Source organism: Dreissena polymorpha, chromosome 3 (genome assembly GCF_020536995.1).
Source record: "Dreissena polymorpha isolate Duluth1 chromosome 3, UMN_Dpol_1.0, whole genome shotgun sequence".
Classification (NCBI taxonomy): Eukaryota; Metazoa; Mollusca; class Bivalvia; order Myida; family Dreissenidae; genus Dreissena; species Dreissena polymorpha.
This window is the reverse complement of record NC_068357.1, coordinates 31761877-31828700: the sequence shown is the minus strand read 5'-3', so window position 1 is coordinate 31828700 and position 66824 is coordinate 31761877. Positions and strand designations below refer to the sequence as shown.

General features: G+C 34.2%; 1 protein-coding gene and 1 long non-coding RNA gene across 4 annotated transcripts; both read left to right on the top strand.

Moving 5' to 3' along the window:
• The first annotated feature begins 18419 nt into the window (after window positions 1–18419).
• Window positions 18420–24255, top strand: LOC127873547 (uncharacterized). The gene is made up of 2 exons (XM_052417427.1): window positions 18420–19660; window positions 22395–24255. The coding sequence occupies exons 1-2, from the start codon at window positions 19286–19288 to the stop codon at window positions 22476–22478; spliced, it is 459 nt and encodes a 152-aa protein (XP_052273387.1). The 5' UTR covers window positions 18420–19285; the 3' UTR covers window positions 22479–24255.
• A 1272-nt stretch (window positions 24256–25527) lies between these two features.
• Window positions 25528–59902, top strand: LOC127873548 (uncharacterized). Of its 3 annotated transcripts, none has more exons than XR_008046232.1 (7): window positions 25528–26061; window positions 50058–50138; window positions 50367–50420; window positions 50603–50765; window positions 50890–51050; window positions 53143–55354; window positions 55886–59902. It is a non-coding gene; the product is annotated as an uncharacterized LOC127873548 (long non-coding RNA). The 3 variants fall into 3 exon arrangements; XR_008046234.1 differs by lacking the exon at window positions 25528–26061 and adding an exon at window positions 33147–33194; XR_008046233.1 differs by lacking the exon at window positions 25528–26061 and adding an exon at window positions 40307–40402.
• The last annotated feature ends 6922 nt before the right edge of the window (window positions 59903–66824 follow it).

The window sequence follows — 66824 nt, the reverse complement described above, 5'->3', positions numbered from 1 at the left end:
AGAAATTCAGCAGACGACATTTTAGCAGATGACAAATTTCCCAGCATGCAAAGGGTTAATTGTAAACTGAGGGTGAGTGTAGAGTACTTGTGTATTACATATGTTACATTATGATATTGATTGTGTTCCCTTGTTTACAGTAATGCAGTACTTTATGACATGTATGATGACTTACCTCTTATAAATATAGAAATTACATGTACGTAGGGAGCTTTTGTGATAGCTTTTTGCCTGGCATTATCGTGTGTCATTGTTGATTGCCCAAACTTCATGAAATATGTTCAGAACATTAAATTTTGTCCCAATTATATCTAGGCTGATTTTGAAACTGGGAAACGTGGGGTCAAAAACTAGGTCACAAATTTAACTTGAAGCTTGTGAACAGTTAAGAAGTCACTTTTTTGCCCTATTGTCTTGAAACATACTAAAACATTTTCCCAATTATATAAGGGCCAGGTTCGAAAATGGTTCTGGGCCTTTTAAAAGCATGGCTGCCATTGAGGGCTGGGCAGTTTTACTAACATGACTGTAGTAAAACCTTGTGAACTCTCTAGATGTCACAGTTAGCACCCAATCCTCAACAAAACATGCTCAAAACATTTGTTCCGATGATGCCATGGCTTAGATTGAAATTGGAATGGTTCGGGTCAAAATAAAGGAAACTGGAACAAATAAAAGACAAAGCTTTTGAAAACTGTGTAGGTTAAATTAAATGCCAAATCTACATGAAACTTAGTCAGAGTATTTGTCCCAATAATATCTTGATGCAGTTTGAAACAGGGTCATGTTGGGTCAAATTCTAGGTCACTAGGTCAAATTAATGTAAAAGCTTGCAAACACCTTGGAGGCCACATTTAATGCCTATTCTTCATGAAACTTGGTGGAGATGTTTGTCTCATTGATATCACCATAGAATTTTAAACTCAGCGTCACTATTTCAAAATAAAGAGCTCTCTACAAGCCACATTTATTGCCCAATATTTTTTTGCTTTGATCAGAACATTTTCCATAATGGTATCTTAATTTGGTTTTAAACGGGGTCACCAATTAGGTAAACAAAGTGGGTCAAATTGGAGAAAAAGCTTGTGAACACTCTAGAGGCAACATATTTCCCAATCTTAATGAATCTTTATCAGAACATTTTACCTAGTGAAATCTTTTTAAGTTCAAAATTGAGTCAAGTGGTATCAAAAAATAGGTCATTGGGTCACATTAACTGAAAAGCTGGCAACCACATTTCGTTCCCAATTACCATAGAACTTGCTCAGAATATTTGTTAGAATTATATCTAGGTTGTGTTCTACAACTCAGGTTTTACCTGACAATGGTCTTTAAACCATATTTTTTCTATCTAGAAAAAAAATCAAAACTGGATTATCAGCTGTTTGGAAGACATTTAAACTAAACTGTAAAAGTATCACTAGAATTGCTCTGATAAGTCACAATTTCAATCAATGAAGGCATGGTTCTTGTGTTATAATTATACATTATGTATTTATTGTCCTGTACAATGTAAAACATCAACAAACTACATCCCATAGCAATTATCGCTGCAGGTGTTTGCATAAAAAATGTGAACGTCAACGTCAAATGTGGCCTAGATTTCATTATAAAAGTATGATTTAATTGCAGAAGGATTATTTGTTGTGTGCACCTGGTGTGGAGTCTTTTCAAGCTGGCGTTGGTCTTAAGCAGAACTAAAAGCACTAAAACCTGGTTAACTGACATATAAAATGATATCATTTAATTGTAATTTTTTGTTCTGTTGTGACATAATGGTGTCATTTTTCATATTTTTTTGCATACATTTTTAAATATTATATAAAGACAGTAATAAATATTCCATTATGCATGTAACCATGGTTATAAAATTAGGTAAGTAATGAAATACATAAAAGCATTCAGAATTTAAGGATTGTATTAGCTCAATGTTATACCAGACACTAATATGAGTATCACTTTTTATCCTTTATATGCATATTAAATCCCCAAATGATCATATTTCAAAAATATGTGCATTCTTATAATTGCAATAACTGCATGACAAGTAAGGCCAAAGAAAGTTATTTATTTCAAGCAAAATTTGTAAAAAAAAGAAGCGTTAGTAGGTCTTCTTTTTATGATTCCCAATTTCATACAAATATGCAAAAACATACAGAAATCTTCAATATCTTTCAACAGTATTTCTTTAGTTCATTTTTGTGAATTTAAATTCAAATGAAGATAATTTGATTGTAAAATTAGTAGTAGCTTAAGTGAATTAGCAAAATTGGTTGAAAAATCAACCATGAATAGTAAGTACATGTAAATGTAAAGGGCTGGTGCCGAAAATTTGGGTTGGTGGAGACTAACCGCCTTTTTTAGGCCTATTCTCCCATCATACAACTTTAAAAGGTGCAATTTATGTTTAATATGGAAAAAGTTTATAGTATGACCATGATTAAAAACAAGCAGTTATTATATTATTGCTGACATGGTTTGATAAAAATTACGGCATTCAGATATTTTCGTGTATTATCAAGAAATATGGTCAACTGTCATGCTTTATCTTCAGGACCTCTTTCACTGATAAAAAAATGACAATCATTTGCTAATAATCTATTGAACTGTGGGCAAAGAGGCCTGGTTATAGCAAATGGAAGCATGCGGTGAGTGTAAAAATAAACCAAATTTCATATTTCTGTTTAGAACTCTCTGCTTTTTCCGCAATAAAGTGCCAGAGCTAACAGATTATCACAGTTCATGATGATGTGGTGAACAGTTGCATGAGTCAGATTTTTGCCTTGATAATTTTAAAGAGATGTAAATAAGCAGAAGTTTATCAAGATTTTTGACAAGATACATCAGGCTCTGTTATTGGCGACATGAATATTTTCCTTCTGATTTCTGGGGGAGATCTCTGCCAAGATTTGGGACTATTTTTGAAGCAAAGGCTGCATTTTCTGCATAGTTAAGAAGAGATATGCCATTTATCTGCAGCAGGCAGTTATGGCAGTTAGGTTTGTTGCCATTCTTTGATTGTTTGACCTAACTCTCTGGATCACATCTGCCATTGGCACAGTGGAGGCAGAGTGCTTGAACTTGTGTTGTTTGAATTGCAGCTAATAAATCTTTGCAAAGGAGGAAACTACAAATTTGTTGTTGTGTTATGACATGCTTAAATTTAGTAATAGATTGTTGTCTTTGTGTTTAATTGTTTTTTTGGTTATCCTGAATACATTGTATTTTGTCATTTAGTACCAACATTCTGATATGAACTTTTTACATATAGGGAACCTATATATAGTTATTATGCACCCAGTAGGGTGGCATATAGCAAACGCACTTTCTGTCCGGCATTCTGTTTTCCAGCAGCCAATTGTATAAATCTGGATAACTCTTATCCAGCGAATAAATTTTGGTTATCTTGATAAATTGAACATAACCAAAAGTTATCCGCTGGATAATTATAAGTTATCAAGATTTATACAATTGGCTGCAGAGGTTTTTTATGCAACACTTTAAGATATTGAACTGTTTTTTGGTATGGGAGTTCACCTTCATTACCTACCAATGAAGTGACAAATCCATTCTGATCCATTGATTGTTGATAAAGATACGGGCCTTTTATTGATCTAAGGGAAGTAATAAGCTTTAAAGGGAGATAATTTTTACAATCATTTGGCAGGAAAAGGTCATTTTGACAAGGGAAGTAATATTTTTTTAAGGGATATAATCAGTTGCTAGTTTTTAGTTTTTAGGCAAAGCTTTCAGATATTTAGGTGATTTTTGGTGTTTGAGGATACCAACATGACTTAAAGATGAAGTGTGAGTTGTGGGCCTTGTTTTCTTCAAAATAGCTGCCCTGGGACTTCAAAGCGCAATGGGGTATTTTGTTTCACAAACACAGCTCTTGTTTAGTTATATGTTTTGAATTCACTTTTATAGTTGAACTTATTTCTTTGAATTTTGATTGCACGATGTGTTACTGCAAATAAGCATTGTCACAAATATGGAGCAATCGACTTATCCTGGATGGTTTAGTGAGAAAACCCCAAGTATCCCTCTGTTCAAAAATACTTGCCAATTCTTACCAAACAATTTCAAATAAAATAAGTTAAAATGGCATGAGAATTTAGAGTGATTATAAATGATTGAGCTTTTTCCATAAGCTGTTTTATTTCAGGATGTGACAAGGGAATATAATCATTGTCAACTATTGTGACTGTAAGTACTGACATTTGCATTGTTTAGCTGTGTTATATCAATCCTCTATGAATTGGAAAGGTTCAATTATGGCACTTTTTTTATAAAAGGAAACAGATAGCTCTGTCCTTGAAAAAACACAATTATTGAACAAACCTTGCTTTTTACCCATCTAAATTTTGAAGCAAGCTATGCCCTTGTCAAGTAAACATTTACTGGAGTTTTCAGTGTCTGGATAGTGTCTGGCACAGAACATTTTGAAGATTTCTGGAAGAATCTGTATGTGTTATCATGAGACAATCAGAAATTTAATCTGATAAAAGATGATAAATGTGAGATGTTCAAACTGAGTTGAGGAAACAGTTTGTTCTTTGACTGGTTATCATGCTCTGTCTGAAGAAAGAGAAGTACATTTCACTGCATTAGGTTATTAGGTTGGTCCATGGTAAGTCCATATGTAGACCTTCAAGTTTCATTACATATCTAGAGAAGCTTGACCTTAATCTTGGAAGTGATTTTGATAAGGAACGGGAGCGGCCTATCAACATCTGGATTTGGGTCTGTAGGGTCACCATCGCTGTGTTACTCAAAATTGAAGGAAAGTTTCACCTTAATAGCTTAACCCATTTATGCCTAGCGTCTTGAAAAAAGGCCTTGGCAAACAGCGTAGACATCATGCGGCGTCTCATCAGGGTCTGCGCTGTTCGCTTAAAGGAATTTCTGTAAGAAATATTCTAAATATAGAAATAAATATACTAGACATCCCTAATTTTGGAAATACATTAATCCAATTTAGAAGGATGGGAGAGTCCACTAGGCATAAATGGGTTAATCTTGGAAGTGATTTTGATACTTACCAGGAACAACATCTGGATTTGGGTCTGTAGGGTCACCATTGCTGTGTTACTAAAAATTGAATGAAAGTTTCACCATAATAGCTTAAGTTGGGACAGCTCTTGTTTGTTCCAGAATCCTAAACTTTTGTGACGAGTTTTTCCAAAAGGGCCTGTCTGTGCCCAATACACAGCCTTGGAGAGAAAAAAGCCTATTTAAAAATGTTAACCCTTTGCATGCTGGGAAATTTGTTGTCTGCTAAAATGTCGTCTGCTGAATTTCTAAAATTAGCATTTTCTTTGATTTTTTTTTCAAATAATACTATCAGAATAGCAAACAGTTTGGATCCTGATGAGACGCAACATTCTGGGACGTCTCATCTGGATCCAAACTGTTTGCAAAGGCCTTCAAAATTCTGTTCCAGCACTGGAAGAGTTTATGCAGTACATGAAAATCTCACATGATCCTTGTGCACAGCATACCTTATTTATATTTAATAAACCACACAAATGTGTACATTTTTTGCCTTAAATAGTTATGAAAAATTGATGCAAATATCTAGCTACTTTTATAGCATTTTGCAAAATTAAAAACCAGATTATCATGCGATTTAATTGACTTATGTATATTATATAAAGTGTTCAGATTTGAAGATTGACGCCAAGAGTTTCACTTCCTTGTATGCATAACGTGCATACTTTATGTAAATTGTCACACATCATGTCAACATAACCTTGTAAAAACATCTTGTAGGTTTAATGCTTTTAAAGTTTAATCATCAATCAACACTGCCCCTTTTTGCCTTTAGAAGTTAAGGTGTATTGAATATTTTGACTACCTATGCAATACAATTTGTTGCGTAATGTTTTTTTATTTACATGTTTTGTTGACAGATAAATCAGAATTTAAACATGCCATTGAATCTGATGTGGATTTATGATTTTTTTCCAGAAGTTATATAAATTTGTGGTTGATGCAAAAATATACTATAAATCAGTGCATTTGAACCAAGTCCTCAATCATGAACTTTTGTGGTTATGCTTGTCCATCATTATTGTAAACAAGAGATATCTTTTAAAAAGATATATGGTGTTGATTGTGGACAGTGTTTAGGAACGATCAAAAGTTATATCTATGAGATCAAATAGGGAATACCTAAATCACCTGACCTCATTTTGACCATGAACTTGACCTAATTATTAGCGCGGCTGTTTTTGGAGAAAACCCAAGGTATTTTCATAGCCAGCTCGTCGTGTCGTCCGCCGTCCGTGTCGTGCTAAAACTTTAACATTTTGTCAAGGTTTTGAACATTGAATATAAAATCAAAGTGCTTCCACCTACAACTTTGAAATTTCATATGTAGCTGCACCTTGATGAGTTCTACACGCCTCACCCATATTTGGGTCACTAGATCAAAGGTCAAGGTCACTGTGACCTCTAAAAAAAAGTAAAAAAAAATAATTCTGACAAGCTTTCATTTATTAAAAAATGCACCCGCAGCCGAGCGTTGGCACCCGTTATGCGGTGCTCTTGTTTTATTTAGACTTTTTCAGCCGGTACATTTTTAGCTCGGCTGTTTTCGGAGAAAACCCGAGCTATTGTCATAGCCAGCTCGTCGTCCGCCGTCTGCCGTCTGTCGTCCGCCATCCGCCGTAGGCGTCGTGCTAAAACCTTAACGTTGGCACCCGTTATGCGGTGCTCTTGTTTTATTTAGACTTTTTAAGCAGTTACATTTTTAGCTCGGCTGTTTTCGGAGAAAACCCGAGCTATTGTCGTAGCCAGCTCGTCGTCCGCCGTCTGTCGTCCGCCGTAGGCGTCGTGCTAAAACCTTAACATTGGCCATAACTTTTTAAATATTGAAGATAGCAACTTGATATTTGGCATACATGTGTATCTCATGGAGCTGCACATTCTGAGTGGTAAAATTTCAAGGTGAACATCATCCTTCAAGGTCTAGGGTCGAAAAAACAAAGTCAAGGGAAGTAATAAGCTTTAAATGCCCACCAAAATATTTATATTGCTTTGCACATGTCGGTCTGTCGGTCGGTCTGTCGGTCCGTCCACCAGGTGGTTTCCGGATGATAACTCAAGAACGCTTGGGCATAGGATCATGAAACTTTATAGGTACATTGATCATGACTCGCGGATGACCCCTATTGATTTTGAGGTCACTAGGTCAAATGTCAAGGTTAGGTGACCCAAAATAGCAAAATGGTTTCCGGATGATAACTCAAGAACGCTTAGGCCTAGGATCATGAAACTTGATAGGTAGATTGATCATGACTCGCAGATGACCCCTATTGATTTTCAGGTCACTAGGTCAAAGGTCAAGGTCACAGTGACCCGAAATAGTAAAATGGTTTCCGGATGATAACTCAAGAAGGGTTAGGCCTAGGATCATGAAACTTGATAGGTAGATTGATCATGACTCGCAGATGACCCCTATTGATTTTCAGGTCAAAGGTCAAGGTCACAGTGACCCAAAATAGTAAAATGGTTTCCGGATGATAACTCAAGAACGCTTATGCCTAGGATCATGAAACTTCGTAGGTAGATTGATAATGGCTAGCAGATGACCCCTATTGATATTCAGGTCACTAGGTCAAAGGTCAAGGTCACGGTGACCCGAAATAGTAAAATGGTTTCCGGATGATAACTCAAGATTGCTTATGCCTAGGATCATGAAACTTCATAGGTACATTGATCATGACTCGCAGATGACCCCTATTGATTTTAGGTCACTATATCAAAGGTCAAGGTCACGGTGACCTGAAATATTTAAATGGTTTCCGGATGATAACTCAAGAACGCTAATGGCTACGATCATAAAACTTCATGGGTACATTGATCATGACTCGCCCTATTGATTTTGAGGTCACTAGGTCAAAGGTCAAGGTCATGGTGACCCGAAATAGTAAAATGGTTTCCGGATGATAACTCAAGAACGCTCATGCCTAGGATCATGAAACTTCATAGGTACATTGATCATGACTCGCATATGACCCCTATCGATTTTGAGGTCACTAGGTCAAAGGTCAAGTTCACGTTGACTCGAAATTGTGAAATGGTTTCCGGATGATAACTGAAGAACGCTTATTCCTAGGATCATGAAACTTGATAGGTAGATTGATCATGACTCGCAGATGACTCCTATTGATTTTCAGGTCACTAGGTCAAAGGTCAAGGTCACGGTGACCTGAAATAGTAAAATGGTTTCCGGATGATAACTCAAGAACGCTTATGGCTAGGATCATGAAACTTCATAGGTACATTGATCATGACTGGCATATGAGCCCTATTGATTTTCAGTTCACTAGGTCAAAGGTCAAGGTCACAGTGACAAAAAACATATTCACACAATGGCTGTCACTACAACGGAGAGCCCATATGGGGGGCATGCATGTTTTACAAACAGCCCTTGTTTATATTTTCTGCTAAAAGAAAGTCTCTTTAGTAAAAATCTAGTTTGGGTGGGATTTGTTGTCCCTGATTAGCCTGTGTGGACTGCACAGGCTAATCTGGGATGACACTTTATGCACATGCATTAAACCCCTTTATCACAGGGCACGGCTAATTTATTTTCTGTGTTAGTTTATTCCACTTAGAATTTCATACTTATTTAAAATGACAGTGCGTGCATTTTATACATATTAGTTCCTATTTTGTAGCATATTTTCCGTCAAAATGTTCTTTGTGCTCTTTGTTAATGAGGCATATTTTATCATTAGACTGTTTCTTTGTGTACATATTTTCAATGCAAAATTGTTATATTGAACAATTAAGTGCTTCGTTATGTTCTAAAAAAAAACTGCTGACTATGACGAATAAAATCATGGCTTTACTTGGTCTGTATGTAGTTTATTACATTGGTGAGTATTTTTTGTTACTTTAGAATTTTATTTTCAGCACTGCATTTTGTAAAGAACTTTGGTTGTGTTTTTTTTCATAGAAAATGTAGACTTGCTGGACAAATGGGATTTCTCTATCTCATCTCGTGTCAAAATTTTTTTTTTACAATTATTATTTTGTTATGTTCATTTATATGTATTTGTTAAAGCAATATTGTCCATGTTATAACTATATATACAACCAAGTTAATGTAGAGTAACCTTAAGAGTAAAATTTGATTTAGTCCTGATGTGTCGAAATTACCCTCCAAGTGCCCAAACTTAATGAAAAACACCGTTTTGCCTTATTGATATTTGCTAACGAACGTTATTATCGTTGCCGGCATAACCTAAACCTTCAACCGATTTAACTAAATGCGGCGGAGTATAATTTCGACAGTAAGCGGATAATTGCGACAGTTAGCGGCTAATTTCGACACTTGTCTTTGTATTAATTTTCAACAACTGTTTTAATCAGTTATTTACATTGTATCTCTCAATTTATAAAATTTCACAATCTCTTTAATGTCTAGTGTAAATTAGGTTGCGGTGGTTTAGTGGATGCGGTGTCCGCCTAGCAATCAGGAGAGAGTGTCTCAATAAGTCGTAGGCTTTCCATGCAATGGAGCTTAAATCAATAGGATTATACTAAACTAGTGTTAATTGCAAATCAGAGATTCATAAATTTATTGCATTTAGAGTTCGTATTGTGCTCCCACTCGCCGCGATGTTCATTTCACTGTTAGCTTACAGGAAAATGAACCCCGCGATGGGTGTTTAGATCAAATGTCGCGAGGGCCGTTTGCCATAGACGAACACCGCGTATCACCGCAGACCCATAATATTTACCGCGGTGTTCATCGTGTTCCCTGAAAATAAAAATAATTTGTATACGCTTAAATATTTATCGATTATTTAATTTCAACATATTTATCAATTGGTACCTTAACAAGACAGCATCTTAAAATGAACATCTAGTGCGTACACTGTAGTCATTAAAATAGATTAGTTTCTGTTCAACAAGTTTTAAAGGGGCCTTTTCACGTTTTGGTAAATTGACAAAATAAAAAAAAATGTTTCAGATTCGAAACAATTGGTTGTAGTTGATATTTGTGAGGAAACAGTTTTACTGAACATTTACCTTTTCTACAATATCCATTATATGCATCGTTTGACGATTTAAAAACCTGAAAATTATAATGCGTTGCAACGCGAAAAGATTGAATAATTGAGTTATGTTGTTGTCGTTAAATTTTGTGATACAAGGAGGATTGCTTATATGAAGTATAAAATACATCATTCATTATATGAGCACGGATAGCCGAGTGGTCTTAGCGATAGACTTTTACTTTATGGGTCCAGGGGTAAATGGTTCGAGCCCAGTTGAGTGTTAAATTGTCTCTTTCTTTAATTGTATTCTGTTTTTTTACTAGAGTTTTTTAGATCTTATGTTTACATTTATCAATATAAAGCATTTAATGACAAATTTCAATAAATGCGAAAATCTGTGAAAAGGCCCTTTAAAGAATAAATTGTCATATATTTGCAATTTATTTTAGATTCGACATTTTCTAACCCATTAGAGGTCGTAATAGTGGTTTATGAATACGTTTATTTCATAACAAAAGAGCTTACTTTGTATAACATTTCAAACCTGTGTTTGATCACTACTTCCTGGTGAAAGTCAAGATCGTTATGTCTTTAAAGTAAGATTTTAGGTTGCAACTGCTTAATGCTTAGTCATACAACAAATGTAGAAAGTCATGAATACCTTTGTCTAAATGATAGCTGGATTTATATTAACGAACAGATACGTGCAAGTATTACTTCAATTCTTATGGTATCATGTAAGTATATATTTTGAATACCATAGCTTATTATATTAGAATGGTTATATCAGTTATTTTTTATTCATAATATTTTTAGCTCATCTATTTTTTGAAAAAAAATTTGAGCTATTGTCATCACCTTGGCGTCGGCGTCGGCGTTGGCGTTGGCGTCGGCGTCCGGTTAAGTTTTGCGTTTAGGTCCACTTTTCTCAGAAAGTATCAATGCTATTGCATTCAAACTTGGTACACTTACTTACTATCATGAGGGGACTGGGCAGGCAAAGTTAGATAACTCTGGCGTGCATTTTGACAGAATTATGTGCCCTTTTTATACTTAAAAAATTGAAAATTTTGGTTAAGTTTTGCGTTTAGTTCCACTTTTCTCAGTAAGTATCAATGCTATTGCATTCAAACTTGGTACACTTACTTACTATCATGAGGGGACTGGGCAGGCAAAGTTAGATAACTCTGGCATGCATTTTGACAGAATTATGTGCCCTTTTTATACTTAGAAAATTGACAATTTTGGTTAAGTTTTGTGTTTAGGTCCATTTTATTCCTTAAGCATCAAAGCTATTGCTTTCATACTTGCAACACTTACTAACTATCATAAGGGGACTGTGCAGGCAAAGTAATGTAACTCTGACTGGCATTTTGACAGAATTATGTGCCCTTTTTATACTTAGAAAATTGAAAATTTGATTAAGTTTTGTGTTTAGGTCCACTTTATTCCTACAGTATCAAAGCTATTGCTTTCATACTTGCAAGATTTATGAACTATCATAAGGGGACGGTGCAGGCAAAGTTATGTAGCTCTGACTGGCATTTGGACGGAATTATGGGCCCTTTATACTTAGAAAATTGAAAATTTGGTTGAGATTTATGTTTTGGTCCACTTTACCCCTAAAGTATCATAGATATTGCTTTCATACTTGGAACACTCACAAACTATCATAAGGGTACAGTAAAAGGACATAACTCTGGTTGTCATTGTTACGGAATTATGGCCCTTTTTTGACTTAGTAACTTTTAATATATGGTTAAATTTTGTGTTTCGATCCACTCGAAGTATCAAGGCTATTGCTTTCAAACTTCAAATACTTACATGCTATCATGAGGTTACTGTACCTGGCAACTTGAATTTTACTTTGACCTTTGAATGACCTTGACTCTCAAGGTCAAATTATTAAATTTTGCTAAAATTGCCATAACTTCTTTATTTATGATTAGATTTGATTGATACTTTGATGAAACTACTCTTACCTGACATACCACAATAGACTTCACCCAAACCATCCCCCGTGCCCTCCCCCCCCTCCCCCCCCCCCCTAATTTTTTTTTTTTTTTTTTTAAGATCATCTCACAAATGACCACCACACCCTCACACTATACCCCCACCCCACCCCCCCCACCCCCCCCCCCTAATTTTTTTTTTTGAATTTTTTTTTTTTTTTTTTTTTTTTTTTAAGATGATCTCACAAATTATCACCACACCATCACACTATACCCCCCCCCCCCATTTTTTTTTTAAACGGTTATGTTTGAAATACCGTCCAACCATCGCACCCAAACCCCCCCCCCCCCGATTTTTTTTTTTTTTTTCGCTTTTTTGGAAGATAATGTAATAAATGTCCACAACCCCACACTATACACCCCTCTTCACTCCACTCCTCCCTCCTTTGTGATTGAAAATGAGAGTCCCTTCACCTTTAAAAAGAAAATAGATGAGCGGTCTGCATCCGCAAGGCGGCGCTCTTGTTAGTTAATTTATTTCACAGGTGCGTCTGGTTAACGATGTTTGAAAGCAAGGTAGTTTGGTCGTTAATTAGCACGATACGAATTATGAGCATTCATTTAACATGTGAATATCCATTAAAACATAAATATGTGTACCGTTTTATTTTATTAAGGGTATACATGGGTGTGTTGTTAATAAACGCATTATAGACGAGTAAAGGTTCATCAACTTATGACAAAACAAACCCCTTTTATTTTAATTATGTTTCCTAAAGCTTGATACTTTCATTCATGTTTATAAGGATATATATTCTACATGGTTATTTTTGCTTCTAATCGTTCAGGTTTTTGAATACTCAGAATTATTATTCCATTTTATTTGTGTAACAGCTTTCCCTCTATACAATTGCAATCGTACCATTTTGAACGCCATATGAATTTTCAACTGTGGCTGTGAAAAACATGTTACCTTTGATAAGATACATACAAATGCGAGAGTTTCTTGCTACTTCTTTAAGAAATGAGAATACCTTTTTAGATCAATTTAATAAGTAACTTAAATAAAATAGGTTATTCCTTTAACGGATAGTACAGGTGTGAATTTATATGTTATATTAATGCATTTTATACGTGTTATGTATGTTTTAAGTTTTGTGCTTAACATTTAATATTTCGTAACATGCATTCAAGACATATTTAAAACGACTTATGAACATGCCATGAAAGATATTAAGAAAATGAGAGGCATAGTATTTAACTAGATTGATTATATTGATAGATTGATTGAATGATTAATAGATTATAGATTGATAATAACTGATTCGCATTTAGTTAGATCTTAATGTAAATAGTGTAAAAGAACAAACCTAAAGTTTAATCCAAAAACCTATATAGACATGTACAAGGTATACCCTGAGTATTTTAAGATGAACAACATTTAAGACGGTCCGAAAACAATGCCCTAACTTAATACGCACTTTCCTATTATACTGTTATTTCTCCGAAAGAGCAAGACAATATTCCTTCAAGGTATTTATTTAAGAGAGTAATAAAAAACCGGATAAATCGATACAAAACAGACATGTACAATTTAGAATGATTCTTCTCGATTATTACTTGATTAATCATGCTTTCAAATCAACAATATGACCAAATTAGAAATAACTTTTTATTCAAGACATGTCATGCAAAAGAGTTTGTCATATGAACGATTGAATATTTTATGATCAACTTGACAATGGTTTTATTCGTTATGCATAAGCTCTAAATGGGAAGTTTTAAATATCATCTTTTCTAGCGCATTCATGTACATACTTTACAATCTGCGAAAATGACAAAACTGTGTTAGTTTGTAGCTTAATTAGCCAAATATGGGTTGAGCGTGTTTATAATTACCACTTCCTAGTTGAGATTAAGTCCATTAGTTTATAAAATAACTCTCAATGAGCGGATTTACAGAAGAGAACAGATCAGATTTCACATTTGTGTAACAAATATTTAAGGGTCTTTTCCACGTTTTGGTAAATTGACAAAAAAAAAAAATGTTTTAGATTCGCAAATTTTCTTTGCACTTATGATATTTGTAAGGAAACAGTATTGCTGAACATTTACCATGCTTTAAATTATCAATTATATGCAGCTTTTGACGATTTAAAAACCTGAAAATTATAAAGCGTTGAAACGCGAAACGATTGAATAATTTGGGAAGTTCTGTTGTTGTCGTGATATTTTGTGATACTAGGAGGATTGCTTTTATGAAGGTTAAAATACATCACTTAATGTATGCGCACGAATAGCCGAGTGGTTTAAGCGATAGATTTATACTCCTGGGGTCAGTGGTTCGAGCCCAGGTGGGGTTACTTTTTTCTTTTTTGATTTGTTTTTTACTGGAGCTTTTTAGATGCAATGTTAACAGTTATCAAGATAAAGCATTTAATGACAAACTTCAGTACATGCCAAAATCTGTGAAAAGGCCCCTTTAACTCAAGTTGCAAAAAAGCAGATTATTTTATCATCACCACAAGGTCCTTTATAAAAGGCAAGTGATGAATTTTCATGCAATTTAAACCGGCAAGGATCAAATAAATAATAAATATTCATGTACATATTAATGTACACTTCTAAAAATAAATATGTGGAAAACACGTGAGCACATTCTTTACAAAACATCCGAACATGTGGTAAGCAACCAATGGCAGGTATTGCACTTCATAACGCTCATGTCGGGATTGTTTATCATATGTTGTACTCAAATGCATATTCGTTGCTTATAACAAATGTAGTTCACTTGCAATTTGATTCATGATTGAGGCAACTATTTTCCTCTTTTAATTGATGTTTTAATAACTGCGAGAAAATAAAAAGGAACATTCAATGTTAACTACTGGAACGCCAGGGCACATGGGTGACTTGACTGGCAACATGTAATGCATGAACATTTTAGTCTTGTTCTGGGACAACTGGGCTTAATGCATGTGCGTAAAGTGTCATCCCAGATTAGCCAGTGCAGTCTGCAGAGGCTAAGCAGGGACGACACTTTCCGCCATAACTTGATTTTCTGTAAGGACGGACTTCCTTGAAACTAAAAATACAATAAAAGCGGAAAGTGTTGTCCCTGATTAGCCTGTGCGGACTGAACCGGCTAATCTGGGACGACACTTTACGCACATGCATTTAGCCCAGTTTTCTCAGAACACGACTCATTTGTATCATATTATTAATATGCTTTGTACAAAAGCATCTGCATTTTAACATTTATTTAATGATATTGAAATAGCTTAGCCTTACTGTTAACCGATTTTTGCGCGCTACACAACGCGTAAGAGCCAACTGACTTAAAATATCCATGTTTTAACTTCGGCAGTAATTGTTGCATACTAACAACTTTAAAACATATCCCATAATCGTTGAAATAAATGTTTGAAAATTATGTATGAAGGACACAAAACTGTGCAGTCTTCTATTTGTGCGTCGCGTTTTGCCATTCGTGTTATCATTGTGTGTATTTATAGGAATATTTTATGGAAATCGTTTCAGATGGGCATTTGTTTTGATTTGTTGTTAATTCTTGGGTTATTGTGGGGTTCGGTAGCATTGTGTTCTTAACAAAACAAATTATCCATGTTTATGTTTTAGAAGGGTCGAAGTATTTTCAATAGACCAAGTTATAAATCAATGTTCCTTTCGACCATAGATTAGTCCATGCTATTTGGAGGTAACCAGTGTAACTCAACCCATATTTTTTCGACAGCTTACAAGGCAACCACTATTATTTGTTCGTAGAGGAACGAGCTATCCAAATACTTACTAGTCTGGAAAACACTTTTTCTAACAGCTAAACGTGTAGGAAAGTTATAAAATAATAAATTTAATTCTTTATAACCTGAATCAAACATGAGTATAATTAACCACCTCAGTCCGTCAATGCTTAAGGCAGAGGTGTAGAAGGCAGTGCGTAGTCTTAAGGCTGGAAAATCTCCGGGTTTGGGCAACGCCTCATCTGAGCTGATAAAGCACGGAGGAGCGGCAACAACTGCAGCAATGACGACACTATACCAAACGATCTGGGAGGAGAACAAGTGGCCAAAAGGAATGGACCCAGTCACTGGTCATCATCCTATCGAAAAATGTCTACCTCAAGTTGTGCGATATAAACGACGACATCAGCTTCATCAGTCACCCCAGCAAAGTCATGCTACAAATCATGCTCAATCGATTGAAAAGTAAGGTTGAGGACCTGTTGGCCGAACAGGCTTGATTCAAAGCTGGGCGAAACACAGTGGAGCAGATCTTAAACTGCAGAGTCATCATTTAGAAACACCCACAAAACCAACGTGAATTCTTCCTCAACTTCATTGACTTAAGCTTTCGATCGCGTGTGGCATGCTAGCCTACGGTATGTTATGTGAGGATTCAACATCGATGATGGACAAGTGCAGGTCAACAAAAACTAAACGGACACGTCAGAAGCGGAGTGCTTTTCAATGAACATCCTCCTTTCCTGAGACTCTCCATGACACCACATCTATATCTCCATCGGTCGAAGACCCATCGCCAAATTGAGTTTCGCTGATGACATTGACCTAACGGATGGCACCAGTATTGCACTTCGAGAACTCACCAACACACTCTATGCAAGAGCAGGAGCAGGAGCAAACGGGATGGAGGAGAAGTCAAAGATCACAGTGAGCAACACGAATAACAGCAATTTAGACATCACCATGAACGGCGAAAATAATCGAATATTCGTTATTCCTTTATCGGATAAATTTGGAATATTGATGAATTAACCATTTGAACAGTCAGTATACACTCGCTCTCTTATTCCCATCGAAGTTTCAAATTATTCATGACAAATACACAATCCGAAATACGTTTTGGATACATTAGATTTTTTTTAAAAAATAGTTGCTTTTACTTTAAAAACATTTACCACGCTTGAATCGTTGTCCCTTAAATTATTATTAGAGTTTCGCTTCAACGTGTGTGTTTTATTTCAGATATTATGGCACACGAGATAAATCATATATTGCGTAATAAATTGTATGAAAATAAATGTATGGAATGCTAGTTGTATGGAATGATAGTTTTGCAATAAATTTGAATGAAGGAAATAAAATATGTAATATAACGATAAAGCACGACAGAGCTTGGTCAGACGTCTATAATCGGCCCTTGCCACATATTGGCCTTCGAACGGCAGGCAGCGGGTCGTTTATAGTCGTTTAATCAAGCTCTGCTGTTTGTTCTTTTCTTATTACCGACTGTTAAAAATAGCCTTCAATTTTATCACAATAATGCATTGAAGGAAATACTACAATTATTTTTTTTTCTAAATCACCGGTTTATGTCTAAAAAAACGGGATTTACACTGCATTAAAAGCATACACCTATTTTTAAATATTTGGCCAGTCACATTTCGAAGTATTTGCAGTTAGGAATGAATTATTGGATTTCGCCAACGTCGCATAACCCATAAACATGATCATTGATGATCTGATCAAGGTTTAGATTGGTTGGTAAAAATGCAACAATAATTCAACGTTGATGATTTTACATAGAAAAAGTCAATATACTGTACATGCTAGACCCTGGATGAAAACGCAAGTTTGCGAACAATGAAGAATTTGAAAGACAGTTATTTATATTTGAAAAGTATGCACACAAATGACGTTACCGAAAATGACGTAACTTTAATTCATGCCGGATAACGAATGCATTCAAAGAAAAAAAAACGGCAAAAAAGGTAAAACATCGGCACAATTGTAACGTGATATGTACGTCATGGGGGATATTTATTTCATAATAATTAACCAAATTCACCATCTTATCTAAAACAATTCTGCTTAAACTTTGAACGCACAGAGCTCACAACAGTCTGCTTCAACTTCAAGCGTACGATCCGCGACATTCATTTTTTACGTTGATAATTACTTAGTTTTTGTTAAAGACGGATAGAGAATTCGATATTGTGCCAGATACAAACCAGTTATGAGCAAACCTTTGTTGTACGTCCATATCAGACAAATATCGACATACTTTGGATACTATTTATAGTAAGGTACGTTATCAATATAATCTACGTTCTGTAGTTTAAATGAAGACGCGTACAGACGAACTAATAACCCGGTTGGTAGTCACATCACGCTTCAAATGAGCTTTTATGTAGAAATGTATAGGAAAGGTTAATCACAGATTTGGGTGTTAAGTGATCTAACGCAATCAGGAAGAGTCGCACATTTGTCTCATTATTATGATTGCCATTGATGGTTTGAATATTTTAGAAGAAATTTTTAAAATAAATTTAACTGCTTTCTTCTGTGCTATTATGATCTTTCAGTTTTTACATATTACTATGGTGCTCGACGAATGTTTATTGATTATTTGGTTGAGTAATGTCTGAATATACACATGAATATGAATTTGGTTGAGAATAATATGGTCTATTACTAAATAATAGACCTGTTTATTGTTGGGCCACTGCTGGGCTGGTTTTTCAGTTTTCTTATTGTTGGTGTTTTTTAACCGAAGTAGCTAATTTTACAGATTTAAAATTTCTTTCTCATTGTTATCTACACAAACAAAAGGTTGTAAATTTTCTCCTTTAATTATTTCTAATCTATTCTAGTAAAAGTTTATTAAATATGTAAAATAAAGTTAGAAGCCGGTAGTTAAAAGGTGTTTCTTAGCAATTCTTGTGATATTTATGATGGATGCTGAGTTTACGGGCTGTAGTTTACGGATTTCTGTACAGTGGTGGGGAAAAAGTGGATCGGTCACATGGCGTCTGATCTAAGCAATTGTAGTAAGAGCAAAATCAATTTCAAGCTTTATGAGAAAACGTAGTTGATATGCATTCGTGTATTCAGTGAAATAACCATGTTATACTTATTTTCTGAAAATAGGCTAATATCTCACTGGCAGTAAGAGGGTAAATTTCAATCGAAATAAAGGAATTCCCGTGGCGTGTTAAACAAACATATTACTTTTGGTCAGCACAAAAATGTCAAAATATATTTAGCGTTATTATTCAATTTCTGGAGAGTGGGTTGCTTCAGATTCAATTAGGGCGGGCACTATGTTCAGGTTTATCATAAACACTTTAAATGAATGTTGGTTTTTATGTAGCAATAGTAAAAGGAACTTAATTGTGGCAATGCGGCAATAGTCGGTACTTACTGCAGTTAAGAGGTGGTCTTATGGCGCATTTATTTATAATTACCAAGACAGTTTGTTGAGTCACGTTTTAGTTCATATGCAATAAATCTCTAAAAGGTTTGTTAATTATTATAGTGGGTTAGCTATAAGCCAAATATGGCTTTTTTCGGTATTTACTTATTATCTTTATTGTTTATTTTATTGCACACATGGAAACGCGAAACCGGAAAAGGCGCCGTCCGTCGGTCAAACTACACCAGCATTCCAGCCAAAACCTACCTGGCACCAGCCAACAACCCCGTCAGCTGCCTTCCACCCAAATGCCCGATCAGCTGCCTCCCAACCAACAGCCTGTCCAGCTGCCTCCCAACCAACAGCCTGTCCAGCTGCCTCTCACCCCCAGCCATCGACTCGGCCAATGGTCTTCAAACCAACAGTCCGGCCATCAACCCGACCAGCTGCCTCTCAGTCAACAACTGGGCGACCAGATGCAGCCTGCAGCAAGCCAGCCAGATCCGGCTGTTCAATCGGGTAATGGTTTTAGTGAGGATATTTTTTTACCATGCATGATTCCTAGTTTTCAGTCTGTTTTAGGTGATCATGTTCCTCAGTCAATTAAAGACAAAATAATATCAGGCCAATATGTAGATCTTGCATGTTTGTTGGAGGCCCCGGTAGTTCCTGAAGATTTAGGAAAACATTTGGTTTTGAATAATTCGGGTAAATTAGTGGTAAAGCCCAACATGAAACAAAGCATTGTTGATATAGCTAAATGGACTGACGCATTCCTCATTTTCTCAAGCATTTATTTAAGTGCTCATCCGGTTAAAATGCAAGATCTCTTAAAGTATATGCACACTATAAGGCTGGGGGCAGCAAGACACACTGAGGGTTGGAGATCTTATGATCAACAGTTTAGGTTGAGAATGGGTAATAACCCAGCGAATTCGTGGGCAATGATTGATATGGAGCTTTGGCTGTTGTGTATGGGGCCTCCAAGGCAGCCAGTTCATGATACAGGGAATTTTGTAAGAAAATGTTATGATTTCAATTATACCAGATGCTTACGGTCAGTTTGCAATTACAAACATGCTTGTATGATTTGTGGTTCCGACCATCCTTCCAGGGTATGTCATCTCAAGCCTCGCAACACCAGTTCCTTGGGAGGAGGGTCTGTCAGGGGGGCTGTCACCCAGACCTCGTACAGGCCTAGAGCTTACACGTTCCGACCTAGAGGCCCAATTCAGGGGCTCCGGGGCCCGTTTAGCAGATACTAATACCTCAGTTTGGTCTCTTGGCAAGTCGCCAATCAATGTTGTTACGATTTCTAAATATCTTCAGTTATATCCAAATAAAGAAGTAGCTTCTGTGCTCAGTAATGGCTTTAAGCAAGGTTTTAAGCTGGGTTATAAGGGTTCACATCTCGGTTCTTCAGCGAATAATTTGGTTTCAACAAAAGTGCATTTTTCAGAAGTCCAAAAGAAACTTGACAAAGAGATTTCCTTAGGTAGAATTTCAGGTCCTTTCAAAGTCCCACCAATTTCCAATTTAAAAGTAAGTCCATTAGGCATTTTAGAGAAGCCAGACGGGGGTTGGCGGTTAATTACACACCTGTCGTATCCCAATGGGTCAAGTGTCAATGATGGTTTTAGTGTGGAAGACATTTCTGTTAAATATACATCATTTGACAAAGTGGCTGACATGTTATTTAGTTTAGGTACGTCAGCAATGATGGCAAAAAGAGATATTAAATCGGCTTTTCGTTTAATGCCTATTTACCCAGGGGACTTTCACTTGATGGGGCTTCAGTTCAACAACCAGTATTATGTTGACAAATGCTTACCAATGGGTTTATCTATTGCTCCGGCTTTATTCGAATCATTCTCCACTTTTATACATTGGCTAGTAAGTTTCAAAACTGGGATTCAAACTTTAGATCATTATTTGGACGACTTTATTTTTGGAAGTGCAGCTGGGTCAAATAATTGTAACATGCTAGTTTCTACTTTCGAGGAAGTATGCACCGAAATGGGAGTCCCAGTTGCGGTGGAAAAGTCGCTCGGCCCAACAACAGTACTGACATTTTTAGGCCTGGAATTAGATACTGTGCAAATGACTGTTAGAGTACCTGCTAAAAAAGTGGAAGAACTTTTGAAGCTTTTGCAAAATTGTCTAGTAAAAAAGAGACTTACGTTAAAAGAATTGCAGTCTTTGACTGGGAAGTTGAGTTTTTGTAGTCAAGCAGTAAGAGCAAGTAGGGCATTCTTGCGCCGATTTTATGATGCTATGTGTGGCTTAAAAAAGTCCTATTATAAGATAAGAGTTAATGGTGAAATGAGAGAAGACATCCTGATGTGGATTCAATTTATTGAAGATTTTAATGGCGTTGTACATATTCCAAATAAAGTATGGTTGGATAACTCTGTCATTCATCTTTACACTGATAGTGCAGGCGGTGCTACTCTTGGCTGTGGTTGTTATTTTGGAGGTAATTGGGCCTATTGCCCATGGCCTGTTCAATGGCAAGGCCAACCTATTTTATCAGATATAACATTTTTAGAGATGGTCCCTGTTTTGTTGGCAATATGGCTCTGGGGGGTCTTTTTGAGGGACAGGAAGATTAAGTTTCATATTGATAATTTAGGTTTGGTAGAAGTGATAAACAAACAGTCTTCCAAGTCGAAACGTTTGATGTTTCTGGTTAGAACATTTGTGTTGTTAGTTATGAAATACTCGGTGGTGTTTAAAGCAGTACATATTTCATCAAAGTCCAATTACATTGCTGATGCAATTTCTCGTAAACAGTTTCACAGGTTACAACAGTTAGCACCAGAGGCACAAGCGAGTCCAGAATCCGTCCCGCCGGAGTTTTTACTGATGATCTGCAACAAGAGGCTAATAGATTGCTAGACAATTCCCTTGCTGCTAATACAAAAAAGGCATACATCGTTGGGTTAGAGAGATTCTCTGAGTTTAAAAGGCAATACGGCTTGTCAGATGCCTGGCCGCCTACAGTTGAACAGGTGGTTCGATTTGTAGCATGGCTATCCCTACAGAAACTATCCCACAAAACAGCAAAATCATACTTAAGCTCTATAGCTTTTCATTGCAAGCTGCTTGATGTTGTTGACCCTACCAAAAAGTTCATTGTTTCAAAAATGGTTGAAGGAATGCAAAAAGATAAGAAAACACACGATAATAGGCTTCCAATTACCCTCTCGTTACTGCAAGGGATAGTAAGCAAACTTAATATTGTGTGTTCCAGTGTCTACGAAGCAAAACTGTTCACTGCAGCTTTTATGCTAGCGTTTTTCGGTTTTCTGAGAGTTGGCGAAATAGCTGTTCCTAAAAAAGGTGATAGTATTTTACAGGCAGCGGTGTTGGCAATAGAAGATTTACAATTTGATCACAATGGGGTAATCATTTCAATCCGGCATTCAAAAACTGATCAGTTGGGCAAAGGGGTAGCGCTCAAAATTACTAGGTCAAACAGTGAATTTTGCCCAGTTGTGTGTCTTAACCAGTATCTTCATGTTCGTCCTCAAGGGCCTGGTCCCTTGTTTTTGCACTTTAACAAACAACCAATTACTCGTTACCAATTTTCTGCTATTCTTAAGAAAACGGTTTCTCTTTTGGGTCTAAATTATGGGTCTTACAAATCCCACTCCTTCAGAATTGGAGCAGCAACTGCAGCTTCCCAACTAGGCTATTCAGTGGAGATCATTAAACAGGCAGGCAGATGGGCTTCCAATGCCTACCAAACATATGTTCGTCCTGTTCCTGTTGTCATGCCCAGCCTAATAAATAACCCCCATTAAAAAGGTATGGTTCATATAGTTAGATTCACGTGACTAACAAAAACCAAGTTGTATTAAGGAAAACCATCTGGATACTGGGTTCATCAATAATCAAGCAAGCCTTCATAGCAGCAAGATTACGACCTGAAGGGGCCAACCTCTGCCTTGAACCCAACATCATCTGGTGGCAAGGGTACAGTGGGTTAACACTTGCAGAATCAAAGAAAAAATTTCTTTCGCTTGCCAATGTGGGTAATTCTCCAGACTATATTGTGTTACATTTAGGTGGTAATGATCTTGGTCGTCGGTCACTGGTGGACCTTCGAAAATTGATTGTCGAGCTATTCAGGACTATACTGTCTATATTTCCAAGTGTTAAGATTGTATGGTCTGCAGTGCTTCCAAGGTCAAATTGGAGATATTCTGATAATAAAGTTGCTATGGAAAGCAAGAAAGCGCCTTAATAGTCATGGTTCATCTAGGGCTTTGGCATGTGGAGGGCATTACTTGGCCAACTCTGACTTTGGAAAATTTGAGGAACATTTGTTTGAGAAGGACGGAGTCCACTTGTCAACTCTGGGTACAGATATTTTTCTTTCTAATATGTCTGCAGGGCTTGAAAAACTTATAAAGCATAATACACCAATCCATTACTGAAGTTCTAGATGCACAAATTTGGGGGTTCTTACAATTTTAAATCCCACACATTATGTATGTTGGTGTTGCTATTGAGTCCAAAAATAGATATTTGCAGTTAGTTTGTATGCATATTTTTCTTACTCATATGTATGAAAAAAGAAAAAAGAAAGTTTTTTGCTGCTAATTTTTATGCAATTTTTTGCTGCTAGTTTTTATGCATTTTTTTTCTGCTGGGTTTTATGCATTTTTGCTGCTAGTTTTTATTCATATCTTTGCCTTGTGTTTACAGTTTACTGCTTCCGACTCCAAGCATGCGTCCATCCGCCCTGCAGCCAAAGTTCTTTGGCAGTGGCCACCCGTCATCTCTGGCCCAGCTGGTTTCGAGGTTGGGGCATTTGGGCCGCTGGGTCAGCGTTGTTGGGTGGCCATATGGCAATCAGTGCCGGATGGACGCTTTTTACCTGGCACATTTTTTGGGGAAAATATATATGATTTTGTTGGGAGTGCTGATGGCCGTCACCCGGAGTCAGCACTCATATACAATTTATTTGTGCAGTTAGTTATTTGCAGTTAGTTTGGGCTTGCCATGTTCGCAGGTGGCCCTTGCTGCTTGGAGTCGAGACATTATATGCCAGAACCATTTTTTATGTTTTTATGTTATAAGGTCCTTTAATAAAAAGTAAAAATTTAGTTGAGTTTATATTTACTGTGTGAAAAGGGTTATTCATCGGAGTTTTCATATAGGCTTGCCCATGTAATGCTAGGTGGCAGTTTGGGTTTAGTTCTTGGCCTCTACAATAATATGGTCTATTACTAAATAATAGACCTGTTTATTGTTGGGCCACTGCTGGGCTGGTTTTTCAGTTTTCTTATTGTTGGTGTTTTTTAACCGAAGTAGCTAATTTTACAGATTTAAAATTTCTTTCTCATTGTTATCTACACAAACAAAAGGTTGTAAATTTTCTCCCCTCCCACCCAACCCATGTAGTTTGTTTTTACACAGTGTTGTTCTGTCACACTTTACTGCGTCCGTTATATATTTAAAAATTTGGTCAGGCTTAGGGTAAATATAGATTTATTTTAAGTGATCTAACGCAATCAGGAAGAGTCGCACATTTGTCTCATTATTATGATTGCCATTGATGGTTTGAATATTTTAGAAGAAATTTTTAAAATAAATTTAACTGCTTTCTTCTGTGCTATTATGATCTTTCAGTTTTTACATATTACTATGGTGCTCGACGAATGTTTATTGATTATTTGGTTGAGTAATGTCTGAATATACACATGAATATGAATTTGGTTGAGAATAATTAAATAAAACAACAAGACTTCAACACTATGCTTATCTCCAAACCGAATACTATAGTATTACGAGTGTCTTTTGTAGTTTGAATATATTATTTTTTAGATTAATTATTAAATGCAATTGAACTACTATTTTCTTGGTAAGTATTCGCTTAAATATTGATCGTTTATTTAATTCAGCATATGTATCAATTGGTACCGTAACAAGACAACATCTTTAAATGAACATCTAGTGCGTACACTGTAGTCATTAATATAGACTCTTTACGGTTTAACAAGTTTTAAGAATAAATTTCCATATTAATTTGCCAGTTTAGATTCGACATTTTCTTAACCCATTAGAAGTCGAAATAGTGGTTTATGAATAAGTTTATTTCGTAACAAAAGAGTTTACTTTATATAACATTTCAAAAACGGATATACCATTTCAAATCGGTTTGTGATCACTACTTCCTAGTGTAAGTCAAGTTCGTTAGGTCTTTAAAGTCAGTTTTTAGGTTGCAGCTGTAAGCTTAATGCTAGGCATACAATAAATTTAAACAGCCATGAATACTCTACGTCTAAATGATAGCTGGATTTAAATTAACGAACAGATACGTGCTAGTTATACTTCAATTGTTCTGGTATATTGTAAGTACATATTTTGATTATCATAGCTTTTAGTATTAAAATGGTTAAATCGGTTATTATTTATGCAAACTATTTTAAGTTATTTTATTTCACAAATTTATCTGGTTAACGATTTTTGAAAGCTAGGTAAACGTATAATTGAGGGTTTGAGCTTCAGCCAGTTATGACAAAACAAACATTAATTAAACATACACGTATTTTAACAACAAAAGAATCCGTTCATTTGAAATAGTTTTACCCAAACCTTGAAACTTTCATGTATGTTTATAGGGATATTAATCTACATGGTTAATTTGCTTCTAAGCGTTCAGAGGTTTTATACTAAGAATTATTATGCAGCTGAGATTTGAGTTGTGAAGTAGCTCTTTCTACCAAATTGCAATCGGATCGTTTTAAACGCTTGATGGATTTGTATGCGCAGCTGTGAACGATCATCTTACTTGTGATAGTATAAATAGCAATGCGAATTCGCGTTTTTATTCAATTTTACAAGGAAGTTCTTCCATTACACTTTAAGAAATGGTTGTATCTTTTTGGATAAAATAAACAAGTTACTAGGTAAGATTTTAAACATGTTATTATTTTACAATTAAAAAAAAGTATAAGTATGGCTGTTTATGTCATATTTATGCATTGTAAACGTTCAAAGTATGTTTTCAGTTTTGTACTTAAAATCTAATATTTTTCATTTTAGACTTTGGGTTATTGCAAGATATGTTTTAATCGAGCAAAACAACATTTTCACGAGCCGCTATTTAACTTGTATTAGTAATTTTGTATATAATTTATATTAAAAAAAATGGTAATAAACAATACGTTGGACAAACTAATCAGAATGTTTCCCGCAGAATGAATAGCCATATATTTGATATCAGAAATTGTTCAATAAATCCTATTTCACATGTTGCGACACATTTTGGATCTACTGACAATTATTGCACTTTATCAGATTGCTCCTTTGTACCTATTGATGTTGTTCAAAACAATCTAGGCCGTTTATGTAAAGAAACATATTGGATACACAAATTAAAAACTATGATTCCTAACGGTCTAAATAATAAACTGCTGTACGACATATAGAACATAAACATAATTTACATATACATTTGATGTTTGTCTATTACTATTTTTTGTATAAATTATATTATTAGTAATAGACTGTTGTATCAGCAATGATCCATCTTTGTATTATGTATTATGTAATATTATGTACTATATATTTTTCCGCCAAACGACGTTACGTTATTGTATGACGTTGACGTCACTTCCTTTGTATTTGTTTATATTAATGTACTACTGATGAAGGCTACGGCCGAAACATGTTTAGTACCAGAAACATTTAAATAAACAGTGACGTGTTTGTACGATTTATTTTATTTTATTTTTTTCATTTTGTATATACAAATTCGTTATTTAAAATTCGAGCACACGTCGAAATAAAATAAAAGCGCTGAAGGCACTGATGTTGTTGCATAATCATATACGCAACTCATTTTGTCAAAACTAAGTTATAGCTTTTTAATCGCAAGTTTGAAATGAACAAAAGCCATTCAAATTTATATAGAGTGTGTCTTAACGCACCGGTCGAGATATGTGAAGACTGCTTATCATTCTATTTGTGTTATAAAGATAACTTAGACAACATAACAACAGCATGTCCCTTCTGTTACTTTCTGAAAACATAGAAAGTATGATAAACATTTTAAAATCAGAACCAAATACAAAAGAAAATGTGCAATCACCATCATATTAAATTAATACTGTTGGAATGTCTAATACATATCGCACTTAGAATATAAGTTCAGATGGGAAATTCCCTGTACAAAATATTAACTCTGATATTGAGACAATATACACACCATATACAAATTCACAATATAAAATAAGATAATTGATGAAAAACATAAACAAATATGCGAGCAATACTTTTTGCTTACGTATTAGGTAGTCATAAAGACAGCCCTGTTGATCCGTACTTTGTTGTCGATGCATTACTTGTGACCCTAACATTTCACACGGTGTCAACCAGTTTCTGACATGAACATCGGTATAGAACACTCATGCGCTTTTTCGGCGTAGCTGTTTTACCCAGCTTGACCTTAACATAACCCCAGCAGACACGAATGAATACTTTCGAATATCTTATAGGCTGATTCGATTAAAATCCTCTGAATCTTGGCTGCATCAATGTGTATGTGCACAGTGTAAAGGATGAAGCACTGTTTAGTGTAAGGAATTCCGGACTACTCTCTGCATGTTCACAACACAAATTGTGGCATAGTTTCTATAAATCGTAAAAAAATCTATCTCGCATAATTTCATGGTCTGTACTCGGTTACTAAATTGTCAGGGGAAGACATAATTGACTATCGATAAACGAATTTTGATATCCAGATGAGAAACCATGTACTACAGAAATGGTTAAGTGGCACGATAAGAGGAAAATCTCTTAATTATCTTACCACAAATGTTTGCCGTACGCGGTGTTCATGTCTGGAAATCGTTCATGAACGCCCGGATACGGTACCCTTATTTGCCAGTTTGCTTTATTTGCTATTTTGAATTCAAGTTTGTATCGAAAAGCATTGTGCCTAAATAAGCCATTTACAATTCACAGTGAGATTTTTAAAGCCCCGGGTCATGCCAAAATGGGCCGTATGCCATATGCGCCAACCATATCTATAGTCCACCCAGCGTGCACATCTCTCAGTCAGGTCAGGAGATACATTATGAGACCATTCCACCTTGATTTATTTTATAGCGGACAGAAAAGCCTCTCGCCAGACTGCGCAAATGCAGTGGTTGGGGTTGAACTACGCTGGGCAAAACACCATAAGACCCATTTTCGCATGACGCGGCTGTAAAAGTGTGATTTAAATGTGTAGAAAGAAAACTGCGTTTTAATGAAACATTAACATGTAATATATTTCGATGGTGAAGAAATAAAGTCATATTAAGCCATGTAAGGACACATATGATGTGAACTGCCGTAGTATATTTTTTATCTACTTACACTAATGTGTGGTTTGATTGTAATAACACACATTTCATGCGATGAATATGCGACTTATATATGAACAAATAAACGCAATGATAACACTTTTGTTTTCAATTTTATTATTTAGAAACGTAAATTTCAAACTGTATTGCCAAGTCAGCATTTACGCCGAATATCTTTTTAAATTATATTTATTGTTATATTTAGTTGTTTTTATATTCGGTTTTAGCGATTATACAGCATTTCTTTCGTTGTTTATGGTATACCTATAGTTATTGCTGTGCGCATGTTCAACGTTTTATAAATTGTGAACTATGAATATAAACAAACTTAACTATATATTGCGCTTTTACCACCCGTGCAATTGAGAATACAGGAGAGATTGCCGCTACCTGTCGAGAACAAAAGAACGTTTCCCAGACAGATCAAATTTAATCCCGCTGTACTAGCAAGCACTATCAACGAGGTTACGCAATAGACGTGTGATAGTGTTTTGGACTCTCGAAATCCAATTATTCTTGCTGATCAACAGTAGTTTTATTTTCCCGTATCTATTAATAGCCTCAGCATGGGTTAAGCATGACAGACTGTTGTTTTTTGAAAAAATTAGATATCACATGTCTTTGTTTTTTGGACAAGCTTATATAATCTAGTGCTCGCTCAAATTGTTGAACGCATATACATTTCACAAACTTTAGATATGCTAACACCATTTTAAAATAATTTAATATCCCTTTAAAATAATATGTTCATAGCCGGCTGCAATTTAGTTTATGTGCTATAAGAAGCAGTAATGTAAAGGACCCCTTTGGAAATAAGTCGCAAGACTTTCAAGGGCTTTCCTGGCAGTACATGTCCTTATATCAGACTAAAATAAACTAAAAGTTATCAGTCTAATGTAAATGTACCTTAAATTTATACCTCAGTCAATTTAATATGTGATATTTTTGTGCTCAATTTATGTGTTTGTTATAAGCTGAATTGTTTTAAGCTTCTGTGTGAAAATTGTAAATTTTATTAAGGTTTTAAATGTATCTCACATTTTTACCTCATAAAGTAAATTTTATCTGTGATATTGTTGTGCTCAATATATGTGTTTGTTCTAAGCTAAGTTGTTTTAAGCTTCTGTGAAATTGTAACCTATGTATCTATCTATCTATCTATCTATCTATCTATCTATCTATCTATCTATCTATCTGTCTGTCTGTCTGTCTGTCTGTCTGTCTGTCTGTCTGTCTGTCTGTCTGTCTGTCTGTCTGTCTGTCTGTCTGTCTGTCTGTCTGTCTGTCTGTCTGTCTGTCTGTCTGTCTGTCTGTCTGTCTGTCTGTCTGTCTGTCTGTCTGTCTGTCTGTCTGTCTGTCTGTCTGTCTGTCTGTCCTGTCTGTCCGTCCGTCCGTCCGTCCGTCCGTCCGTCCGTCCGTCCGTCCGTCCGTCCGTCCGTCCGTCCGTCCGTCCGTCCGTCCGTCCGTCCGTCCGTCCGTCCGTCCGTCCGTCCGTCCGTCCGTCCGTCTGTCTGTCTGTCTGCCTGCCTGCCTGCCTGCCTGCCTGCCTGCCTGCCTGCCTGCCTGCCTGCCTGCCTGTCTGTCTGTCTGTCTGTCTGTCTGTCTGTCTATCTATATATCTATCTATTTCGGATTTTGAATGACCTGTGCTGCGCAAAAATACCACGTGATCAAGACACAGTAAATAGTGGACTATTTTAAAAATTCATAAAAATTCTCTTCCGCGACACGTATAATTCTAAAATTGTGTTTAAAGATTATTTTTGTATACGCTCCGTTAAAAAATATTCGATTTAATACAATATTCTCATTATGTGTCTATTTGATAATGAATATAGTTGTAGAACTGAAATCTCTGGCATAAATTAAACAACTCACTCTCGACGCGTATGCGACAGTTTTCAGGTATATCGTTCTTAACAAAACTGGCTTGAAAAACGTGGAATTAACCTTAGTTGTTTGCAAGCAAACAGTTAAAAAATCCTTTACGCGTACGATTAGTGTGCTTGGTGTTCATATATGCTTAAATATGTAATACTCAAAATAACTGTTTTATAACTTAATCATGACAGAACATTAAACAAAATTTAAGTGTTTGGATTTCAGAACTTCACGGACCTTCTACTATTTAAACATAACTGGACCTTAATATTGTGCTTATAGATAACATGAGGTACACATTCTAGATTGCGTCATTGCATGTAAAAAAATGCAAGCTCCAAAAAGCAATATTTAAAAAATAACACATGTTTGTTATAAATAATGTTTGAGTTTATACATGCATATTATTTAGTTCAAAATAGAACAAAATTGCAATTAATGTGATTAAGACTTTAACCTCAATGGTACTTCAGTAACTTAAAACATGTAATTTACGTAGTTTTGTCTGGATCAAAATGAGCGTTTGTCTTCTACAGACTAAATGGTAAAGGTCGACAACTCAAATCCATACTTACAAATTAACAGTAGGAACACAAAGCAAATAGTATTAAATTAAAAATCAGATAATGGAAGTCATGCGTAATAGTGTGTCCAATTAACGACAGTTTACTTCATATTCAAATTGACATTCGGTTTTATTCTTTACGTATTAAATACTAAGTGGAAAGTTTAAATGTAATATCCGCTAGTGTACGTCATTTCACTCCTTGGTGACTATGAATAAAGTTAAAATATATACTGCGTAGCTTTATTTGCCAAATCTGGTAAAAAAGTGTTGATCACTACTTCCTAGTTGTGGTCAAGGTCGTTAGCTTAGACATAAAGGCATACATTCGCTTTTGTGAGCAACAGTCTTAATTTACTGAATAGCTGTTTGCATAGGCATTCTCACATTTCACCGTTCAACAATTTAAATTGCTTATACCTGCATGATAAATATTAATTATGTGCGCACATGGGCAGATCCCTCTATCCCCTGTAGTACCTTAGGAAAGGCAGACATATACCCTCCGGGAAATGTAGTGCCACTCGCCAATTTGACGACTCATAAATTTACTAACGTTCCACGGTTATCAATGAAGGCACCGTTCATGGAATTTAAGATTTGAATAGTTTTCAAACAGGATACTTAAATTCCAATTAAACAATGTACATATAGAAGGGAACACAACAACATTAAGTCAGTGAACACTACTAAACAAATGTTTGTGTGTGCTTGTATTAGTTTAAATTAGTTTCAGTAATTTAAACAATGTGACTTTGATGGTTTATAGATACACATAACACGTGTAGCCTAAAACATCAGTCTTGATGTTCGCATTGAAAGACGATTAAAAGATTATTTTAAACATTGAAAATATGTTTAATTTATTATTAAACTTATTGTAGTAATTTATTCTATTTACGTTTAAGACCTATATTTGTATTTCACGTATTTGACTGTACGATTTTTAAACGTCACACATAATAACATACATTTATTATGTGGTACGTGATTAAGGTTTCATTATTAAATAATTAGATAAGTATAAAAAGTATAAAATATCTGTACCCTAATGTATATATTCTTATTTAATTAAATACACTTATTAATAACTGATAGTTTCACCGGGATAATGTTTGAAGAGAGTATTTATTGTTTATTCACTATTGTCAATTCATGTTGAAAGCAAATTTTATCAAATACATCGCACGATGGGATCTGATAATTATCAAACATTTAGTAAGATTAAGAAAGTCGATGTCTTAACGACAAATCAATAATTGAGCAGCACACTTGAAGAGTCACATTATATTAATTTCGTTCGATCCTCTGATTGGTAAAAGGGAACTTTTTACGTTATTGTTAATTGACACAATTGAAAACAGTTTCAGATTTGCAATGTTCTTTGTAGTTATGATATTTGCAAGAAAATATTAATACTGAAAATTAATCATTGTTTTAAAAGCCAATATATGCATCTTTTGAAGATGTAAAATACCTGGACAATATTAAGCGTTACAAACGCGAAACGATTGAATCTCTTGGAGAGTTTTATCGTAATATTTTTTGCCATGAAGAGGATTTCGTACGTATGGTATAAAGTTAGCCTCATATATATATATATATATATATATATATATATATATATATATATATATATATATATATATATATATATATATATATATATATATATATATATATATATATATATACAAGCACGGAAGGCCGAGTGGTTTCAGCGTTAATCTTACTCCAATGGTCAGTGGTGTTAGCCCGGTTGTGAATTAATTTATTTTGCTTTCTTTAATTTTATGCTTGTTTAATAATATATATTTTTAGTTCCAATCTTAACATTTATCAATTTAAAGCATTCAATGACAAACTTCAAAATATATCAAAATAGGTTTAAGCATAGCGTTGTACGATCTTACATGAATATTAAAAACTATAATGAAATATAGAACCCATCAAAGTAAATTTTCACTAGTACTTCACAACACAATAATCACTGAATACGCTTTTTAAAATCTATAATGAGAACACATTTACTTAAATTGTGAACGTTCCAACATTTAAACCTTATTATCGCGATAATGACGTTTGAATACGGTTTGGATTTTGTTTGCTGTCGACTTGTGAAGAATCCTGTAACTTTTATATATTTTAAATAGCACTATGTGTCACTCTCTGGTTTAAGATTTACTGCTTTGGACGTATTGGGAATATCACTTATTTTCTTTTGGGTTGAATACAACTGTATGGCGTAAGTAAATGTAATTCTTTATTATTTATTTATTTTCTTTGTAATTTAGGTCACAAAACAGGCACCATTTAAAAACAAAAAGATTTAAATACATAAATTGTTCTTTTTCTCTGTTAAATTGCACTTAAAATTCAGATATTTGACAGACAGATTTTATGCAGCAACTGGATTAGTAAATTTAAAACAAAACAAGACTGCGAATATGGTACTACAGGTCCATTAATTAATAAAATATTCTCTTTTAAATATAGCCGTACTTCAATATGCAGTCCAAACAGACAATTTACAAACGAATCAATATGTGCGCTTTGGTAGGAAATGAGAATTTCGTGAATATTAGAACAAAACACTTAATTGACCATTTTAATATTTAGCCGATTAGCCTGATATTCCTGTAACTTACTATACTGGTTTGATGTTAGTTTATACACAAAACTTCACAACACAATAAACGACGTATATCACGCGAAGAAACATAAAAGCTGGTGAAGCAGATCTTAAGCTGCAGAGTCATCATTGAGAAACACCTACAAAACCAACGTTAACTCTTTCTCAACTTCATCGACTATAAAAAAGCTTTCGACCACGTGTGGCATGATGGCAAATGGCGTGTTATGAGAGGGTTCAACATCGATGATGGGCTGGTGCAATTCATCCAATAACTCTACGAAAACGCCAGAAGCGCAGTTTTTTTTAATAAATGAAAAGCCTCCTTCCCCGTGACTCTCCATTACCACCACATCTATATCTCCATCAGTGAAAGATCCATCTCTAACTTGAGATTCGCTGATGACGTTTACCTCACGGATGGCACCAGCATTGAACTTCAAGAACTTACAAACACACTCTATGAAAGAGCAGGAGCATACGGAATGGATGTCAACAAGGAAAAGTCGAAGATCGCGGTGAACAACACGACTAATACCAGTGTAGACATCACAATGAACGGCGAGAATGATCGACTATTCGTTATTCCTTTATCGGATATATTTGGAGTATTCGATGCATAAACCATTCGAAGCGCCAGTAAATCACTCAATGTACACTTGCTCACTTATTCCCATCGAGGTTTCCAATTATGCATGACAAATGCACAATCCGAAATACGTTTTTGATTCGTTAAATGCGTTCAAAATTATTTTTTTTATCTTTTTTAAAAATTATCACGCTTGAATCGTTGTCCCTTAAATTATGAGAATTTCACTTCAACTTCACTCATCATATAAGAAACTCATTCATTCTGCTATGTTAGACATTTTGAGGACGAAAACTCAAGTTTGCGAACATTGAAGAATTTGGAAGGTAGAATACAATACGCACTTTATATAATCATACTGATTGACAGTATGCCAAATGTAATGAAATAATTTGTTTCGAATGTTTACAGCATGTTGACATATTTGACCGCACTGTGTGGATTATTTAACCTGCAATGTTTCTAATCACTTAATAGATTGTTTAACACATAGCCTCAAATAGCTACGTATAATTATATGGAATTTAATACGTCTGAAAGAGTGCGCTTTTAATAAGCTATAACACAAACATGTTGTGGCCTTAGTCCGTATTAGCACACTTTCTTCATTATTGACAAGAGGGCTAAAGTCCGAGGGGCAATGCCTCCAAAAATGTGCATATTCTTGCCCATGACACACTATAGGCATGTTTTAATACCGATACTATACACATTATATGCATGAACGCTGCACAATTGGGAGCAAATTACTTGAATGTGCACCTTGTAAACGTTATTTATATTCGAAATGTTTTGCACAAAAATGACGTAACTTAAAAGGACGTTATTTTAATTCATGCCTGATAACGAATGCTTACACAGAAACAAACGGCAAAAAAGGTAAAACATCGGCATAAGTGTTACATGATATGTATGTCATGGAAGATATTTATTATATAATAACTAACCAAATTCACCTTATTTGAAACAATAATTCTGCTTCAACTCGAATCGTACGATCCGCGACATTCATTTTGTCGTTGCTAATTACTGAGTTTTTTTAAAAGACGGACAGAGATTTCGATCTTGTGCCAGATTACAAACCAGTAATAAGCAAAACATTGTTGATGCCCATATCAGACAAATATCGACCTACTTTGGATACTATATTAAGTAAGGTATGCTATCAATATAAATTACGTTATGTAGTTTAAATAGAGACGTATACAGACGAACTAATAATCCTGTTGGTAGTCACATCACGCTTAACATGAGCTTTTATGTAGAAATGTATAGGAAAGTTTAAGGCACAATGATAAAAGCACAGATTTGGGTGTTAAGTGATCTTAATCAATCAGGAAGAGTCGCACATTTGTCTCATTATTATGATTGCCATTGATGGTTAAAATGCAATTTAACTGCTTTCGTCTGTGTTATTATGATCTTTCAGTTTTTACAAATTACTATGGTGCTTATTTAAGTAAACGCTTAAATATAAATCGATTTTTTAATTTCAAAATATTTATCAATTGGTACTGTTACGAGACAACATCTTTAAATGAACATCTAGTGCGTACACTGTAGTCATTAAACCAATATTCTTCACGGTTTAACAAGTTTAAAAGGGGCCTTTTCACGTTTTGCTAAATTGACAAAATTAAAAAGAAAAAATTTTCAGTTTCGAAATATTTGCTTGTAGTTATACTATTTGTGAGGAAACAGTAATACTGAACATTGAACATGCTCTACAATGTCCATTATGTGCATCTTTTGACGATTTAAACACCTGAAAATTATAAAACGTTGCAACGCGAAACGATTGAATAATTTGGAGAGTTCTGTTGTTGTAGATATATTTTGTGATACTAAGAGGATTGCTTATATAAAGTATAAAATATATCAATCATTGTATGACATTGTATGAGCACTGATGACCGAGTGGTCTAGCGATAGAATTTTACTTCAAGGGTCCAGGGGTCAGTGGTTCGAGCCCAGTTGAGTGTCACATTCTTTCTTTCTTTAAATGTATTCTTCTTTTTTACTGGAGCTTTTGAGATCCTATGTTTTCATGTATCAATATAAATCATTTAATGACACACCTCAATACATGCCAAATTATGTGGAAAGTCCCCTTAAAGAATAAATTGTCATATATATTTGCAATTTTAGATTCGACATTTTCTGAACCCATTAGAGGTCGTAATAGTGGTTTATGAATAAGTTTATTTCGACACAAAAGCGTTTACTTCACATAAAATTTCAAAAGCAGATATAACATTTCAACTTTGTTTTTGATCATTACATCCTGGTGTAAGTCATGATCGTTAGGTTTTTAAAGTAAGATTTTATTATGCAACTGGTTAATGCTAGTCATACAACGAATGTAAACAGGCATGAATACCCTACGACTAAATGATAGCTGGATTGAAATTCACGAACAAATACGTGCAAGTAATACTTGCCAATCTTCTTGTATTATGTAAGCATATATTTTGATTACCATAGCTTATTATATTAAAATGGTTATATCAGGGTTTTTTTATTCAAAATATTATCAGTTAATTAATTTCACAGGTGCGTCTGGTTAACGATGTTTGAAAGCAATGTAATTTGGTCGTTAATAAGCAAGATACGAATTAAAGAATTAATATTTTCACCGTTGTATTGTATTAAGGGCATACATGGGTGTGTTGTTAATAAACGCTGTATTGACCAGTTGAGCTTCATCAACTTATGACAAAACAAAACCTGAATTAAAAATATAACTTTACATAAAAAAGAACCGTTTGTTTGAAATTATGTTTTCCCAAATTTTGAAACTTTCATGCATTTTGTATAAAGATGTATATTCTACACGGTTACTTTTTGTTTCTAATGCATTCAGGCTTTTAATACTAAACATTATTGTGCAGCTGACATTTGAGTTGAGTAATGGCTCTTTCTACCCAAATGCAATTGGATCCTTTTGAACGCTTAATGGACTTGTACGTGCGGCTGTGAAAGATCATTTTACCGCTGATAAGGTAAATAGTTATGAGAGGAATTTGCGTTGTTATTCAATTGTATAAAGAAGACCTCGCATTACTCCTTGAAACTCTGAAGAAATCAGATACCTTGATGGACCAATGTAAAACGTAACTTAGATGAAAAAGGGTTTTCCTTTACAGGTATGAATATCTATATTATATTAAGAATTGTCTAAGTTTTATGAATGTTTTCAGTCGTGTTCTTACACCTTATATTTCGTTAAATGCATATGAAAGCTTCTGGAAACAATTCATAAAGAAGAAATGAGGCTATTTAGATAATGAGAGGCATAATATATAATTAGATTGATATCACTTATTCGCAGAAGGTTTGATCTGAAAGAAAATATAGTAAAATTAAAAACAAAACGTTTAATCACAAAATAACTCAATGTTAAATTAAAGGCCATAGTTTTAAGGAAATTATTAACTGTTAAGTTATTACTAAATGTAAATGACACCATTCAATACCAAATGTACACCTGTACCGTTTTTCGTTATTACCTAATTTTCATTTTAAACTCATTTATCGTTAAAGACGCTTTACTTTGTCAGTCAATACATTTTACTCTGTCAATTCGATACAACTGCGCATGACGGCAAATACATTGACACATAGAAAGGCTTGTATTTACTCGCTGAAAGTTTTATGCGTGTGCTTCTATTATTTACTTCTTATTTGAGGTCATTTGGTCTGCCTTAATACATTGGTTTAAGGCTTTTAGGGATTGGTATAATTTACATAGAGAGTATTTTAAGATGACAGACATGAACGTGGTCAGGCCACAATTACCCTAACTTTATACGCATTTTTATATTAGAATTTTAATTTGTCGCAAGAGCGGAACAATTATCCGGCAAACAATTTATTTTACAAAGTCATAGAAAACGGATAATTAGTTACAAAATATTCATCCATAAACTATTTTAAATCGATACTACTCGATTAAAACTATATTAACCATGCTTTCAAATGAACAATTAAGGAATAATTTACTTTACTTTAATGCATTATCGATGCTAATGTATAATATAGTTAACTGCACTGTGATTGCGAATAATGAGTTAGGCCATTATGTTCATCATTTATTGATGCTTGGCTTTAAAAAAAAACAACAGAGAAAGTACAATAAAATTAAAAAGAAAAACGATATTCACCAATGGTTTGGTTTATTTGAATAACGAATTGTAGAAGTCACTATCTTAACAATATGACAAGTTTAATAAAATATATATGAATTTAAAAACAACAATTTCTTTTCAACAGGAATAAATTGAGTGTGAAATTACATAGTATTAATGTTCACCAATTTGAGGCGGCACAAAACGCGCAAAAGCCATGGAATTCCTTCGTTATCCGTTTTTTTTACTTTGGGATGTATCTATTATTACTAATAAAACATATCCCTTTATTATTTTTATTATTATAGATCTTTGATACCTACCCCAGTTTGACACTAAATGTACAATTGTTCATAGGTACATGTAATTAAAATCGATTTAGACTGGCGTGATAAGTTCTTGGATGCATGTCCGGTTCGTCTATTACTAAAACCGGTTAAACCCGCTTGCATGACCGTTCAAAGGTGGTGATCGCTGTTGGAATTATTATATATTTATTTGTGTTGTTCTGTTACAAAACTAATGAATATGGACAAGAGTAGCTTGCTACATTTAACATAAAATCAAAAGTGTCATTTTCCTATACATATTTAACGTATAGTTTGTAGTTTTATCAACAATACATCACTAATTTATATATAAATAATTGTATGCAGGTATTTTATTAACAACCGATGGTTACCATTAAACGCTTTTGTGTTAAATCTTATCATATAGATAAGCATGTATTTTTTAATACACAATTGATAAAAAATTAATTAGCTTACTATTAGGACCACTTAGATTGATCTCATCTACTACGGTTTTGTTTTGGTATTGTGTACGTTAGAATCAACGAATAATACTCAACATAAGTGTACATTTATATTTAAGGGAAGGTTGAAGTTATTATGGAAAAGACCAATTTTTAAATCCGAGTTCCTTTTAATAATAGATTTGTCTATGGTATTTGGAGGTAAAGCGTGTCATTCTACACATTATGTTTTGAGAGCTGACAAGGCTTACACGTACCTTACTATTTGTTATTAGAGGCATGGGATCTCTAAATATTCCCAGTTTGCAAAAGGAGTTCTTACATACAGCTATAAGTGAAGCAAAGAAATACATGATTCTGAAGATAATAATAGCATATTTACGTCTTGATCTTTTTAAATAGAAACAATTTACAGATTTGCCGTTTCACAAGAAAAAAATAAATAGCATCACATTAAAGGACTCCTATACTTCCTATTTATATGGTGAAACAAAGGTATTATAATTACCTATTTAAACTCAAAACATTTCTATTATTTGCGCTTCTTTTGCTATTGAAGAATTATTGAGGTATTAAAGGAGCCTTTTCACGTTATGGTTAATTGACAAAATTGAATTGTTTTGTCTCAGTTTCGCAATTTTTTAGTAATGATATTTGTAAGGAAACCGTAATACTGAACATTTACCATTGCTCTAAAACATCCATTATATGCGTCCAATCAAACCCCTGAAAATTATCAAGCATTGTAACGCGAAACGATTGAATAATTTGGAGAGTTCTGTTGTTGTCGTTATATTGTGTGACCATACGAGGATTGCATATATAACATAATACATCAATCATTGTATGAACACGGATAGCCGAGTAGTTTAAGCATTAGACGTTTACTCCAGGGTCAGTAATTCGAGCCTATATGATTGTTACTGTTTTTCTTTCTTAATTTGTATTCTTGTTTTTTTAACTGGAGCTTTTAGATCCAATGTTTACATTTATCAACAAAAAGCATTTAATGACAAACTTCAATACATGCCCAAGTCTGTGAAAAAGTTCCTTTAATTTGTTATGTTGCCGCTCCTTTACATTTTTATCGCGTATGCCGTATGACAATATATTTAATTCATAAGACGTAGCTCATAAAGCAAAATATCAAACTCAAAACAAAAAAAATACAATAACAGATCTAGGCTTCCGTAGCTTATAGCCCGTAGGGGATCATATTACTATTATGTTGAAAGGAACTAAGCGTGTGATATGAATTGTAATCAGGGGAACTAGGAAGTTACTTTCAATACGCTTCGACAACCTTGAGCATAACACTGTGATGGTTTTTGATGGAACATTGTTTAATTGCGTAAGTTAATATATATATATATATATATTTATATGTATATTTAGAGAAAGAGAAGTTTGTTTTTTTCATATTCAATTTATTTTATTCAATTTTAAAATATTAACCCATTCACGCCTAGCGTCTATAAAACAGGCCTTGGCAAACAGCGTAGATCCAGATGAGACGCCGCATGATGCGGCGTCTGATCAGGGTCTGCGCTGTTTGCTAAATAGAATTTCTGTAAGAAATATTATAACTATAGAAATACGTATACTAGCAATCCCTAATGTTGGAAATACATTGATCCAATTAAGAAGGATGGAAGAGTCCGCTTGTCAGAAATGGGTTAATGTTGTACTATCTGCAAACAATTCATAGACCATTATTTTAGTCAAATTATATTGTAAATATAATAATAAAGGCCATACATATTAGCCCATTGTGTCCCTGAATGTTCCTGGTGAGTTGTTATTTGTGCCATACTACCGGTGACAGTGTAAATGTTTTGTTTCTACTTTCAATGACGAAAAACTAAGGGAAGAGTATGTTTATGCAATATGTTATGCCATTCAGTCAGCCATAATAACGTCGTAAGTAGACTCAATCAAATCACATTCGCTTGTAAGACCAGAACGAGATCATTTGTGTGCGCTTCGTGCTTTTTTGCGATTGGTGTAAAAAGTGTTTTACGACGCAAAAGCTAGTTAAACATATTTATTTGTAGAAGGAAGGCTTTGGGTAATTTTTAAACTCAAATGTGTGTATATTAGAGGCGACACAAGTTGAATGAAAATGGCACGTGAATGTTAAATTCGGCTTCTACAGAACAATCGTTTACAATAAAATAAACATTCTATATCGTAAACTATGTAGGCCTAACGAAATTAAACCTTAATAAAGTTCGTCGGTAAACCAAACATCAGATACGTGTTACAATGCGCAGTGCGAGCGCAATAGAACATTCTTTGTACTCTTACTGAACGATATTAAGTGAGGAAAAGTACAACATCTGATAATTTGTTGGGGTTTCAAATGTTAAATTATACAAGAAACACTATACTGGGAATGATTTCGTGGCAGCGCATAGCCAAATTTGTTTATTTGTGCACGCGGTAGTTTAAAAAGGTTCTGCCATTAAAAAGTATTGGTGCTGATTCTTTCACGTTTATTTTTTCTGTTCATTACATATGAGAGGCAATAACAATCAATTGTATAATTAAATGTGCACACAAAAACATGAGATTGCTACATGTCGAAACTAACAAATTGGCAAATGCAATGTCAGATTCCAGTTTAGATAAATGATGTACTTTTCTTCGGTAAATAACTGATGTAAAAGCAGAACATTTATTGCTCTTTTTGAGCCGATTTTGTCATAATTTGAAAAACAAAATTCGTTTAATTAAGAATCGTGCAACCGTTCTTGAATAAGAGAAATATAACTTCCATCCTTTGAGTTTACAAATTAGAATTACAAAAAACACCAACATGTAATGTAATGAACGCTTGGGCGCACTGAAAGTGTGCACGAAGAAATCGAGTGTGTTTGGTTTTTTCCTTCATTCAGCTTAGGACAGTGGAACTGTAAAGACAACCTTATAGTTTGTGTCTTTTTTAATTATTTTTGTATTTTAATTACTATTGCAGCGTGAGTAAATTTTGGAACATAATACATACTTTAGGTATGGGTAAATTGTGAGATGAAAACCAAAACATTTAGATATTGTATATGTATATGAATGAATTTCATGTAGATAACACTAATTGTGTTAATATGTATGTGTTGACCTATTGTATCATTTGGATATTGATCATGTTTAATGCAGACAGTAGACTGTCTAGATGCTTTTCCAAATACAGAAAATGTATTGAAAATTATATAAGTCGTGTTTTGTTTATTTGCAATAAGTAAGAAAGTACATATTTACATTTTTTTATTGAAGATTCGTATAGCAGATTGACTGGGAGTAGATTGTTGACATCCCAGAAGTAAATGAAGCAGTATTCAAGAAATATATAATCACATGACAAGTTCCTTAAACTTTCACGTTGATACCTTTCTTGTAAAATGAAATTACTCTTTTTTGTTTGTTTGCATTTCTGGTAAAGTCTATCTTATGATCTTTATAATTTTAACACTCCTAAGATGTAATTTGGGAGAAGCCTTTTTAGAAGGTTTTTATACTTAGTGCATGCTATAATTTATAATAGTACAAAATGCACAAATTGAAAAGGGCATTTCTTTCAGCCGAATTGAAGCCACATTTCAATGCTCAAATCTATCTCAAATCGACAATAATGCTCTCATTACTATTTAGTCATTAGTTTTATTTTTTGTAAGGTCGGGTATTGTTTGTCGGACAAAGTATCCTCGGGTCTGATCGAGTCTTAATGTTATTATACGTATCAACTTCCACTCCCTATTGATTAGTATGAATCTATTTAATAACATAACACACAGATATTACAAATTCAGATCGACTATCAGTATAAAAAGCAAACACACTGTTCATAGATTTTTATGTGACTGCGAATATCATATTACACTTGACATTGTAAATAACTCCGCGTTGGCCACGCTTTAAATACTTTGAATGGCCTGCATTTCTGCTTTAACTAGAGAAGGTAAGTTGAGATTGTTTTATTGTACCATACCTATTTAGGGCCGTAGACTCTTATTGACTACATGTGAAGGTTAACTTTTCGTATTCATTTTGTTCAGGATCATCCAAGTTCATATTAACAGTTTTGAGACTTATAACAAGTAACACAAATGTATTAAAACCAACTTGCATCAATAAATACGCAATATAATCATTATAATGTGTTAAATTGTCAATGAATCGTAACTTGTTAATGTATGAAAAACAAAGAACATCAACTACCTATATTTTTATTTTGAAGGCATTTAAACAAATAATGCTATGATAAACATCTTTGTCATAACAATAAATGCATTTGCATAATTATGTATCATAGCAAAACGACATTACCTTTTTCCGCTTATACATATAATACGATTGAATACTTTTTGCAGTTGGACCACGTGAATATGGCGTTTAGTATCACACCATTTTGCATACAATTTATCCTCGGCGACATAACGTATAATTTTTGTTCCGTTGAGTGTTATGTAAGCTTTGGACATCAGGGGTCGTATTCCAGAAGCATCTTAAGTTAAATTGTATTATTATCCTTAAATTGGAAAATGTTCCTACGCGTTTTATTTCATATTGCAATAGATTGGCATCAAGATATGCTTTTAAATAACATCATTATGCCAATGTTATTTTAGGAATACCAGAATAAAGTAAAGAAATAAAAAGTATTGTTATTTTGAACTTAAGTGAAATTATTTGAGAAATGACTTAAGATGTTTCTGGAATACTACCCCAGACTTGTAAAAAATAATCGTCTGAAGTGCGTATTTAGCATTAAAATGTAAAGTGTAGAAAAGAATAATCACTTCAAACGAATTAATGTCTCTGGTGAATGCTGGTTCAGTGTAAACATATTCAATCTCATTACACATATATAAACATATGCAACAGTTTGAGTTTTCGTGGGTCCTTATCTTACTTCCCCGATAATCGTTTCTTTCATACCCGATATCCGTTTGCCCTTCTGTTCATTCAATAGTCCTTTCATTCGCTCGTTACACATTTCTTTCCGTACGAGATTGCAGGCACTGTTTTTCCGAATTGGCAGCATCACAATCATTCGTATCTGTTTTAGGTCGTTCCGGTTAAATTATTTTTAGAAATGAATTGCCGTTTGATTAGTAATATGCTTATTTATATAACCGCGAAAGATCTTACACACTAGTGACCAGACTTAAATTACTTATGACATGCATTATCCTCTCTATGTGGAAATGCGCATCCTTGTCTGGTAGAACTCTATTGCCCTTACATTACTGATGTGTAATTTCCAATATAGATCTCAGATATTAATCTTCTTTATTTTCTTAAACTTGATATGAATCATCCATATAGGGTAGTCCTGAAAATAGAAGAACGATCAAAGAATAATGCGTTTATTTTCGATTTGATGCTTTCAGTGTAAACATGCTAGCGATAAAAAAGCTACCTATTTTATTCAAGCTGCACAGAGTGTCTTTTATACAAAACTAAACAAATGTTTTAAATACTCACAAACTAATTAATATAATAGTAATATAATATAAGAAGTACTTTGTAAAACCAACATTTTTTACAACCTATCAAGGTAGCTGACTCGCCAAGCCATTCAAATTCAATCATTTAAGCCAATATTAAAGACGTCTCAAGAAGCTTTCTAGCTTTTAAAAAATCTCGGATGTTGCTGTAAAATAGCTTCATTAAATATTACTTCCGGAATACCCTAAAAATGCTTCGAAAAAAACAACCTGTTAATCAGGTTCGCGCAGTGGTCGGTACACGCTCATCTCACTTTAGCGACTCTGGTTCAACACCTGCTGCCGGCGCATGTGATCTTAGTTGGTGGTAACCGCTCAGGACAAGTGGGGTTTTCTCTGTTAAATCCGGTTTTAACCTACATCACAAATCAACACCACAACCGAATATCAATTCAATAAAATGCAAGCTGGCAATTGAAGCTATATTAATATTGGTCGCAACTCTCGTGAGTCTAGAAAGTTAATTAAGTAAGAGTTAGTGAACACACTACGGGCCTCCTTATTTTTCATCCTCAGGCGCAGAAGGAAAATATCAACTTTAACGTTAACACACAAACCCGTTGCTGAAAGTGTATATGACTTAAACGTTGCTGTGAGAGCAACCGATTCCCCCGTAGACAACTGGGGTTTAATCCTCGCATGTACTCAAAATTAATTGGTATTCATGTTATACAGAAATCAATCAATACATAGAATTATTAAAATAAGTAAAATAATGATACCATTGCGCCATGTATGCTTTTTATATCAAATGTGGCTTAAAGGGCCTAAACTAAATATGATCAAATAACATAACGTTCTACATCCGTTTTTACTAAACCATTCTCAGACTTGAGAATGCATAATATATGTAGAACCCTGATATATATGTACAATGTTCAAAATATACTTCTGCAATTTTCCTTATGTCATGAATAAACAGAGTTGTAAAAGACCTGTTAAGTTAGAGGTGTTGAACTTCAATTCATATTGAACTTTATTATACTATACGATTGAAGATTTGCATTATACTGAATAATTATCATATTCTTTATGTTTTGCCTAGTCTACATAAAGTCAAAATGCCGTTTACTAGTATTATTTATTTTGCTATTAAACCATCAAGCAATGATACATGAAATGCATTTGACGAGGATTTCATATTTTTTGTAAACATATTGTTTGTGCCTATTTTATATAAGTCTCACCACCTCTTGTAGTCACTCAAATCTTGAAATGCTCACCAAAACAGTGTGTGTAAGACTGCATGTTTTCACGGTAGGTCATTCTACTTAATATAATGCAATTCCTTGGGTCAATCAAGTACCCCTTTAACTTAATTATTGGGTATGTAAAAACATACGTCTTGTTACGTACGTAGCTGTATCTTTGTGTCTCTGAAGTGCCTATAGACAACGAGTGCAAGATGGATTATTCTTAAAGTAAATATAACAAGTAACATCAATGAGTGTTAATACATGCACTAACTGCTTAACCACCTTACGTTTGACTAAGTTTAATCCCATTAAATACCATGCCCTATCTATCATACCCATTTTTTATTAAAAGTCAAAATTGCCAAATATTTTCAAACTTGAAATGACAGAGTATTTAGCTTAATATGTTTACTTAGGTATTAAACAATAAGTATGTAATTCAGATAGTGTGATTCGTGAACCAACAAAAAACTAATTACGTTCAGCTTGACTTTTCGGTTTTGCCACAAATGTATGTAATGATTATACGAAATAATCAATTATGTTATGACAGACACAATTATGCGTTAACAATAATTCGTATAATAGTTCTAATCTTATTTAATTCTTTATAAAATAAATAATTTGTTTAATGAATTTATAATCGTTATCTTTATAATAATACAAAATGTTTTGACTATTGTGTAATGATGTTTCGACGAGTTTACTTGTCAGGACATGATATTTTAATTGTCGATTAATTGTGCTTTACCTTTGCCGACTCAACAAGGACACACTATCAAATCAACCGTGAATGTAATGTAAATCCCTGAAATATGATAAACAAGGTTTAACAAGTTTGTTAGTATAAATTTTCGCAAACGTTGTTGCCATAGCACGTGAAATGGAACTTGTTAATATGTTCAGTGAAACTAGTTTTAAATCAATGATACATCATATATAATTTCTATGCGCAAACTTGTGTTGACCTTCTTCTGTTATTTTAAGAAAAAACATTTCTTAAATCAAAGTACTGACAGTACTGGTGTGACAATGCTTTTGAGGAGGATGGATATATAAAAGCATCAATTTAAGTTGATATATATCATCACAATTGTGTATGTGGGTACGAAAACAAAATTTGGTACAACAATTTTGGGAACGAAAAAATTATGCCACAAACAATTTGGTTACGAAAAAAATTAGAGTACAAAAAAAAATGGGTACGAAAAAAAACTGGGAACGAACAATTTTTGGTACGGAAAACAAAATTGGGGTACGGGGACGTAGTACCCCTGGGGAACTTGACTCACAATCGCACATTCTTGGCCCTTTCCTTCAAACATCGGATAAGTACCTCGAAGGCAATAGTGTGAATACACATTTATGGCGTACGATTTGGGTCGAAAATCAACAAGACCTAGTAGGTAAAAAGAGAAATGTACTTTGACGTACAATATGTACGTCGAAGAACATTTTGTGTACTTCGATGTACACAATTGTAATTTGACGTTCAGTCTTTACTGACCCTTGAGTGTTAGCCAATCAGAAGACGCCTTACATCTGTTGCTTTTAGAGATATTTGACATTGAACATTACTATTATCATTATTTATACCAAATTATCCGACTATCGACCGCTAACTCATATATATTGTGCGTATTTATTGACCTGGCGTGGCGGAATTAACCTCTGACTTATGCAAATAATGGTAAACCGCTTTTAAGCAAACAGCTTTCAGGCGACTGCAGGCTGATCTGGATCCAAACTGGCCACACTCGCCTTAATGTCTCGTTTACTGTGACACAGTTCATTTGACTAAAAAATGATATGTTATACAGTCGATTGGTGTATAACGGATAGCTAAGGACTTCGAGTCTCATTTCAACGTAAACACCTTGCATTCAGTAATTAAACCTTTAAACCTCGAAAGACAAATGTCTTTCCTATTGAAACATGCCAGCGGTTTTAAAATTCCGACAAATATTTTTGTTTACAGCGCAAATTTCAGGGTAAACTAATTCAGCAATTACCGGATTGCTTATGTCTTTATCGGATTACATGTGTATCGTGTTATTTCTTGAAGTTTTACCCAGCATTTGTAAAACATATTGCAAGATAGGTACATTTCCAGAAAAGGAACTTCATGTCTGCGTTTAATTAGACCGAGTTCATGGATATCGCTGCACAATGGATGAAGAAATGGCTGTTCAAAGCGACGCACCCTATATTCGGGTCGTTTTGAGTTGAATACCTTGTTATATATATTTGATAATGAAAACTATGTTTTCAGAGAAATCGATTTTACGTTATAATTGTATTATTTTTCATTCAAAATGATGTTTTTACTAATACATATCATAGCCACGCGCTACCCACATGCGTATTGGACAACATCAATTGAGTTTTCATTTAGTTTGAGACAATCCCCACATTCCCGAATATGTGTCGCCATATGTCCGTTATTCACTAAATTACGAGTTACAGCTCTCATGCTTATTTTATGTGGAACGCATCAATTTGGTTTCTGAGCATTCTTATTTTTAGAAAGGACACATTATACTGCAATATTACATCAATGAACATAATGCTTACCAAACAAAATCTGCAAAATTCAGGAAACCATACGTCTTCACTTTTCTTTTCGTCTAAAAAACGGTGCGTACATAACGGGACCTTGTTTTGCTTTCGTAAAAAGAAACAATTGTAAGTTGAACATTGACACACGTCAACTAAAACATGAATCGACTGAACAATGATAGGCATTTTGTATTCAATTCATAGAAAACTATAAATTTTTACATAAATAAAAGTATTTTGCAAAAAACTTTTAACCTATCCGTTACTCACTAAACTCCGCCATACACCAATCGACTGTACTAAAATAGAAAGAAGAAATAATACAAACCCGTAATATGAGTAAAGACTTTGTAATCAATGTTTTCAGGACAGCTTGGTGATCTGCAAATCCCATGTGATAGGTTGATATTGGGTATCATAGTCATTCAATAAGTCGCAAAATGCTCGAATACAATTTACAAAGCGAAATGTGACTTAAATTGATAATTAAAAATACCAGTTTTGCCGTGTCAAGCTGTCAAGATCCAGAAAATCCTGCATAAACATCGAATGTATCCTTCGAACTCAACCCATTGTTGAAATTAGCGGAGGTTTAGTTAATAAATAACTCATATATCCTAAATGACAGTTTCTAAATAGCCAAACAAGCCGATGTATGCTGTAAGAATGTTTTGACACGAGTGTGAACATTCTCTCATGGGCGCGGCCATTGTTGTATGACCTTGAGCGGTCCGTCTAAAATGTTTATATGACTCATATCCGCGGATATGAATGAAAAGTGCGAATATGAACGAATATAGGTAATATTTATGCGTTTTTTTGGCAGTTTTGTTATGAACAAATCACTGTTGAATTAAATATTCACAATATTTGATAAATATGTTAAGACTACCTCAAAATAGAGCAATTTAATAAAAGCAGTGGTCTGACTGGTCGTTCATATTCGCGGATATTAATTTGGAGTTACTGAAATTAAAATGCCAATGAAAAACACTTTTAAATTCATTCGATCGTAACATTACACATTAGCGACGTGTATTTTTGTCACAAAACGATTTTCATATCACACAAATAAAGGAAAATACATTTAAAAAGCCATTATCTGTTCATATCCGCACTTTACAGTCATATCCGCCGATATTAGTCATATACGCATTTTAGTCATACTCTATGTTGATGCATGAACGACAACTCTGCTGGAGAATGTTATCAATGCTAATCAGCGAGATATGTCGATTAGAAAATCGACGCTATCTCAATCGGACTGGCTCGGTCTTTTACATAGCTCGCCGTTGTAAAGAATTTTTTCATGGTATGATAACTTAGACGAGCTGCTGAAGCAGCATCGTCAATGACTTACGACGAGATATTTGTTTCTGGTTTTCTGGGGGGAGATAAAAGCACGTGTGTGCTTATATGTTCTTTATTCCACTTGTTATGCGCCATTTTCAATCATAAATGTATATTTAATTCATATATGAATAAACATACACCAAATAAATAATGCTTTGTCAAAAGTCATGATCATAAACCATTAATTGTATGGTATTATTTCTTTATTAATTGTGTTATGTTTAATGCAGAGAACAATAGCGATTGGAAATGCGCGAAAAAAGAACAGAGGCTTAAAATGACGTATTACAATTCTAAAATCGTAGTTAAAAAGGCTGGGCTTATCATGTTTAAATGCTTTTTTAATATCCCTTACTTGAATTAATAATGTATTACCGTATTTTTACTTCAGACATGTATAATAACTGACGAGCATTTGCATTATACTATCACGGACTCTTCACGAAGATGCTGATTATTGCATGCATTCTTGGTAAGATTGAATGTTATCTTTTGCTATAAATATATATCAGTGACAGACACATAGTGTGTTTGGTGTTTCTTTCGCGTTCACGCTAACACATTATTTTCTATAATAATGAAGCACCTACAATAAGTCAAAACTCTTAAAAAATAAATAGACTGTTTATGTGATTTAAGACTCGCTTAAAATGTAATTTAGCATGCTAATGGTGATGCATATTGTTTAATATTTTTCCAGTTGTCTTCTGGCAGCAAGATAGTGTACACACAGAAGATGTTTCAGTCCGATCATGTAAGAAATTTGGTAAATATATTGTTTTAAATGTGTGTATAATACTGAAACACGAGTCAATTGTTTAACAATTGGTAAACATATATATTGGGATTCATCAAACATGCTAAACGAATTTATATGAATTATAACATTTGCATTCAACACCGAGAAAATGATATTCACTTCTTTGCTCATTTTAGACAACTTTACCGGCAAAGACATCCGATTGGTTGGCGGTAATAGTGAACTAGAAGGACGAGTAGAAATTCTAATTAATGGTACCTGGGGAACTATTTGTTATGAGGGCAACTTTGACATCCGTGACGCAGATGTCCTGTGTAGAATGCTTCACTCAAATCTGAGGTGCATTTGTTATTCCGTGCTTGTTGTTTACAAATGCCAATTTTTACATGCTTTGAGAAATAAGTGCAATATTTTGAATTTTCTTGAATATGCAAAGCGTGTATTTTTTTGTTTTCATTCACAGTGCCTTAGAATACTACACGGGTAGTCGCTATGGATATGGCATTGGTCCCATATTTTACTCACAAATTGCCTGCAGGGGAACAGAGCAAACAATCCATATGTGCTCCAGCGACACGGGTGTATTTTGTTCGCATTTGTCGGATGTTGGTCTGATGTGTACAGGTAATACAGCGCAATAAATATATATGAATGTGTTAGCACGTTATCTTTGTAATTAATGTGCATCGGTTAAAATAATGATATAAATACATCTGAACTTGTGATGCAAGTAATCATAAAATAATGTCTTATTTAATTATGCTAACAACACAAGTAACTTTTGTTTTACTTAAACCGCATGGTTATCAGGATGCAAGATCACGTAACTTTGTGGGGTTCCATATTAAACGTTAATGGATGTAAACACACCAGTAAGTGGTGCTTTTTCAAAAAACGTTTTAAATTTTTTTTTCTGAAGAACGTTAACTAGTGCATACAAGACACATTTTTAGCGAGGCTGTTTTCGGAGAAAACCCGAGCTATTGTCATAGCCAGCTCGTCGTCCGCCGTCCGCCGTAGGCGTCGTTCTAAAACCTTAACATAGGCCATAACTTTTTAAATATTGAAGATAGCACCTTGATATTTGGCATGCATTTGTATCTCATGGAGCTGCACATTTTGAGTGGTAAAATTGCAAGGTGAACATCATCCTTCAAGGTCTAGGCTCGAAAAAACAAAGTCAAGGGAAGTAATAAGCTTTTAATAGACCTAGTTATCTGACCTGCCCACGTATGTATTTTTGTTAAATAAATCAAAGCGGCGCAGTAGGCGGCATTGTGTTTCTGACAAACACATTGTGGTAAAAGGTCAAGGTCAAGGTCATCCGGTCTACGGGAAAAAATAAAATTTAAGGGAAGTTATAAGCTTTAAAAAGGGAGAAAATTATTCAATATTGAACATAGCCACTTTATATATTTGGCATGCATGTGTATCTCATGGAGCTGCACATTTCGAGTGGTCAATCACAGTCACGGTAGTGGCTTTTAATTATTTGCTACTAAAAATAGAGATTTGTTAGAGACAATTATTTTCAAGGGAAGTAATTTATATAATTTTAAATCTCATATTATATATTTCCTTACCAAGAATTGAAGTTTTTTTCACAGTTACTGTACAGATTTATTATTTTGATTATTTATAACTCAAATGATTGATTTTTCATTTTTTTTAAATAATATAATCATAATTTCTTTGATGTTCATTACATACATGTGGACTTATGTCCATAGATACATGATCAACTCCGGCTATGATCTCTTTAAAACCACAGGCCTTGGTTGTCAGTGATGTCTGACATAGTCATAATTGACTGTGAGACCCTCCCCTCTCCCCAACCCGGTTGGATTGGACAAAATTCAAGGGAAGTAATAAGCTTTAAAGGGAGATGATTTCTATACCTTCCAAATGATAAATAGCAATTTTATTTCAAAGCGGCGCAAGAGGGGGCATTGTGTTTCTGACGAACACATCTCTTGATATAATTATCATTTCTTACCTGTTCTAATTTGTGAATGCTAGTTTTCATTAAAAACCAGTGGACTTATGTCCATACATACATGATGAACTCTGGCTATGATCTCTTTGATAAACCACAGGCCTTGGTTGTCAGTGATGTCTGACTTGGTCATTTTTGACTGTCCACATACCTCCCCCCTCCGGCTGGATTGGATAAAATCCAAGGGAAGTAATAAAGCTTTAAAGGGAGATGATGTCTATACCTGCCAAATGATAAATATAAATTTTATTTCAAAGTGGCGCAGTAAGGGGCATTGTGTTTCTGACAAACACATATCTTGTTGGGTCACTAGGTCAAAGATCAAGGTCACTGTGACCTCTAAAAAAATATCTGACAAGCTTTCACAGCCGAGCGTGGCACCCGTTATGCGGTGCTCTTGTTATGCTACGTATGGCAGTGTAAAATACATCAGAATTACTTATTTTATAAGCCTATGTTCTGTTTCAAAAAATTATTATGCACTGCACGCAACTTGACATTTTTTCTCCACTTTCAGACGTATCTAATGATTATTCTTATACATTAGGATATTGCCACAAACAAACTGCAAGAAAAAATTACTTCAGATTTTTAAAATTATTTCAATAACTTGACATTTAAAAAGTTCTTAACGGTGTGCTTACATTATGTCCAGCTCGTATGTAAACCCGTGAATTGATTCGGCACTGTGGTTATGCGTCTTCTATGAACTGTTTGTAGGTTGTCCACGAACGGCAATACATACATATGGACAATTTGAGCATGTCAACATTACCGCCAATGGTGATCTATACACAGGCAACTGCAGCAACGGGACATCCACGTTTCAGTTCATGTATCGATGTGGACTCAATGGCAGTTGGGAAGAATACGGCCAAAAATGCGGACCATTAGGAATTGTTAACGATTTTCTTATGTACCGTTTATAGATCGAGCTACGGAACATCAGACTATACATTTTATTGATAGCTTTTTAAGGCGTCTACATGTTTTACCGGAAGGGGGCTAAAGGTTTTTCCATGGTCCCTGATTCCTTTGGTTACGGAAATAACTGGAAACTAATATATTGATCCTTCTAAAGTTGAAACAGAACTCAAGCTCGATTGATGACACTTAATTTGCGGATAGAAGGCCGTATGGACAATATTCATGTTATTTCGTATTTTCTTCATACAAAAATTGTCATAACTATGGTTACATGTGCTGATGAATTATTGGCGTCGCACTGGAGTGCGGCGACTAGTATTTAATGCATTTTTTTCGCTTATGGGAGGAGAAGTTATTTTACGCATCAATGTATATATTTTTGTTTTAAGAATATCTTGCATAGTAGTGATTTTTGTGTGTAAATTAGTGTAAATAAGTACTGCATTTGTGCCTATAAATTAATTACAACATTTATGGCCAATAATGCAAAGCTTATTGTTTTAATTAATACCTGGTCCACAACTGATCACAGGGGAAAGATCACAGGGACTGGGCAAATACGCGAAACTTTCTGGTTTTGTATAAAAACAAAACATAATCAAAATATATTTATTTTGTGATTTTTCTAACAATAGCGCAGACTTTTGCTGTTCGAGTTTTGGTTAACGCGTATTTTCTTCAATTTTACAAGACGACAGCGATTACACGGTTTATTGCTTTATTAATAACCGTTACACTACAGTCACTTATTAAGGCAGTAGGTGCCTAGTGAGATCGGGAATAGTCGGTCGATATCGCCGTATTCGGAAAGCGTTTCGGCTATAAGCGATATCTACGGTAAAGTCCGGAAATTATACTAAATACACGAAATAAACGTTAAGATTTAATAACTATACATTACAACAATAAGTTAAATTAATTTGTTTCATAAAATATTTGTGTTCATGACGTCACGGTTGTTGACATTTTCTTAGCAAAATGAAAGTGCGAAATAAAAGCGAGCGATTTGCAAAATCAAAAAAGAAACAAATACCGATCGAAAACGTTGATTTCGATAACAATTATTCATTAACCGAGCTCTTCGATAGCGATATGTGTGAAAATTACTCACGTAAAAGCTATTCGCATTTGCTAAATGGCGTGAAAAGATTAAGCAGAAGTGTGTGGGGGGATAGAAGAAGATTGATTGACTCGTTGAGCTGGAAGGTTTTGCTAAACAAATTACAGTATGGTCAGTTTTGTAATCTGTGTCCAATTCCTTTGACAATATATAACATTGTTGGCGAACTACAAAATGGCCTCAGTGGTTATTTGTACGTTGTTTGTGAAAACCCTGACTGTAGAAAAGTCAACCGTGTTGCTTATGGAAAACAGCACCATCTCAATATCAGGGGAATGCCATGCTTTGACGTAAATACCAAGCTTGGAACAGGTATGCATGTCTTCATTTTTCAACCTGCCATTTCTATCAATGTTTAATCATTGTACAATTGCCATTGATCTTTGTACTTCTTACACACCGAGTAAAAGCCAGAATTGGTTTCTTCGACGTACCCTTCCAGATCCAGACATGTTCAGACCCCTTAAATTTCCAAGTGTCATTCCCAGTGAAAATTTGTTTATCGTGTAATATATAAGGAAACATTCCGGCGTCTATCATATTTAGTTTTCAAATTTAGTTTCGCTTTTGTGAGTTAAATCCAATTGATTGCTCATTCATGTTATTTGATAATGTAATGATGATACGAATGGATTCTATGAAAAAAAATTGTAACGTCATTATTAAGTAACTACGGCCTTATTTCGTTTTCCTGTTCTTATCATTTTCAATTCTCTTTTCAGCATTGAAAGTCAGTTTGGGCAGGCCGGTGAAGGTAAATAACTTCCTAACAACTCTAAACATAACGCTTATTGCAAATAGAAATCTTAAGAAGATGGAGGCTTGGGCTGGGTTTTTTGCGTCGTCTACCAAGGCTGCCAATTATGCTTATGAGAAGGAAATGGAGTAAGTGTAAAAACTAACTTCAATGTTTGTTGACTATTCTGGTGCCAAATTTTAGTATTTTTTCCATCAACTGTCTTCTTATTTCCTATTCCAGATGAACATGAAACATATTAATAATAATTGTTTTATTAAAGGCACTGTGTTCAAAGTTTGGTAAAATTACATATTTTTTTAAATATTTCTGTTAGAACCCCAGAGCAGGCACATTATTAAAAATATTTGTGATTGTTATTATAAATATTTAAAGCTATTCCTAATATTACAAATTCTTAAAATATATTCATTAATTTCAGTAATAAATCTTATGAGGGAGCATAGGTATATTAAAATTCTGAGATATTCATATAAATGGTGAATTCTTTTCACAAGCTATAATTTGAGTTCAACGACTTTTCAATATGTAATGTGCTTGTTGTGCTGAAAATTGTTTTTTCTCATAACCAACGATCATATAAGGCGTCAGAATGAAACTTAAAAGGGAATTATACAATTTATTAAATAAGCATTGTGTGATTTAATTTTGTATTTCAGTTCGAGGCCTGATATTACTCAGATTGCTACTGTGCATTTGAAGACGGGTTTTAAGTTCTCGACATATGTGAAGACAACAGTTCCAATTTCGTCCGAAGCTCAGAAAGTGATTGGCATCTGTGTTGATGATCATGGCATAATGCGTGTAAATGGTGGAAGTGTTGATAGTGTATCAATTAAAACAACTATTTCATGATTGTATGATGTGGCTTGCAAAGTTTCCCAGAGCCATATTTGTTGCTCATAATGGGCGCAGGTTTGATTTTCCGGTTTGGGTTAGTGCATTGCTGAACACACACTGTTTTGAAACGTTTTGTAATTGTGTGAGCAGTTTTGTTTACTCTTTGCCGGTTTTCAAAAATCGTATCCTGGACAGTCACACAAACAGGAAGATCTAGTGAACGTGTTCTCCAGGCAACCTGCAACGCCCACAGTGTTCCTAATGATGTTGAAGCACTAGGATCTTTGCTTAAAACATGTAAAATTACTGACAATATGGCCCACAACTTTACTGTTACTGCAATCCATAATTCAGTTTGTTTAGGTCATGAAAAGCCTTAAAGGCAAAGAACATTAGATTGTTAGACGTGCTGTTGCCTAGAGGAACTCTTAATCGACCAACAGCTGAAAACATTGCGGGATATGGACTGGCCTTGTTTCACTTGAAAGCCATATTTTCTAGTTCCGGAGAGGATGACTTTAGGGATACTTTCATTGCTAAAAACAATGAGGGACTACCAAAAGTCACAAATGCAAATAAGTATTTTATCTGAAGTGGTCTCTAAAATCGGCCAGTTTGTCAGTGACGAAAAGTGACGGAACGAGATACTATGGCTTTCAAATGACAGGCGGCCAGCAAAAATCACGCAATGGCTTTATACTGATACTAAATTATGTACATCTAGTTGTCATTAATCTGGTTGTTTTTATTAAAATATAAGTTGTATATTAGTGTGCTACATGTTAAAAGAACCATGATAACTTATACATCTTTATGCTACGTAGCAGCCGAGCGTGGCACCCGTTATTCGGTGCTCTTGTTAATGTATTATTATATCAATATTAATTCAACGTTAGCTCAATTTCTTCACATGTCATGGTTTATAACTGTAGCTTTTAATAAGCAACTAGAAAACCCCCAAAAAGAAGTGATATACAAATTTAAACTTAAATTCATTGCGTGAAAATGAATTGGGGAAGGCATACTCAAAGTAAAATTTCTTGAGATAGGAACGGTAAAACTTCCTGAAATTCATTCAGTGTGTAGACAATATGTTGTGTTGAATAAATATGTACAATATATGCATTGCATCACTCTACAAGTGACATAAAACGTAATTAAAGTTTCTTGTCACTGAAACATTTGTTGTCGCTTTTGCCATTTTATCCAGATAAGTGCATATATTATTGGACATCAAAGAGACAATTCTCTTTCAATGACACATTTTTAATTCTACTAACAAAATCCAGTCGTGTACGTTTATTAAGTTAATTGTCAAAATATATGTATATCCCATTACAAAAACTATATATATTTATGCCCCCCTTCGAAGAAAAGGGGGTATATTGTTTTGCTCATGTCGGTCGGTCGGTCCGTCGTTCGGTCGGTCGGTCCGTCCGTCAGTCCGTCCACCAGATGGTTTCCGGATGATTACTCAAGAACGCTTAGGCCTAGGATCATGAAACTTCATACATAGATTGATCATGACTGGCAGATGATCCCTTTTGATTTTCAGGTCACTAGGTCAAAGGTCAAGGTCACAGTGACTCGAAATAGTAAAATAGTTTCCGGATGAAACTCAAGAATGCTAACGCCTAGGATCATGAAACTTCACAGGTACATTGATCATGACTAGAAGATGACCCCTATCGATTTTCAGGTCACTAGGTTAAAGGTCAAGGTCAAAGTGACTCTAAACAGTAAAATGGTTTCCGGATGATAACTCAAGAATGCTTACGTCTAGAATCACAAAACTTCATAGGTACATTGATCATGACTGGCAGATGACCCCTACTGATTAAAAGGTCACTAGGTCAAAGGTCAAGGTCACAGTGACTCTAAACAGTTAAATGGTTTCAGGATGATAACTCAAGAATGCTTACGCCTAGGGTCATGAAACTTTATAGGATCATTGATTATGACTGGCAGATGCCCCCTTTTAATTTTCCGGTCACTCGGTCAAAGGTCAAGGTCACAGTGACTCGAAACAGTAAAATGGTTTCCTGATGATAAATCAAGTATAATAAGGCCTAGGATCATGAAACTTCATAGGTACATTGATCACGACTGGCAGATGACACCTATTAATTTTCAAGTCACTAGGTCAAAGGTCAAGGTCAATGACAAAAAACTTATTCACACAATGGCTGCCAGTACAACTGACAGCCCATATGTAGGGCATGCATGTTTTACAATCAGCTCTTGTTTGGATATAGGGTTAATCCATAGAAAACGCCCAACTGAGTCCTTCCCTTCGAAGAAGAGGGGTAGATTGTTTTGCTCATGTCGGTCGGTCAGTCCGTCGGTCGGTTGGTCTGTCCGTCGGTCCGTCCACCAGATGGTTTCCGGATGATAACTCAAGAAGGCTTAGACCTAGAATCATGAAACTTCATACATAGATTGATCATGACTGGCAAATGACCCCTATTGATTTTCAGGTCACTAGATCAAAGGTCAAGGTCACAGTTACTCGAAATAGTAAAATTGTTTCCGGATGATAACTCACGAATGCTTACGCCTAGGATCATGAAACTTCATATATACATTGATCATCACTGGCAGATTACCACTATTAATGTTCAGGTAACTAGGTCAAAGGTCAAGGTCGCGGTGAATCGAAACAGTAAAATGGCTTCCTGATGATAACTCAAGAATAATAAGGCCTATGATCATGAAACTTTTTAGGTACATTGATCACGACTGGCAGATGACACCTATTGATTTTCAAGTCACTAGTTCAAAGGTCAAGGTCAGTGACAAAAAACTTATTCACACAATAACGCCAGTACAACTGACAGCCCATATGCGGGCATGCATTTTACAAACAGCCCATGTTTGGATATAGGGTAAATCCATAGAAAACGCCCAACCGAGTCAAGGGGTAGGTGTATTTAACCAAGTATAAAAAGTTAACCGGCTGGTAAAAAGTTTTAAAATTTTGCAATTAGTTGTGGTATACAATTTACTATATGGAAATATTAACATAGAGTGTTTCTGGAAAAGTACCCATTAGGCTCCCACTACCTTAATATGTTTGTTAGATGGTGATTTTTCAAGCGGTTCCGTAGTGTAGTGGTTACACGCTGTCTTCACATGTTAGAGGACTAAGGTTCGAGCCCCGGTAGAATCAAATTATTTTATTTGTGTTCTATGTTAACATTTTGGTTTGATGTATACATTTTAGTTAAAATAAATATGCTGTTTTATTGCAACCATTTTTTGTTTTTATTATGCCAATGAAATATATGTGTGATAGGGTGGGGGGGTTCGTAAACACATTAAAACCTTCTTTGTTCCACTATCCTAGCAACCACCTAGTTACTAATAAAGGCGCTATAGAGCGCGAAGCGCGACACGTATTATTAATTGTAATAATGAGTCTTGATAACGGAAGCAGCCGCTTATCTATGATGAGCACCAGCACAGCACCCAGTCTCATTACTATCAAGTCCTCCTACAGATTCTATTTTGAAGAACCACATATAGAAGGCCGCAGTCCTGACCCGTATCTTGCTAGTGGTATGGACCCTTTGGTATGGACCTTTAACCCCGCTCACTATCCAGTGTTTAAACTTCCGGGTTTACATTTTAACCGACTATTAATAGCTTATTAATATCTTAGTTAGAAGGTGATTTTTCAAGCGGATCCGTAGTGTAGTGGTTACACGCTCGCTTCACATTTGAGAAGCCCAATGTTCAAGCCCCAGTAGAATCAAGTTATTTTATTTGTGTTCTATGTTAACTTTTGGTTTAGATGTAGACATTTTAGTTCAAATAAATATGCTGGTTTATTTTAACCATTTTTTGTTGATATTATGCCCATGAAATATATGTGTGAGAGTGTGGGGGTGGTCGTAAACACATTAAAACTTTAACAGTGATTTTATATCAATGAGTACTCTACCCCTATCGTAAATGAGCAAACGTAAGAATAAGTCCAGAATCATCTCCCCTTGAAGTTGAAACAAATATGAAATTACGCTTACAAGATGAAGCAGATTTTTAAAACATACACAGTTATGTTCCATTAATGAAAACTGCACACGGATGCCACTAAAAAAAGGAAACCATTGTAAATAAAATGAACTATGAAATATTTGGGGGTTACAACACAAAATCATAGATAATGGTTATTTGGGGGTTATAACACAACATCAAAGATAATGGTTAGTTGGGCGTTATAACACACACTCATATATAATGGTTATACCAGTATCTTTTTCTATTTTGTTTAAAATAATCTGCCAATATATTAATATTTACAGTAGAAAAAATCGTTCCATGTAACTTCATTGAGTGCCTTTTACACTGAAATTCCCGACGCCCTTTGATGATTTGCATCAATACTTATCTCTAACATTGCCACAGTGAAACGTTGACAACACTCTGGAAATCGAACGTTTTGTCCAATCGTCATTACACATGCTCAGAAAATGTGTTGTGATGATAACTCGGCCGAGTATGAAACTGGTTTCGGTCCGTTGTAAAACTTGGCTGCACATTTGCGGGGCAGTTAACCTTATATGGCTATAGTAAATCCAAGTGAATATTCCAGACGTCGCATGGTTCGTCCAATTTTCAAAACTTTTCCTATGAAATATCGTTTGAAAGCTGTTCCGGCGTTTGAAAAGATAACAAGATGACGCAGTTTGCCTCATATGTCGTTGAACTATTGTGAATACTCAAGAAGAAAAAGCCTTTTGCCCAATCAATATCACACTTTATATAAAACATTTGTTCTCATGCTATTTCGCGTGAGTTTTAAAATGGTTCAAAGTAAAAAGAAAGGTCAGAATCAAATTTAGTGTGGAGGATATTACCCGATCTGGAAATTTGCGGGATAACACTAAGCAGTTTGTTTTACTATTTGGCTTCGCGATCGGGAAACAACCTTTTTTCAAACATTTTTTAAATTCTACAATTTGTCATTTGATAAGAACATTCAAGATACCGTATATAAATATGAATATTTAAGTGCAAACTTTAATCTTTACGTATACCGTTTAAAATAGTTTTTAAAAGTGTCATTACTTTTTAACCACAAACACCGTTTTTTAGCGAATAAAGATGAAATCCTAGTGTCCCGAATTATAAATTAACATTTCATAATCATGAAACTGGAGCACAAGTCAGATGAATTTCCTATATGAATGTTTAAAGTTATAGTTATGTTATGATATTTCTGAGGAAACCGTAATACTTAACATTTACCATGCTCTAAAATAGCCTTTATATGCATCTTTTGACGAATAAAAACCCTGTAAATTATAAAACGTTGCAACGCGAAACGATTGAATGATTTGGAGAGCTCTGTTGTTGTCGTTATAATTTGTGAAACTACGAGGATCGCGTATATGAAGTGTTAAATACGCTATGAATAGTAAAAGAAAGGATGGTCGAGAGGTCTAAAGCGTAGACTGTTTATTCCAGGACTCCAGGGGTCAGTGTTTCGAGTCCTACTGAGGGTTACCTTTTACTCTTTTTTAAATTTTATTCTTGATTTTTTACTGGAGCTTTTAAGATTCAATGTTTAAATTTATCAATATAAAGCATTTAATGACAAACTTCAAAACACGCCAAAATATGTGAAAAGGCCCCTTTAAAGTTAATATATTATATAAAAATCGGACAAGAGAAGACAGTGCATAGTCACAATGTGTACTGCCAATTGGTTTGTCCGTTTGTATATTGACTTTTTGACAAGTTTGCAATTGAAAACCTAGTAACCTATTTGAAATAAAGGGACTTGTATTTGCGGTCAAATTATTAACATTATGTTTTTAATTATTTTTTTTTTCTGATGGATATCGAAAAGTGGTATTTAGTTCATGCTAGTCGATCTATAAGTGAACAATAGTAGTGAATGATAATTTAAATGAATTTAGTCATCAGAAATGCTATTTACCATGTTAGTACAGAAGCACTATCAGAACATTTTTAAAAAACAAAAGTATAAACACTTGGATCATCTCAATGGCATTCAATACAAAGTAAAAACTGTTAAATTATAAGGTTTCTTATTTTAGATTGGCCTGGTGGCAAGGTTTATTTGAATTGTTTTCAAAAAGGTAAAATAACTTCATTGTGACTATAAACATTGTCTTATTTAACATATTATAGTTTATTTCATGGCATATTTAAGCGAGAAAAATGGAAACACTAAATGACGGTTTTCGGAATACAGCATTCATCAGTGAGATATATGTTTCGTTATCATTAATATTTACAATAAAAAGTGCATACACTGTCATGACTATCAATGAAAATGTATTTTTTTATAATTTGTATAAATGGAACGAAAATTCAGTGTAAAATATGAACATTTCATTTAATAGAAGGTCCCCCCTTTCATTTGTGAACATCCGTGATCCCTTTAAAATATTACATTATAAATGTATACAGTCAAAACAACAGCAACAACATCTGATATGTGATAGTTAACATTAACGCTAAATGTTTCTTTAAATAATTCTGATTAAATGGACTAAAGATGACTTTTGAAGATATTTACTGCAACATTGATATCCAAATCAAGCTTATGATTTTCATTTGTTTTTGTTATTATATAACGCATTGATATTTTAATGTAAATGGCAAACAATACTTGTAGTTTTAACATCTATTGTTATGTTGGGTGCTGTCAAGAGTGCACACTTTTCCGTTATTATTTTTAATTGGCAATTATAAGTATTTATGTAAAACAAAGTATCATGTCTCTTTTAGAAGTAAACTTGGAGATTCAGAGAATAAAAGTTGACCAAAGTACTATTTTTAAAATGTATTTCGTCAATAAGAACAATAATAAAAACATATGTTTTGAAAAAAGTATGTATGATAACAAATTATATTTAGATGGTCATTGAAATGAAATATTTAAGAATACAAAAATGTCTGACATAATAAAGCGTAATCTAGCATCACTATAATTTGTACAATATGCGCTTGAAAAGCTGTTCGCATGAACCGACATTTTATTTTAAATGCCTTTTATTTAAGATGTTTATTTTTTAATGTTAATACTTATTGTTATAGTAGTTTATGATAATAAGATAAAAAAAGATACCCAACAAGAACATTTCACTTAACTTGATTCTAAAAACCTTAACTATTCTAGGCATACATATGACACTTTTTAAAGACACCTCCAATAGATTGCTTGCAAGAAAAAAGAGCATACTATGTTAATTTATTCTAATAAATATGTCGCAAAACGAAATTTCTTGCTTCTGTCCATAGAATATTTCATATTGCGCGTACCTGTCTCGGCAGGAGTTTTAAAATAAATTTCCTATTGCAGAATACTGTATTTAATGTAACGGGTACATTGATCTCAGATTCGGTAATGAATACTTTTGGCTGTGGTTTGTGTGAAAACCTATAACTTAAAACACAGTCCTTTTGTAAAGGATGGCTTTTTAAAAAATCGGAACGGTAGCAATTGAAAACAATATGGTACTTTCCTTTTGAGACAAATGCATCTTTGTCACATTAAACGCCATTTGGACCAGCGAATCTTCTTAAACCCCTTGATAAATATGTTTTCTTTCCCGATTTGGCAAACACTTTTTAAAACTAACAACACAATTTACAGCTCTAAAGAAACCCCATTTTCCCTGTTCATGAAATTTCCCCTACTAATATTTTTTTAAACAAAGATCACTAAAACTGCTTAGAGTACTTTAGTTACTGAAGCTCTCAGGTAAGCAACCTTATGCTTTTGTATGCTTGAATAAATATTTTGAAATAAATATTAAATGGTTACGCCACTTTCAATCAACCATAGTTTTGAACAATTCCTGAACATTTCCCAGAGGGTCAACCAAAAACTTATTTGAGTGAATTAAATATGAACAAACTTTTCATTAATCTTATTCAATGAAAACTGTCAACTCATGGCGTCCATGCTATTTAACTAATAAAAACATGCTTACGAATATGCCACAAGTTCATACAAATATCTATCATTTGCAACCTAGCCGGTTTTTTTCAATCGGAGTATTTTCAAAATGTTGGGTATGGATTATAATTGAAAACTGACCCGCTCCACCAGTTGTTTGTAGCTCTATTGCACATAACGTTTTCTTAATGAAGGATCGTTAAGATATCCGATACAAAGATTATTTAAATATTGCATCTTTTGAAAATTATTTACCAGGCCTCGGGATCACATGTTTTTAAAGACTCGTTTTCAAACCTTTATTAAAGTCCCTCCAAACATATCGGTGGGCTCAAAATTTGCCCCACCTCGACGTACTGACTGTTTTCAATAATGTCGGTCAGTGATTTGTAACTGTAAGGTCTAGAACTTAGGTATTTGCTACGTAACGTCACGTGATGGTTCTGTACAACGTTTGGTAAAATATTTCCCTGGGGTCAAAATACGCGCCACCACAAAGTTAACTTGTTTTCCGAAAAACATTTACCTGAAATGCTTTAAACCGTTTTCTCTAGCTGCATGTTTTGTTTTTAAGCATCATGTCGTGGTCATGCAAAATATCTGTTCAACTTATGTTCCCGTGATCAAAACAGTTTAATAAAGACGTTCGTTATTTAGTATGTATCATCATAATTATATTGGCATTCATATCTTGAATGTGTGGTTAAAATGGGCCCGCCAGCTGGTAACGTGTTTCCTTATTTTGCATAAACAAATATCAAATATAAGATAATTAATGCATCACGATGTCGACTTGGGTGAGCAAAACAGGTTTACCATCTTCCTGTTATATAACGAATACACAATATTTGAAGATATTTTGTAGAGGGTTCGCCGAAAAAATCGTGTGAAATAAGGCATTAAATTACAAGTTGTTCTTGGCAATTTTGTTTCTATGCCGCATATTTCATTGGCAGCGTTTGTGATTTTGAGATCTAAATGATTTGAATTTGATGAAATTAGTTAAACGACAAATAAATAACCTGTAAAGATAGGCATATTTCCGTAGTTTATTTGGAATGCATTGGTAACGTCGCGTTCATTGAAAGTGCTTGCCTGTCAATTTCTAAGACGAATCTCGTTTTTCGTCCGTTTTCTTTACAGTTGCAGAACCGAATTTTTAATGCGCCAGTTCTTGTATGTGTTAGTACCAATACCCAATATATGTCATTGTTAAGAAGAAAATCATAATTGACGGCATTTTTTCTAATGTCCGTGTATATTTTCTTCTTCTTGCGTTATAACCTCAAAATGGGAAACAAATTATTCAACTGCATTCCAATTTTGTGCGCGTTAATCATCATTTTATCTCACCTTGTATAAAATACTAGTTGACTAAGATAGATCAAGTCGCGTCTGTGTATTTTATTTAAGTTATAAATTTTGTTATAAAACTCTTATTGATTAAGAAGGGAGTGCGCATAATATTCTTAAAATATATCATTTATTTTGATTTTTTTTTCAAACCAGAAACTCAATTCAATACAACAATTTCACTGGCTTGCAAAACAGTTGATTAACCAAGGATACGTCTACAATTGCTTTTTGTATGCCAGAACATTTAGACTAGTCGTTTGTTCGTATAAAATGTTTTTGTTGATACGTTTTGATACTCTTAAAAACATGATTTTTTATTTTGTTTAACTATAATAATAAAAAGTAATTTTATGTTTTACTAATTATCTAGGGCTTCTTCATTTAAGTAAAAGAGCTGTATGGTGTGCGTTAAATTAAGGCGCAGTGTTGTAAATAAAAAAGATATGGAAAAAAATTCATAATAATGTGTAGAGCTTTGTTTTATCTTGAACAACCTAAATGTCTTTAATGTGTGAGGAGTATTTTATTTGAAAAATATTTATATTGTAAATTTGCGGAGGGGGGCAATCATTTAATCTCTGAGGAAGTGAATCCGATGTGAATAGCATTAAGAAATAAGCTAATATTTCATTTTACATACCTCTTAGTGATAGTCATTCAACTAATCTGAAAATACTATCGTCGTAGTGTATATACTACAATTAATAGTGACAATAGTGACAGTGTAATTTCCTTGAAAATTATTATATTCAAGATCGCATGTTAATTATAGAAAACGATAACATACGGAGTTTAAAGGGAGTACTCGTATTTCTCCTGTATAAACAAAATAACAGGATTAAACATAACTATAAGTATTGACGTCCTTTTATTGTTTGCATGCCATCATTAAAAGCGAGTTCATACGATTTCCACGTAGATATTTTTTTCTAAATAGCAATTTTAATGCAACGTATGAAAATGACCGAGGAATGTTCAAACATTAATACACGATTTTTGTATGGTACCTTAACATTAAATATTAAATTAAGTGAAGTATGTAAAGAGCAAAAATATTCCGATACCAATAGCTTTACTTTTATTTGTTGCAGATCCAAAATTGGAGTTAAGAGTCGTATGAACGAATTAGTGCATATTAATAGGGATTTAACAATATAATATACTACTGTGCAGTTTTTGCCGAATATTGTTTGCATTTAAGTATTACATTTCTTGCGGGTTTTTTCTGGTATTACTTCTTCTGAATGTTTATATTAGTTTATTTATCAACGGTGTATCTGTGTTTTCAAAATTTACTTTATCGTATCACTAAACTTTATATATATAATATTTTCTCTATGACGGGCGTTTCTTGTTTGATTTATTTTTTAGCAGTCACATAAACAACAAAGTTGTGTAATATAAATCTTTTACACCCATTATTGCTGCTTCTTCCTGTATTTGCACGATGAGGATCAGAAATATGA

Bases quoted from the DNA above. Each gene is read 5' to 3' on its own strand.
- LOC127873547 (XM_052417427.1), top strand. From the start codon at position 19,286: ATGGCTTTTTTCGGTATTTACTTATTATCTTTATTGTTTATTTTATTG. The intron at 19,661-22,394 runs GTAATGGTTTTA...TGTGTGTTCCAG, and splicing joins AGATCCGGCTGTTCAATCGG to TGTCTACGAAGCAAAACTGT.